At 54.9% G+C, this 68533-nt stretch overlaps 2 protein-coding genes across 7 annotated transcripts; both read left to right on the forward strand.

Annotated features, from left to right (window-relative positions):
- The first annotated feature begins 201 nt into the window (after positions 1–201).
- On the forward strand, positions 202–13444 carry UBL7 (ubiquitin like 7). 6 transcript variants are annotated; one of them, XM_023653743.2, is made up of 11 exons: positions 202–743; positions 2142–2354; positions 3163–3282; positions 6714–6796; positions 7584–7668; positions 8228–8285; positions 9274–9407; positions 9667–9716; positions 9963–10130; positions 10709–10831; positions 13196–13444. In XM_023653743.2, exons 1-11 carry the CDS (start codon positions 704–706, stop codon positions 13331–13333), a joined length of 1212 nt encoding a protein of 403 aa, XP_023509511.2. In that variant the 5' UTR covers positions 202–703; the 3' UTR covers positions 13334–13444. The 6 variants fall into 6 exon arrangements, with proteins under 6 accessions (XP_023509511.2, XP_023509514.1, XP_070125129.1 ...); XM_023653746.2 differs by lacking the exon at positions 8228–8285 and adding an exon at positions 8322–8408 and having other exon boundaries at positions 204–743; XM_070269028.1 differs by lacking the exon at positions 8228–8285 and adding an exon at positions 8322–8408 and having other exon boundaries at positions 247–793.
- A 10274-nt stretch (positions 13445–23718) lies between these two features.
- Positions 23719–47610, forward strand: SEMA7A (semaphorin 7A). The gene is made up of 14 exons (XM_001917675.5): positions 23719–24055; positions 37727–37878; positions 38339–38380; positions 38737–38829; positions 39042–39126; positions 39268–39378; positions 40005–40144; positions 40795–40979; positions 41865–41973; positions 42058–42256; positions 44863–44990; positions 45197–45351; positions 45563–45624; positions 45950–47610. Exons 1-14 carry the CDS (start codon positions 23884–23886, stop codon positions 46309–46311), a joined length of 1995 nt encoding a protein of 664 aa, XP_001917710.1. The 5' UTR covers positions 23719–23883; the 3' UTR covers positions 46312–47610.
- The last annotated feature ends 20923 nt before the right edge of the window (positions 47611–68533 follow it).

Genomic DNA, 68533 nt, shown 5'->3' on the forward strand with positions numbered 1-68533 from the left:
ATTTTAGCTAATCCTAACTTCTGCGCAAGCACAATCCAATTCTAATTGTGCAACTAAAATATGCAGTTTCTCTAAGAGAGTTCAGTGGAAATTCCCCTTGCCAAACTGACTGGATGAATGGCTGTTATATAAACCCCACCACTGCATGTTGTGGCGTGCCGGGAACCCGACGTAGTTAACTCCCCTCTTGAATCAACTTTTAGACCAGTCATCGTTCAGATCCCAGAATGCCCCCACAGGAAGGTTCGCCGCGAGAAGCAAGAGGAGGAGAGGAGCACAAAATAGGCTGACTTCACCGGAGGGCAAGCCGTTTTCATAGTGAGGCTGCGAGGAACCGCTGGGGCGTGTCTGGAGAAGCCGCTCGGCTAAGAGCCCTCGCGGAGGGAAGGGTCGGAGCGGGAGGGGATCAGTGTCCGCGAACCGGCCCAGGGCCTGGCAGCGCGCTCCCTCCTGCTGCGCTGTAGCAACCCGCTAGTCTCCGTATGCTTCCCAGGACGGCGTGGGAATCACGGGGCTGTAAACCCCACAACAGGCATCCCTCTCGCGACTTGCGCCTTAGAACAACAACAGGACGCTCGCGCCGGAAATTTCAAACGGCCCAGAAGCCACGCCCTTCCCGGAACCGGAAGTTTTGCAACTAGCGCCCCTTGCCGGTCGGCTATTTATAAAGGGCGGGGCTGCAGCAGGAACTGCAACTCCCAGAATGCAGCGCGGAGCTTCCGGTTTCCGGCGAGAGGACCGGAGTGAGTGTTTACACCGGCGGCTCTGCGGCCGGATTCCTTCCGCGGGACGGGTGAGGGCGCTGGGTTCCGGGGCGCGCGGGCTCGTCGTCTGTTGACTAGTTACCTGGTCCCATGGGAGCAGTGGGGTCGTCACCAAAGAGATAATGTCCCTGCCTCACGACTGGCTATCTCTGACCTTGGGCCAGTGACTTCACCTTTGTGAGTTTCAGTTCCTCGTCTGTAACATGTGGATGATAATGTCTGCCTCAGGTCACAGTTGTGAGAATTAAATGAGATACGGCCTATAAAGAGATCTCTTCCCTTCCCTGTCATAAACCTGGAGATGGAAGGTACCTTGAGGATGCCTTAAGATCTGCCGGGCAGCCTCAAAGCCTTCCTTCACAGCCTTTTTTCTTTTCTTTTCCAAAGAAGCCTGTTTGGAAGCAATAGCGATTATAACAAGGGCTTGTCTTTCCTTACAAGATTCTTCCACTCTCAGAGTTTCTGATTCATTTTCTGGGGACCCATGTGTGCCAGGCATAGGGACAGTAAGTCCGAAAAATATCTAGTCTTTGCTTTCAAGGGCCTCCATGAATGGGGTGCGGGAGAAATTGAGAAGTAAATAGATATTTGTAACACTTTGCCCTGAGGGAATATGGGGACAACAGAGGAAAGGGAGAGGGGACAGAGGAGGTTGGATTTGGGTTGGTCTTGATAGGAGTTTGCTAAGAGACCAAGGAAGGAAGAGGCATTACATACGGTGTTAGCAGATGAGCAGAGGTGTAAAGTGGGAGAGAGCTTTGTTATGAATGGAGGCTTGGTGGGGGTGGACTTAAGTGTTGGGGAGGGTGGGGTGGCACAGGGCTCTTCGGGAAGAAAGCTGGCAAGAGAGAACAGATGTGAATGTTTTTGTAAGCCGGGCTGTGGAGTTTAGACTTATTCATAGAGGTGGTTTGGAGTTATTGGAGGACTTTTAAACAGAGGAGTGACTTGATCAGATCTGTATTTTAAAACGATGAGTTGGGTGGCAGCATGGATATTTGATAGGGAGACGTAAGAGGCAGGGAGCTTATAGAAAGCTGTTGTAGTAGTTCAAGCAAGAGTTGATGAAGAAACTGGAAATAAGGAGTGTATGTAGGGGAGAGAGTTGGATGATCTCATTTGAACCTCACAACATTCCTATTAGATGGGATGATTTTTTATGTCCACTTTAAAGATGAAGAAACTGAGGTCTAGAGAACGGAAGTTCCTTGCTGTCCATCATAGGATGAGTAAAGAGAGGACCCCCACGTTCTCGTTCTGGCCTCCTGGTGCTGTATCCTGTGCTTTCCAACAGTGTCACACTGAATTATCACTCATTCAACCCCTTGGTGGGGTGGTAGTCTGCCTTTTAACCACTAAGGCTTTGTTCCTTTACAGGGAGAAAGAGAGAGCGCGAAAGAGAGAGGATGTCTCTCTCAGATTGGCACCTAGCGGTGAAGCTGGCTGACCAGCCACTTGCCCCAAAGTCTATTCTTCGGTTGCCAGAGACAGAGCTGGGAGAATACTCACTGGGGAGCTACAGTATTTCATTTCTGAAGCAGCTCATTGCTGGCAAACTCCAGGAGTCTGTTCCAGACCCTGAGCTGATTGGTGAGTCTCTGTGGACTGGGGATGGGCTGCTGCTCTGATCTCTTTTTGGGGAGGATACTTCTGAAATTACAAGGGTAAATTGAGAGTTTCGGATTCGTTGCCTCATAATGTTAACACTCCAGGGAAGAGAGTGTTGTTAGGTAAATAGAAACAGAAATCACATAATAAAACTATTGGTTGTCATTTCAGTTGTGTGTTATATTGAAGTACTTTAGCACAGATTTCCTTAACTATGAGTTTGTTAAATTCTTCGAAAGAGCAAGAATTTGGAGTGGGCTAGGGAAAGATGAGCTCGTCAGGGAAAGCGCCCCAGTATATGGCATTTGGGGTGGGTACTAGGGGGTGGTTAGAAGAACGTTTGTTGGTTGATTAGGGGGAAGGCAGTGAAAAAGGATCCTTTCCTAGACAAGCGCAGTCTAGCTGGAGGAAGGAGGAATTTAAATACCACATAAGTTAGATTATAAATATAATGGTGAATAAACTGGCAAAATGGTATAAACTCGCAAAAAGTACGTTTTCAGTCATAAAAACACTGGATTCATCCTTTTTTGTTGTTGCATTTTCCCCTTCATTTGAATCGAGCTGTGTCCATGATGTTAAGCTCTAGAGCTTTCCTGTGCATGGAATCTACATTTTATGGGTTTGCACTTGCTAGCAGTTGTTATTAATGTGTGTTTGTTAAATAAGAGCACTTTTTAAAGCATATAGCATTCTCCAGCTATCTGGCCAATCAAGATAAGGTTCTTAGGGGACAGAAACCATCTAAATTGTTTTGAGGAGCAAAGTATAAGTGGACAGTTCTTTTTAGATCTGATCTACTGTGGCCGGAAGCTAAAAGATGACCAGACCCTTGACTTCTACGGCATTCAACCTGGGTCCACAGTGCATGTTCTGCGCAAGTCCTGGCCTGAGCCTGATCAGAAACCAGGTGAGTGAGGGTTAGCCATTAGTCAAACAGGAAGAGCTTATGGAATATCTACAAGGGAAGGGTCTGTGTATTCTTGAGGCATGGGCCTGGGGGTGACAGAGGATGATTTACTGAGACGATGATATCTTCCTTACTGATTGGATTAGACCACATTAATAAACAGGGTGCAGTTTTGACCTTCTTGCTGCCAGCACCACTGACAGAAGGGGATGTGTTTCTCTACTTTTTCAGTTCATTACCCACTGTTTTAACGTGGTGGGGAGTGTGTGTCTATTTAAATTCCTGTAGGTTAACAGTTTATTTCGCAATGAACTTGGTATCTTTTTGTTACTGTTGTTACTGTTCTCTTTAGAAAAAAGCTGAAACCCCTCTAATGCTGTAGTTGGTTCTCTTCTTAGCAGGTCTTCCATCGAACTGCCCCAGGTGATGGTGTGCTCGCTCAGCTCGCTTCTCCTGCTATACTGGTCATTTAGTTTCCTGAAGCTTGAAAATATTCAAACAGTATTAATGTAGCTCTTGGAGAATACATACAAAGCCTCTAATGCCATTTTGATTTATTAATAAAGGGTGCTGCTTGGAATTCATAGTTTAAGTTTTGCATCTGTGTTTTAAAAGCATCCTCAAGGGTAAAGCTAAGCTGTCTACAAGAGGTTAGCTATGTTAAACTGGCAGTTTGACATATTTTTATAATGTTCATGATTGCTGTGACTGGTTATCAGCTTGAAATTTTCCCTTTTTTCAATTCTAAACATAAAGGAAAGAAAGATTTTCTTTTATACCCTGATGGGAAGTGAGAAAGAGAAAGGCAGAGAGTCTCTGACACCCGGGAGTTGGCCTGGCCCTCAGCCAGTCTATGGAACATGAACAATTTCACAGGTCACCAACGTCTACAAGGCTCCTCACTCTGAGACCATGATGGATCAAGACAAAATAAGATCCCTCTCATTTCTGAACAGAGACAAAAACCTGGATGTTGTCCAGACCACAAAAGTGACGAACTGTCCCTCTGTCCTGGCTATTATGAATGACCGTTGCTTCTTTGCCAATCACAGCTTTTGCTTTGCTCTAGTTTTTCTTCCATCTAGATAAGAATTATTAAGATACCCAATCGTAAAATCACCCCCACTTCCTGACAGCACCTAGTCCAGAGCAAAGCCCTGCTTCCTTAAACTTCCCCCCAAATCACCAGTCAAATTCCAAATCCTGTAATAAGTCCTTTCTAACACCCTCTTACTGAGATGCCCCACACTTCCGTGGTGTGCTTTCTCCTCTCTGGAAGGAGCAGCAAACCCAACTTGTTCACCTGCATGTGTGGCCCTCTGGTCTTGGCTGGAGGGCATTGACAGGAGGAAAGTAACATTCATTGCTTCTTTGAGCCAGATTGTTTCATTTGTTCATTATAGTGGCCCCACAGGGTAGGTAACAGTATTGGCATTTTATAGATGAAGAAAAAGAGAGTTAGAAACGTATTTATTCAAGGTTACCTCCTTAGAGAGTGAATGCAAGAGCTGGGATGTGAATCCAGGTTTTCTTGGCTCAAGAGCCCATGTTCTTTCCACTGGGCTGGCTGCCTCCTACTTCCAAAGGGTGAGATTACCTCAGAGATATTATGGAGACAACTATAACTCTTAGCTGGCTATCAACTTAAGATACTAGGAGTCCTTTTCTTCCCCCCTTCTGCCTAGAGATTTATTTTTAAAACAAGTGGGTTTTTTATTGGGAAGTGAAAGGAAACTTAGATCTGAAAAGAAACTGTTTTGTGATGGAATTTTAGATATTTTATCTTTGAGTGCTCTTCCAAAAGGAAGCACATTTCTTGATCTCTCACTAGATTAGCGCCGGTAGGAGGAAGAACCTGTCAGTTCCTCTTTGCCCACCTGGATCCCTTTGGTGGCTCTCCATGGACGGTTACAAATCCCTTCAGGATCTCTTAGCCTGCTGTTTGAGCAGCGATGTGTACCTCGAGCTCCAGCCACAAGAATGACTTACCGTTCCTTTGAAGCACCTCGCTCTTTTGTCCTTACCTGCCTTTGCACGTGTTCTTGCTTAGGCCTGGAATACCTTTTCCTAGTAGACATCTGCTCTAACTTAAATATCCTCCCAGATGGTCTCCTCTGGGAGGCAGCTTTGTGTGGCCCTCCCTCAGGGATGGCTATCGGCCTCCATGTTCCCTACACCCTGGCTGGGATCCACATCTCTGCTGAGGTCCTCAGCCTGGTACCTTGTAATTGTGTGTTTGCGTGTTTGATTGAGTCTTGTTTCTCCTACTGTCTTCAGAGTTCCTTGATGGCAGGGACTCTTATTTCTTGTATTCCTGTGCCTTGCCCAAAACCAAGTGTGGAGTAAATACTTAGTACATATTTATTGAATTAATAAATTAGGTAATTTACTTAAGATGAATCTTTTTCGAAAGTGACAACCCGTATAATTAGAACTATAGGTAGGAATATGGTTGGGACCAGGTGTCCCATTCATCTTGCTTTGGGAATGGTGCTCCTGGGTTGGCCAGTACACAGTCTGTACAATCACAAGTAGCCATCCTAGGCGAGGGTAACCACACTTTTAAAAGTGTGACCCGTGGTGAACTTCCTACTTACACCCCCTCCTTTTATCCAAATTTCTTCACTTATGAAAGCGATAATTTCCTAAATAGTAAACTAACCAAGTAAAATTAAGACAATGACTAAACTTTCCCATATATATGAGTCATAGTGTCCAAAGATCAAAAAGAAGCTTTGAGTTCCAGTAAAACACTTGCTGTCAGATGAGTGAGGAAAGTTTAAGAACCCTAGTGTGTTTTCTTGGTCCTTCTTGTTTTTTCTTTTTTTTTTTAATTGAAAATAATATTACAGAAGCGTGAAAGGAAATATCAAAGAGGAAATAATTACCCTGATCCTGTCACCTACCTAAGTGCTGTTCTTCCACTTGTCCCCTTCCAGCCTCGGGCCACATGTGCACTGACACGTTTCGTGTAGTTTTCCTAGAGAATGCACATCCACCTTTGTGTTCTATTTCTTTCCCTTAACGTATTGTGTCAGTGTAATTCCATATTGTTCAGATGGCTTGCAGCACTTCTTATAAATCACTGCATAAAAGTCTTCTGAGTTGATTATAGCTTCCTTTTTTCAAATGTAAGAAGTCTAGAATTCCTGCAGTGAGATATTGATCAGAGCAGTCTCTTTCATGTGGTAAGAGTCCCCCCTGCTGGAACTTGAATTTGTTTATCTCCTGAAGATGCTTAAAAGAGAGTGCAGTTTTCACATCTGTGGCATTAATGGGTTTTTCTGAATGGGCACTCACATTCTTAGTGGGGTGATGAGGGAAGGGAACCTGCAGACCAAGCTACATCTGGGCGCATGCTGAAATGATGTTCTGTGTCTGCAGCAGGGGCAGGACCTGGGCTGTAGGGTAACTGAGTGTCTTGTCCCCAGAACCTGTGGACAAAGTGGCTGCCCTGAGGGAGTTCCGCGTGCTGCACACTGCCCTGCACAGCAGCTCCTCCTACAGGGAGGCGGTGAGTGTGTGCCAGGGCCCCCTGCCCGAGACTCTTGCCAGGCCTGCAGGAGAGGGTGTGAACGCTGGCGAGTGGTGTAGAGTGGGAGCTGGAAGCCTGTTGCCATGGCTACCAAGAGTTCCTCGGGGACTTTTTGCCGTGTCTGTGGGTCTCAGTAGAACCCTGTCTTCTCCCAAAGAGGCTCTCAGCTAGGCATTGTTAATTCCTTCTAATGATAATGATACAACCTCTCCTGACACTGGCCTCGTGGAATGAATATGGTGACAGCCAAAGGATCTACATACTGTTTCTGCTGGGCCTCATCCTTTGACTTTGGCTGAATTGCCTGCCCACTGCTCCTTACCTAGATTTCCTCATTGGGAAAGCACACTGATGTATTTCTGTAGGAGAGTTGATAAGCAAAATTAATACAGCTGTGAACTTCCCAATATATCTGAAGGTGAAACGATAATTGTATGGAGATTCAAAAGGACTTTTGGGACCTAGAGAAACCTTTGTGAAAGGCTTCTAATGAGAGCCTTTATTTTGGAAGCATTGAAACTGTAGATGAGGGGAAGGACCAGAGATTGAAGGTTTACTGTGGTCTTGCTTTTTTATTGTTTGTTTCCCCTCCAGTAAGCCATGATCTCAGAGAAAAAACAGGTTCCTCTGTTTCATGGGGCCATTGTTCCACTGTGGCAATGTATGTGCAAGCACTTGGTGGGAGGAAATACTTCAGCAGAGTGTGGGTATTTGCTGAGTGGATCAAGCTGGTTGGAGTGCTCAGCCCTCTCCATCTCTCCTGCAGGTCTTTAAGATGCTCAGCAACAAGGAATCTTTGGATCAGATCATTGTGGCCACCCCAGGCCTCAGCAGCGATCCCATTGCTCTTGGTAAGCGCAGGATTGAACTTGAGGAAATAGGTGTTAGAGAAGGAGAAACCAGGAGAAGCCAATTACCCTAAAGAGACTTTGACCATCTTTTAAAGAATCACTGGTCTTGTAGGGGAGGGGGAGTAAGCAACCATATACCCAGCCCTCCAAGAACTCTACCCAGCCCTCTGGCAGTCTCAAAGAGAAATCATGGCCTAACTAACATCATAAATGAGACTATGAGGATGCCAAATGAGGGTAGCGATTAGCTCAAACCATAGCAATCAAGGAAGTCTTCTGGCATACCTTGATGGATGAGGGAAGAACCCAGAGATGTGGGGAAAGGAGGCTGGCGTGTCAGTACTCAGTATGTGACCTCAGTGCAGGGGGAGGTGGTGGGTAGGGAACAAGATGGAGAGTATCTAGCTTGTGCTGGTGGTACTTGGTTTCCTCTACTCATGAGGGCTGCTTTGGGGTCCAGTGTCCCTGTTGAGCTGGTTGCTCTGAGGCCTAAAGCCTCTTCTCCCTCCTGGATCTGGCTAGATTTCTAGTCTCTGAGGTGCGCCCCATTCTCCTTCAGGGGTTCTCCAGGATAAGGACCTTTTCTCTGTCTTCGCTGATCCCAACATGCTTGATACGTAAGTATACCCATCTGTCTCTCCTCATACGGTTAGGCCAGAAACCTAATTGTCAGCCTGGATTCTGCTCTTGGAGCCTATCCCTGGTCTACCCCGAAGTCTACCTTCTAAATGTGTCAGGAGGTAAGAAAGAGCAGGAGGTTCTGGGGGAATGACAAGCCCAGGGGCAGGGGCAGGTGGAAATGCCAAGATGAAGCAGGGTTCTGAGGGAGGTGGCTCTGCAGGCCAGGTTCAGTTTAGACCTCATTCAGTAGATATTAGGGAGCCTTTGAAGGATTTTAAGCTAAGGAAAGAAGCAGATGCATAGATCCATAAAATTTTAGAGCTGGAAGGGACAGTAGAGATTTTGCAAGTGAAGAAAACAACCAGACCCTGGGAAGAGAAGGGACCTGTCAAAGATTGCCCAGGGAAGTAGTGATGGAGTCAAGACCAGAGACTTGACCCCTGAGCTTCCCTGGCTGTACGTGTCCCATCATGCCTTGTGGAGGAGAAGGTGAAGCATCTGCAGTGGATTCCAGGACTGAAGGCCTTGCCGCTATTGCTGGGGGCAGAGGAGCAGGAGGGCAAAGCCAACTGGAGGGAGATGCTAAAGACGGGAATTTTTCTTTTAACAATTTTTTTTTATATTGACTCTGAGCTAACATCTGTTGCCAATCTTCCTCTTTTTTTTTTCTTCCCCAAATTCCCCGTACATAGCTGTATATCCTAGTTGTGAGTCCTTCTAGTTCTTGTATGTGGGATGCTGCCACAGCGTGGCTTGATGAGCGGTGCATAGGTCTGCACCCAGGATCCGAACTGGTGAACCCTGGGCCGCCAGAGTAGAGCGCACAAACTTAACCACTATGCCACCGGGCCGGCCCCAAGACTGAAGAATTTAAGGGCAGACATAGGCACTTGATCGTTGTGATTGGCACCGGAAATCCTGTCAGGGCCAAGAGTACTCTTTCCCGCTTAGTCACCATTGGGTTTCTTTCTGCCCCTGTTCCAGGTTGGTGCCTGCTCACCCAGCCCTGGTCAATGCCATCGTCCTGGTTCTGCACTCAGTGGCAGGCAGCACTCCGCTGCCAGGGGCTGACTCCTCTTCCCGGAGCATGCCCTCCAGCTCATACCGGGATATGCCAGGTGAGCCTCAGGAGAGCAAAAATTGCCGTCTCCTAGAGTGGGCAGTGGCCCAGGGATTTGCTTTACTCAGCAGCTATGTATAGCACTGGCAGAGGGTGTTCCTTGGGAACTCTCGGTTTGAGTCAGGGAGTGCATCTGTCCTGTAATTTTCCAAGGGGAGAGAGGAAAATATGAATTTGGAGAGTATGTGAACTGAGATTCTGGAGCTACGCCTGTGCCTTTCTGTTCTTCCTCCGGAAATCTGTTCTCCCTCCTCCAGGTGGCTTCCTCTTTGAAGGGCTCTCTGATGATGAGGACGACTTTCACCCTGTAAGTGGCCTGGCTGCCTGCCCTTTGCGGGAGATGGTGCTGAAGATGGGCCCCTCCCTGGGACCTGGCACACCCAAGCTGGGAGGTTGGCATAGGCCATTTGGTGGCCAAGTCTCTGTCATACTGTTCCTCTCTGAACCTGGCAGCTTGGGGAGTCTTCCCCAAGAACGGTTCCTGGAGTGGGGTGGGGTTCACCTGGGAGTGTCACAGTGCTGCTTCCCTGATTCTGGTGCCTCCTATCTCCAGAGTGCCAGGTCCACGCCCTCTAGCAGCACACCCAGCTCCCGCCCAGCCTCCCTGGGCTACAGTGGAGCTGCTGGACCCCGGCCCATCACCCAGAGTGAGCTGGCCACCGCCTTGGCCCTGGCCAGCACTCCGGAGAGCAGCTCTCACACGCCAACCCCTGGCACCCAGGTATGGAGAGAGAGCCAGAAGATGGAGGCTGGGCCCCCAAGGGAGAAGCTCCCTAGCAGTAGAATGGGTTAACCTTTTCTGGGTCTGGTGCTAGTCTGGTTTGAGATGAACTCTGCTTGGAGCCCTGGTGGTTTTCTCAGTTTATACCCCCCTCACTTGCCTTTAGGTCTCGGGAGTCTGGGGTTCAGCACAGTCCTGATTGATTCCTCCTCCTGGTAGTTCAGAAGGACCTCCCCCTACATAATGTACACTTCCTCATCCTCACAGGGCCCAGCCATTACTGGCTTAAGCATTCCTGGTGACGGTCACTCCAGCTTCCAAGGCCATCTCTCCCAGTGCTGGGTCCTAAGCTAGGTCAGGTGCTCAGTTCCATTTCCATTGAGCAGAAGAGAATGGAACCTTTTCTGCCCACATAGTGAGCTATTAGGTACCTCTGTGTGGTTGTCTCATGCAGGCCCCTGTTGGGAGGCAGAAGTTGGGCACCCTAGGGTCATGATGGGGTGATGTGACAGCAGTGGGTGTGTGCTGGGAGATTGAGATGGCTCTGAGGGTGGCACTAACCGTTGATTTATGTCTAGGGCCATTCCTCAGGGACCTCACCCATGTCGTCTGGTGTCCAGTCAGGGACGCCCATCACCAATGATCTCTTCAGCCAAGCCCTACAGCATGCCCTGCAGGCCTCTGGGCAGCCCAGCCTTCAGGTCAGTCTGCCCACTGCTCCTGTCCATGCAGCTTCTTAGTTACTTTGGGTACTGAGCTTTTTTCTGCTCTCTGGAGGACCTTCCCACTTGGCACACTTCACTCTTAGAACAGCTGGGGCGTGGCAGAGTGACAGGAGAGGATGCTTCCATTCCTGCACCCAGTGACCATCACCTGACTCCACTGACCATCTGGCTTAGATACTTATGGCAGTCTTAGTCAAAGAGTCATTCATTCTGTGAGCATGGACTGAGTGTTGAACAGGTGTATACCAGGCCTGGGTCCAGCTCCCGTGGTAGAGACGAGCCAGTCCTCATCCCTGCCATGGAGGAGCACCAGGGAGTTACTGAAGTGGGGGAGCAGCAGGGCGTCAAGCCCAGCCCAGGCTTGAGCTGAGGCCTGAGTTCAGGCAAAACTCTTCTGAGGAAAGAGTGTTTAAGCTGATTGTCAAAGAATTAGTTAGAGGTTAGCCAGGTAGGGAAGTCAGTGTTGGAGGTGGGAGAATGGTGGCCAGGCAGAGGCAGCTACATGTTTGAGTGAATGTGTGGAGGTCTGTGTGACATACTCAGAACTGCAAGGCCAGCAGGCAGTGTCCTGGTGTAGAAGATCCTGAGATGGAGTCAGAGAAACAGAGAGCAGGAGCCTGAGTGGAGGGCCTTGAGTGCCTGGGTGAGGAGGTTAGCCTTGATCCTGCAGTCACCAGGGAGCCATGGAAGGTTTTAAGCAGGGAGTGACGCCATCTGCTCTGCTTCATGGAATGGTCACCCTAGCAGCTAAGTGGAAGACTCAAGGGTTCAGTGATTTCTTGCATGCCTCTGCACAAGCTGTCTGCTCTACTCTCTTTCCTTTGCTCCTCACAGTAAGCCTTGGGGGGTGAGCATCATTTCTGGAACTTATCGAGGGTCATAAAGCCTTTAAGTGGTAGAGACAGTGTTCCAGCCCATGTGGCTTTCGCTACCCCATGTGGCCCTGGTGGACAGTGAGGGGCACAGGAGCAGGACCCGTGGACAGCTTGTCTTTTCCGTTTGTTTGCCTGCCCCAGCTAGAGGCCTGTTTACAGCTCAGGAGCTTTCACTGGCTCCACCTGGTCTGTAAACTGGATCCGAGTTGGTTTGTGTGGGTTTTTAAAAGCCCTCCACATCCTTGCCCTTGCCTGCCTATCTCTGAATTTGCATCTCTTCCCCACAGCCTTCTCCTTCCCACGTGTGAACACATCGTTTTCCCTAAGTTGTGCACTTCCCTCCTTCATGACGTAGATATTAGTGAAGGTTTGAAAGTACTAAAGGAAAATGTGGGTTAATTTCTTTAAACTCTTATAGTAGAGAAGGCCTTTCATAGTTGAAAGTCAAAATCCAGGAGCCATTATATAAAGAGTGATAAATTTTCGGTTTGTAAAATTGAAAATTTCTGCATAGCAAACCAAACCAGCAAAAAAACCCCAAGTAGTCTGAAGACTAACAACAAACTAGGAAAAAAATCTGTAACACACATCAGACAAAGGACAAAACATCCCTGTAGGTGGAAGTTCTAGTAATGTAGGACCACAGCTCCATAGGAAAATGAGCAAAGAATATATATAGACTATTCATGGAAAAGGAAATCCAGATGGCCCTTAAAGCCATGTAATTCCTTGCAGTCACATTTCTCAGAATTTATCCTGGAGATGTATGTGCATGTAGAAAATGACGTTTGTACCGAATCAGTCACTGCAGCATTGTTTGTAAGGGCAAAAGATTGGAAACAGCTCAGTTATGGTACATTTCAGGACATCCACAAGTTGGAATATTAGACAGTTATTAAAAAGTTCTTTATGTACTGGCTTAGAGAGATCTTCAGGATACATTAATTATGTTTAAAAAAAAGGGTGGATATAGAACAGGAGTAAAGAGAAGGGTAAATATAGGAGTATATATTTATATTTCCTCAAAGAAAATAAAATAGGATATCTATAGTGGGGATAGAAGTGGGTAAGAGTAAGTAAGACTTTTTACTACGTATCATGCTCAAACCAAAACTAGTTTTAAAATTTATCCCTCTTCCCCATTTGTGTGTGTGTGTTTGTGTCTATACATTGCAAGAGAAAGCAAGTAATTTAATCTTTTGAAATTTAGACATTGAGTAACTTGTGCTTTCTCTTTTGATTCTTATGTTAAAATTTCCCCTTTTTTATTGAACAAACTTTTAATTTGTTCTCTACCCTCAGGCCTCTGTTGTAGTCTTCCTAGAAGCCTTGTGTTCTGTGGAACTTCATGTCAGCAGCTTTGCTCTAGGAACCTACCTTCCTCTCTCCTCCTGAAAGGATAGACCTAAGTGAGTCTCCATAGGGTTCCAACTAACAGCTTCTGCCTGGTCCTCTCTTTCTGCAGAGCCAGTGGCAGCCGCAGCTGCAGCAGCTGCGTGACATGGGCATCCAGGACGATGAGCTGAGCCTTCGGGCCCTGCAGGCCACTGGCGGAGACATCCAAGCAGCCCTGGAGCTCATCTTTGCTGGAGGAGCCCCGTGAATTCTCTGCTCCTCCTGAGCCCCAACAAACTGCTAAGGCAGCTGCCCACGGGAAGCACTCCTGAAGGTGCCCCAGCTCTCCTCTCCCCAATACACGTGATGGTCAACCTTCTGCTTTGTCCGGTGCTTGGCCTTTCTGGCTAATCTGAGCTGGTGGAGGCAATGGGGCAAGCATAGTGTGTGGGTCTTGGTACCGTGGCATCAGGGAGCAGGGCTGGCCCCTGCTTCTGGGCCCTGGGTGGAGAATTTTAGACCCATGTCATGGGATGCTGTGTGATGCCCACATTCTCTTTTGGGAGAAGTTTCCAGTGATAGCCCCCAGACCTTTGGTGCTGTGGGCTGTGGCATCCTCAGGATGTGCCCGAGGCTGCTGCCCAGTCTCCAGGGTGACCACTGTGTTACAGCTTTGGCCAGAAGAGACCTGTGATTCTGAGATGACCACAGTCTGGGGAGTGGCTAGGTGGACTTTCAGGGGGAGCAAGGAGGGGCAGCTTACCCTCCACATTGCTCCCTCTCCCAAAGGCTTCCAAAAGTTTTCTTGTCCTTCCCCTGGCCTAGTCTCACCAGGCATTCTTTGATGCCTATTCTGTAATGATGCCAGAATCCAGGCCTCAGAGCTGTGCCAGGAAGCAGGGCCCTCTTCTCTGTCCTGAAGGCATAAATACAAGAGCAGTTAAATAACAATACCAAACAACAACACCAACACGAACAGGGCTCAGCTTTCATATTGAAGAGAGGGCACCAACCCCCAAGCTGCTACTCCATCTGCCTAAGCTCTCGTTCTCCTTGGCACACCGTTCCCTGCTGCGTCACAGACATGGCCAAGTTGAGCGGGTGGGTTTCATGTGCTTTGAATACTTCATCAGGGAAAAATCCTTCCCCTCAGATGGTGTTTCGGTGGAAAGGAGATCAGAGGTCCACTCCTGCCCTGAGCCTTTGGTGAATGTTCCATCTGCAGCATCCGTGATCATGGTCACTTGGCTTTTGCTTGTCACCTCCTGGGACAAAAGGTTTACCATTTATAAGGACAAACTTCTCTGTCCTTTGTTCCCCACAGTGTTGACCTCTTAGTCCCCTTTCTGCTCCAAAGGGAACACAGATCAAGCCTGTTCCCGCTGCTCCATTGGCGAGGGTTCAGTTAGGGAGACTTGCCCCTCTGACCCGTCTGCCTGGTTTTGGTCCCCAGCACATCCTGTTCTTCTCTCTGGATGACCTCCAGCTCATCAGTGATACTCCTAAAGGGAGGTTCGCAGGAGGACCCATGAGTCCAGACATGGCCTGAACAGCACATTGTTCTTTCCTTCCTCCAGAAAATATGAGGTCTCTCCATACTTCTCTCTTCATCCTAGAGTTAATGCTGAGAGGTGTTTGTATTGGCTGAAATGACTTAACTCACCAGGCTTCTTGGTCCCAGGCCTCTTTGTGCCTCAGTAGTCTGCCAGGAGCCCAGCTGCCTTCTTGTGGTTGGGAGCAAAGACCAGGAAGCTCTGTCTTGAACCCGATGTCTCTGGCTTGTTTGTGGTGGAAACAAAGACCAGTTCCATCCTCATGGGCCTGCCTTGGTCAAATGGGGCTGACACAGCCCTTCCTGTCCCCATGATACAGCCCACCTAAAGCTGGTTTCCATTCTGAGGCAACTTGCACCCTGCCCCCAGAGACCGACTTCAGAGGCGCTGGGGCTCCTTAACTTCCCCACCCCATTATGCTGCGGAACATTTGGGTGACCTTGCCCTGTCCCTGGAACTGATACCCAAATACCAGCTACACTGCTTCCCAGAATTGAGCCATCCCCACGACTTCCCTTTCCCTTCTTTGTCAGCTCTTTCCTCCAGGGCCTTGGCAAGTTGGCTTTGCTTCCTGTGGCCATGTTTTAAATAATATATGTTGAGTCTGATAAGTTCCCCGGCTGAGCCTGGGGCTTTCCATGGGCCAAGAACTCCTTCCTCACCATTGTCCCCTTCACCCTTTTGACAGATATTCATTCAGCCTCTAGTCTGTGCCAGGTACACATGATGTGGTCCTTGCTCTCACAGAGCCGTGTCGTTGGTAAGACAGGTCTACACTAAAACCTGATGTCGTTGGTAAGACAGACAGGTTTACACTAAAACCTCATGAGCAGCAGGCCAGGCAGGTATCGTGGGCTAGGGGCTCATAGGAAGGGGAGCTCACTTGGGTTAGGGTGGGTGTGTGTGTGCAAGGGAGGGCTTCTTGGGGGAAGTGGCAGCTAAGCTGAGACCTGAAGGGTGAGGAGGAATTGGGCAGGAAGGTTTCCGGGCTGAGTGGGCTGGGAGCAGGGAGAACACAGCTCCTGTAGCCTCATATGTCAGGATGGATTTTGAGGTAGGCAGGGGCTAGATTGTTTGAAGCCACATAAGCAGTTTGGACTTAGCCTCAGGACAATGGGGAGTCAGAGAGAGTCAGTTTTGCATTTTAGAAAGGTCACTGGCTGCTGTGTATGAAGAGACGGGGAGTGGGACAAGCTTGAAGGGAGACCAGTGAGGAAGCTGTGATCCACTTGGAGCTGATAGTGGGCTGACCTGGCAGTGTGGCAGTGCGGGAGGAGAGGAGAGGGTGGATGGAGAGAGACTTCAGGAATTCGTGTGGATGCCACATCTTGGGAAAGGTGAGTGTACTATTATTAGCTCCATTGATCAGATGAGGACACCGAGGTTGAGAGGTGATATCATCTGTCCATAATCTCATGGTTAGGTGGTAGACAAGTTGGTCTTAGAAACTCAGGTTTGTTTTACTCCAAAGCTGGCACCCTTTGCCCTGCTGCCTGTGGCTTCTGAATGTGGAGGAGTGGGAGGTGGTGGGTCTGATCAGGCTGAGAAGCTTGGGCTTTATCCTGAGGGCAAAGAGCACCCCTTGGATGGCTTTAGGCAGGGCAGTGGGGACCAGACTGTGTGTGAGCTAATCTAACAGCTGCCTGGAGGCCGGATTCGTAGGAAGTGAGATTGGGAGGGGGAGACCAGCTTGGAGGCTCACTACCTCCAGATGGACGTGATTGGGGCCTTGACTAGAGCTGCAGCAGAGGGGCTAGGAGAAGGGAGGGATGTGAAAGACAGACTAGATCTGGGGGGCAAGGGAGAGGGAGGAGGCAGGCAGGATGTGAGCGGGTACATGATGGTGCAGCAAGAATAAGGGATTGGGCTTGGGCTTTAGAATGCTAGACCAGTTTTGGACACATTAAGCTTGAGGTGCCATGGGACAGCCAGTTGGGGATGTCTTGTAGATAGATGTTTCTAGGCTGGAGATAATGTTCAGGAAGTTTTGAGTTGAAGACTGTGTCATTTGAGAAGGGAATTCAGCTTTTCAGGGAAAGGTAGAGGAAAAGGGACACCCACTAAGGAGTTAGACTTTATAGGGAATGGTGACTGATGGACGTGGAACATGGAAGCGGGTGGGATCTGCTGCTTCTGGGAAGAAGGCAAGAGCAGGAGTCATCTACGCTGTGGAGTAAAAGGAACTGGACAAAGAGGGCATGGTCATTGGTGTGAGATTCCGCAGAGAAACCTAGTAACAGAATGGCTGACCTTGGTCTTGCTGACTTGAGCCATGGTGACCTCAGGCAGATGTTACAGTGGAACCAGAGCCCAATTACAGGGGTTGAGGCCTGAATAGGTGGGGGAAGTGGAGGCAGGGAGGACAGAGAACTCTGGAGAACCTTGCTGGTGAGAGGGTAGTTGGAGGGGATATAGTTGGTGGTTAGAGGGGAGATGGAATTGAAAGTGAGCTGTTGCAGTTCAGCAGAGGTGAAGTTGGAATTGATCACGAGAACTTTTCTAGGAAGCTAAGGAAAAAAAAAAAACGGAGAGACCCCGAAATAGAATATGCAAATATGCTGAGACGGGTGAGTTTTCTGAACAGATCCTTTCTCCTGATATAACTCAAATTTATCTGGGCTGGCATGGGCTGGGCTGGCACAGCTTGCTGGGCACATGGGCCCCAGTTCTGCTCCTTGCCTCAGCCCCATCTGGCCTGGGCCCCAGACCAAGCTCTCAGAGCCCTGCCCGGAGGTGGCCTCTTGTTGCCTCTGCCACAGGCCTTGGCAGTGAATGTTTGGTGAGGATGTTGGGGGATTTATTTAGGTCTCCCTCTCTCTGCTTACCCTGCCTCTCCAAGACCCCTCTGGCCCTGGGCTGGGGTTAGGTCAGCTTGGCTGTTCCCCTGGTTTCCCTGGGCCCTACCCTCTCTGGCTCCAGTAGGCTGTGCAGTTGCTGGCAACAGAATTCGGCTTCCTCTGTGCTTGAAATGCCTTTTGCAGAGACCCAGGCACTGCCCTACCCAACTCTGGCTAAGTGGCTAACAGCAATGCAGTACAATAGTGCTCACTTATCAAACACCCTCTCTGTGCCAGTCATTGAGCTAGGCAGTCACGTGTGCCATCTTAGTGATCCTCGTAACAATCCTGAAAAGTAGATATTATTATCCCCATTTATAGGTGAGTGCTTCCTGTTAACAGGACGTGACTGTGCTGGGAAACGGGCCATTCCAGGGTTTGGGTGGGATTGTTTCAACACGATTCCATCAGTGTACCCACCTGGGGCCTAGTCTGTGGCTGGCAGACCTGGAAGCCACTCAGAGGGGCTGAAGGGTCTGCTTACCACTTAGCCTGCCTAGAAGTGGCAGCCTGAGCCTTGGAGGGGAATCAGGCTTCTAAGTCAGACTGACCGAGGTTTAGGTCTCTTCCACAGACAGCCTAACCTCTTGGAGCCTCAGTTGTGTCCTGTTTGACATTTTCCCTCAATTTATATAAGTGGATATTGACAATGTGTATATCAGAGATTGCAGGGCACTCAGAGCTGGACTGGTGAATGTTCTAGATGACTGATGGAGTCAGGATCCTAACGAGGCAACCTTAATAAGAGAGACAGGAGCAGGGACAATCTAAGGTTTTGTGGTGGAGACTAGAAAACCGATTGCTTTCATGCAAGATGGGGTCTCATTTCTTCCCCTCCTGGGCCCAGATTCGAACTCAAATCTTTCTCAACCAGCGTCCCAGAAAGCCAGTTACTGATAGATGGGAATTGGTCTGAGGATGACCCTGGACTGAAACCAACAGGATTTAACAGCCTGGTGTCTCAGCCCAGTGAGGCGGTGCCTTGGAGGGGTTGTAATCAGGAGAGAAGAAGTTGGTCTTTCCAGCCCTCTGCTGCTCAGCTTCTGCTCTAGGTGTTGTGTTCTGATCTGACACCTGATCTTTGAAGCAGATGGACACAAACTGGATTGCCTAGCCCCTAGGAAGGCCTCAGGAGAGGTTTATTAAATGACTGACTAATGATGTCCTAGGAATCAACCAGGATTAAAGAGACCAGTCAAAGCCCCATGAGGGAACTAGTTGGACCTGGGGTTATTTACCCTCAAAAAAGAGTAGATTTAGAAGGGCATGACCTCTGTGTTGAAATCCCTGAAGGGCTCTATTCCAGGAAGAGTAATTAGATTTGGTCTGCGTGGCCTTGGAGGACAGATTTAGGACCACTGGGTGGGGTCTTCCCCTGGGGAAGAACGCTCTGTGTCAGAGCTAAAGGAGATGGGCACGGCTGCCTTGGGGGTGAGCACATCGGCATTGGAGGTATGTAAGCAGAGGCTGCATGACTGCCATGAGGGCTGTGGTAAGGGGCTCTCAGGTTGGACTGGATGACCTCTGAGAGTTACTTCTAATTCCAAGAAATGGGATTCTTGGATCACTGTGTCCATGAAAGAAGGATTACATCAGAGCTGGAAGGGTCCCGGGACACCTTCCATCCTGCAGAGACTCGAGTTTTAAAAGCATATTTATTTCAACCCACAAACAAACAAATGCACAAGATAGAATGAGAAAGCTTTGTCCATCTCTGGTCTTGATAAGAGATAGACCAGAAGAAGAGCTGATGTTTGAGCTCCTCTTTCTTATTTTGTAAACAAAGAAATAGAGGCCTGGGCTGGGGCAGGGCCTTGCTTAACTTGGCTCAGTGGCCTACCTGGGACTTGGTCTTCGGCCTCCCAACCATATCTAGTCAGGAGACTGACAGTCTAGATGGGTTCCACATGACTCCCACGAGATCCTGCTCTGCCTCAGGCCCTCGGCGCTGAGAATGGAGGCTCAGAGAGGGATTTGCGGGGTAGGGGTAGGGTGCGGGGGAGGGTGGAATTTGTCTCCAGAAAGGCTTGGGAGTGTAGTATATGGGTACACATTTAGTCTCCGCTAAGATGCCACTGTTCTGGAGCAGCCACCAGGTGGCACTCCCACCACAAGCCCAGTGCCATGTGGGCAGAGTTTTGGGGCTTAGAGACTGGGCTGGCCCTGGAAGGCATGTGTCATCTTTTTAGGGGAGCTGCGTGCCCTGATGGAAGGAGGAAAGGTCTGTCTCTTCTCTGCCAGTCTCCTTCCATCACTGAATATCCCCGTGTGGATTGTTACTTTTTGTCTCTCAATTTGGCTGGCCAGACTCTGACCTTAGCAGTTGAGGGTAGGGCCAATCAAATAAAAATGCATCTATAATGACTAGGACAGAGAACAGAGATGCAGCAATGGGATGCTGCTGGGAAGTGTTGACTCTCAGGACTAAGAAGGGTGGTGGCAATTAGTTCTCCATTACTGTGGGCTGAGCAGACATCCAGGAGGTGGTGGTTCTGAGCTGGCCTGGAAGGAAGAGGCAGGCATGGATAGGTAGGGAGGGCAGGCACTTGAGGGGAATGTCCTGGTGGATGTTTAGGGCTAGGCAGAGCACTAAGGAGATGGTGAGGTGTGGTACCAGGGCCCGTGAAAGCTGAGGCGGCTTTCCTCTGTGTGCCTTGCCTGGTCCAGCCCTCAGCCCTGACATGGTCTTCTGAAAGTTGGGTCAAGTACACTAAAGCTGTTGTGTCCGTGCCTGTGCTTGTGAGAATGTCATGCCTCTGCGCACAGTGAGCAAACAGTAAGTAAGAATTCCCAGATGTGGCCTATGTCACCATAAACTTCTTATTTTTGAATTATTTGCCAATATTTTAAAACTGGGAGTTTCAACAAAAAATATGTTTTTAGCTTCTCTTGAAAAATCAGTCTGTCTGTCACTGGGTGTACTTTGCCATGGCCCCCATGGACTGGAGCTGAGTAGCAACTGCCCTGTAGACAGGCCATGTGCCCTCCCAGTGTTCCCCAGCCCCACACCCCCTCAGCCTGATTCACTATTCTCAGGATCTCCCTGCAATGGGTGGGTGGGGGGGTGCAGTAAGAGTTGCTGTTGTTAGGAGCCAGAAGGCCTAGGTAGGCACCAAGCTCTGATGCCTTATATCAGGGGTGAGTCTAGCTTGAAGGGGCTGTTGTGGGCTTGGGCTTCTTATAAGGAGCCTGTCCTTACACACCCTCAGGCCTCTTGTTAGGGATGGGTCACTCCTTTGAAGACCAAGTGCAGCCATGGGATGAGGGCTGAGGAGCAGGTCAGAGGAACCTTGGGGAGTGGAGGGATGCTCCGAGTAGGGCCCTGAAAGACTGCTTGGAAGGCTGGGAAGGCTCCCAAGGCCTCTGCTGCTGCTTCGGGGCTATGAACCTCAGGTCTGTGTGTGTCTATTTCTCTGATTCCTAAGGGGCCTCCTTGGATTTGGCTGTGCCTCAGCTGCCCACAAGGAAGACCTCTTCAAGGTATTTTTCTCCTAGATAGGAGCCCCCGCATCATTTCTTTCTCCCAGCCTCCTCCTCTCACTCCCCCATATGTGGAGTCGAGGGGAAGGGGAGGGCAGGAATGTGCCTCTCCCTCAGACCTGTCAGCATCCACATCTGTTCCTTCCTCTGCTGGTCCATTTCTCTTCATTGGCTCTGAGTGGGTGTTGTGCTCCTTTCTCTGGTTCAGGCCCAAAAGCCAGGATTGGCCTCCAATGAGAGAGTCAGGCTCCTGTCACCACCTATACCACTCCAGTGGGATTTCCCTGTGCTGCCGTGCAGTGTTTGGGAAGTCCAGGCCCAAACACTGAGTACCTACTCCTCTCTATGCCTAGAGTCTAGCTTCCCTCTCCCTCCATAGAGCTACTACCCCAGTCATGGGCCCAGTGCTCCCTCCCCTGGCTGCCTGTAGCCAACCAAGAGGGGCTGCTGTCTGGCCCTGGCCCTTTGCCACTAGATTGGCTGCCTCAGGGGTGCCCATTGCGGGTGAAGCAGGTGCTGAAGTGGGCATGGAGGAGCTCAGCAGAGGCTGCTCTGGGACATGAGGTGGGACAGTCTTCAGCACTTCCCCCTCACCCCGCCCCAGCCTGGGAAAAAAATCCCCTGGCATCTGCCCCAGTGTCCATCTGCTCTCCTCTTGCTCAGGAGGCTGAACTTGGCTCCTAGTCTGTCTTCTTGTCGAGCACCTGGTAACCTGGGCCCTCTCTGGGGTTTCTGAGGATCATTTGTATCCAGATTCCAGCCACACACAGGAGGCAGCGGCAAAAGGGTATGTTGCATTGAGAGTATTATGCTACAGAAGATAAAGCTGTGGGCACAGAGAGACTGCCTGAGCTTCAATCTCAGCCCTTCTCTAACTAGCTGTGTGACCTTGGGCACATCACATTCCCTCTCTGTACCTTGGTTTCCTTATTTGCAAAAGGAGCCAAAAATAGCAGCTACCTCATAAGATTGTGAAGATGAAATCAGCTAAAATAAGGCTATAATACGTGCACAGCACATAGTAACCTCAGCATTAGCTATTGCTATTGCGATCAGAGAGCCCAGCTTCTTGGCTTCCCCAGCTGACCTTGGGAAAATCCCTCTCCCCTGTGCCTTAGTTTCCTTCTCTAATATGGGGTTATGTTCTCTCCCTCAGTGTGGGAGAGAATGTAGGACTGAAAGGGATAAGGTGGGTGGAAGCGGGTTGTGTGTTTTGAGTTCCTGTGCACGTGGGTAGTGTTATCATTAAATCTGAATTCTCAGTTCTTAAAGGCAGGGGCAGGTGATTTCTTAATTTGCTTACCTTTGCAGAGAAGACAGACACTGGGGGCCATACAGCTCAGCAGATGCGGCCTTGGGCTGAAAACGGAGTGTCCGTCTTGGAGGCTACCCTAGGCCTGGCCATACTGCTGGCTTCAGGGCTGCAGGCTTGGGTGCATGCCTGGGGAGGGGCTGTTTGACTGTCCACAGCCTCCCTGTCTTTGGGGCAGTGTATCTCTGGGCATCATGAAACTGTTGGCCCCACTCAGTGGACCAGGAACCTAGCTCTGCACTATTTCTGGAAGCATCTTGATTTCACCTTTTGACCTTTGGGGGTGTCTTGGGCTCTGAGGGCAGCAGGATGGGATAGCTGGAAATAAAATATGGAATGGTAAAGCAAAACTTCCTGGTAACAAAACTTCCCTGGTGGAGGAGCAGGGCAAAGGGCCAGAGCTGGGGCTGGGGCAAGGGCAGTCTGCTCCCTGTCTTTGCTGGTGTCTGCAGTGCGCGAATCAAGTCCAGCTAGCTGTGTGGGTCCTAGAGGCCCCCACACACCTCTGCTACCTCCTCCTCACTTTGCCTCCTCTGAGTGCAGCCCACCTGGGGATAGGCATCCAGTAAGCACTGAATAAGTGGATTTCCCATCCACGGTTCCCTCGGGCATAAGCAGAGGTGGAGGGTCTGGGCCCTCGCTGACCTGAGGGAGAGGAGACCCATTTACAAAGGGTAGGCATGTGGCTCTGAGAGGATGAGCTGATGGCAGAGCTGCCAGGCCTGCTCAGGTGACTGCAGAGGGACTGGGTCTGTACCCTGCAGGGGGTCACCAGTGGATCATCAGGTTGCCTGCCTAGCTGAGCCCTGTGCACCTGGTAGGCAGAGATCCCCTAAAGCTGGTCTGACCCTGCCTCCTGGACAGTGAGTCCTGGGTATGCAGGATGCTCCCTCTCCTTCTACTTGGGGAAGGGGCCTTCTTAATTATATCCCCCTCCACTCACATGGAAATGAGTTTGGATTTTCTGAGCATACACCAGCTGGCTGGGGGGAGGCAGCCCAGAAGACTGCTGGGTGGGGAAGGGGGAGAAGGGAGAAGGGAGGGGAGGGAGCCAGGCCAAGATGAAAATCCCCAGTGTTCTCACAGTAGAACAGTGATGGGGTCCTGAGTGCTCCCCACAGATGGTCGACCCTCTGCCCCACCCCCTCATCCCCTTAGGGGAAAGTATCTTGTTCCTGCTTGTAGGCTCAGAGGGAGCGTGTCCACTCAGGCCAGCCCATCTTCTGAGAACCACAGCCCTCGAGTCCAACCCACTTAGCTGGCAATTCGAGGTTGCCAGGTAGTAGACTTGTGTGTGCCCTCCAAGAGATCCTCCCTGACTTCTAGTCCATCCGCTGGGGAGAGCGGATCTAAGGCCCTGAGGGGACGCGGCCTGCACAGAAGACCACAAGTCTGTCCTGTCCCCGCCCGCCCGGGTTCTCCCCGCGGAGGTGCCGGGGAGGGGACGGCGAAGGTTCCCGGGGCAGCAGGCACTTCGCGCCCCTTTGCGCAGCCGGGAGGCTAGCAGGGCTGTCGGGGCGGGGGAGGGGCGGGGTGGGGTCAGGCGTTTGACTCCGCCTCCTCGCGCTGGGCTCAGCCTGCGGTCGGGCGCTGGCTCAGTCTAGGCTGCTCGCCGCTGTCGCTCCCGGGCCGCGGGATGACACCGCCTCCGCCCCGATGCGCCGCCCTCGGCGCCCCGCGCGCCCGCGTCCCCGGTCCGCTAGCTCGGTCCGGGTTCCCGCTGCGGCTGCTGCTGCTGCTGGTCTGGACGGCCGCCACCACCCAAGGCCACCCGAGGAGCGGACCCCGCATCTCGGCTGTCTGGAAAGGTAGGTGGCGCCGCGCGGCCGGCGGCGCGCGGGATCGGACGCCGTGCGGGGCGGGTGCGGAGTGTGCGGCACCGGAGGGAGTGCGTGAGCGCGGCTCTGCGGGTCTCGGGCTGTCCCCGCGGGGAGCGTGCGGGTGTGGGTGAGTGTGTCTGTGTGAGCTGGCACGCGGGAGCGGGCTGCAGCGCGGTGCCGAGCGAGCGGCGGGGCCCGGAGCCCCGGCTAAGTCGCTCCAAGTCCGCGCGCAGCCGGGAGCCGCAGCGCCGGGGCGCAGGGGGAGGGAGCGGGCCCCTGTCTCGGCTCAGAGCCGCTCTCGGTTCTCCAGGGCCGGGGCCTCTGTGCAGGAGCCTTTCTCCTGCTGGGACCCCCACTCAGGTCTCCTCTTCCTGAGCTGCGGGCTCTGCTGTAGCGCCCGGCCCAGGCTGGGCCGGCAAGTGGGGCGCGGACCCCTTGCCGCCGCCGCTGCGCTCCGGCTGCGGAAACAAAGACCCCGCTGCCTGCCCCCGCCCTCGCCCCGGCCCCGAGCGCGGGCCGGGTAAAGGGGTAGGCACCCTATGGCGAGCCGGGACACGATGCGGTGCGGAGGCTTGGGGCACCCGGGCGCTGCCTCTGCAATGCCAGGACCGGCCGCTCCCCCCTTGTCCGCACGTGGCACTTGTCACCAGGAATGGGTGCCAGCGTAGGGGGCAGTGCCCATTGCATGGGGGGCGGCCGCTGGGACCCCCAGGCGGTGGAGCTGGGGCAGGGGTGCAGCTTTTAGGCCGCGGTGGATATGTTAACCTGGGGGACCTGTCTCTCCCCCAGGGGCGCCTCAGTTTAGACTCCTGTACAATGGGACAGAAAGCCAGCTAGGTGGGGATTTGAGGCTTTCTGCTGCGAGGGACTGAGCTCCCCTCCTCTACATCACACACAAATGCCTCCCTGCCCCTAGGCCGACTGGGCTCTGTCCCCAAATTTGGCAGCCTGGTGGTCGCCCTGTGGTGGTGGTGGACTGTCGGTGGGGGTTGAAGAGACTGGTCTGGTCTGGCCCTGCTGGAGCCCTTTGATGCCTGAGGCGGTTGGCAGGGATTGCCTGAGCCTGAGCATTATCTGGGGCAGGTATTCTTAGCAGAGAGAGGGTAAAAAAAAAAAAAAACCCACACATAAAATGAGTGGCCCAAACTGCGGCTGCAGTGGAGGAAATGTGACTTGTCCAAGGTCACTGGGCAGCGAGTGAGCTCACAGTGCAGACAGAGGTCTCTGATCTGGCACAGGACCAGCGCTGGTTCTGGGTTAGGGAGGAGAGAAGGATTTAGGCAGTTTTTTGGCCAAGAAGGAGAGACTCTGGGCGCCAGCTCTGCTACCCAGAGGCAGATATTCCTGGTGGGAGTGGAACAGGGCAGCTGGACCTCTGGCCATCTAGTCCTGGTGGACACCTGCACACCCCTCAGTCATACCAGCTCCAGCCCAGGCTTCCTCTGCCTTCCCAGCATCTTTGCCTTGCCTCAGTCCTCTTGGCTGTCCTGGGCAGCACAACATTTGGGCATTCTGAAGAGGACAAATGGCTATGTCTGAGTGTTCTGGAATCTCCCCCTGCACCAATCCCCTTGCATTTGGCTCTGCTTACCCCTATCCCCTAGTCTTCACCAGATCCCTCCCCCCACATAATGCACACCCACCTCTTAGCAGTTAATGTGCACCTCTCCATCATGGGCACTTAGTCCCCACACTGAGGCTATTTAAAGCTGTTTTCAGTCCTCTTACCCACTTTCAAAGCTCCCAACCCAGCTCCACCTCTCTTTCCCCTGCACACTGTTCACTGCTGTAGCCACACTGGCTGTGCCCTCTGCTTGGTAATGGCCCACTGGAGTCCGCCAGCCCCTCACCTATCTTGTCCAAGGGCAGTCTGTGGTCTTCTTTGCCAGTGCCAAACGCCCCACTGACCGGACAGACTCTGCCATCAGCCTGTCCCCCAGGACCACCAGCTGGTGATGGTATGCCTGGCTGACAGCTGTCTTCTATTTCCTGTGGGATGGCACATGGCAGTCGGACACGAATGGGTTTGGGCAGGGCAAACCCAGGAGTAGAGTGAGAGGAGGACCCTCCAGCCTTGCTGTAGTATAGGCCTAGGTCCTTGTATACCAGTGGGTGGGGAGTACAGGAGGAGCTGGCCTCCAGGAACAACTAGATCAAGGATAATGGTGATTCTGGTGCCACTTCTGTTTGAGGCATAGATGGGGGTTTTAGTTTTAAGGCAGGACAGGTGTGGGGACCGGAATAGGTATGGAGGGTTCTTCTTTGTCATTTATTTTCTGCTGCTTGGACCCCTAATCCCTAGAGAAAGATTAGATCAGGGAGTTCTGGGAGGGTCCCAGCCTGCACTTGTCTGAATCTCGATGCCTCTCCAGCCTGATGAGTCCTGGCCCAGAGCAGCTCTGAACACAGAGAGGGATGTGCCAGCGCTGACCTGCTGGGTGCCCTTGAGCTCCGCACCTGTCTCTGACCCTCAGAGCTCACCAGAGCAGGAAAGGCTCTGGAGGTTGTCCTCCAGGGGCTGTCACTGACACATGGGCCAGTCAAGAATGTGAATGTGTGGGCCTAACCTCCCTGTAAGCAGGGGCTGGAGGGGAGCGGGTTGCAGGTGAGGGCAGGAGGTTGGCTTGCCTATGTAAGCTGTACACTCCTCTTGCGTTCCATCCTTGTTTGGGGGAGATGAAGAAGCCCGGGAAGGTCCTGACCCCCAATGTCAGAGGTGAGCCAGCCTGTCCACAGCGAGAAAAAGAGCCCAGTCTCCACCCGCCTAGCTGGCTTTGCCCTCTTCCTTGTCTTGTTAAACAACAGGATGTTATTGTTGACTTGCCTGCTGCTGGGGGAGCCATTATGGGGCCTCTCCCTAGGGCAGGGGTTGTTGTCACCTTCTCCAGGGGATGAGGTCACAGCTGGGGCTCCCCAAGCATCAGCATTTCCAGTGGAAATCCTTGCCCCCTTGGGGACTTAGATGTGCTCATCACCTTCAAGGTGAACTCCCCGTGCAGAACAGGGAAGGAAGGCAATTCCCAGGAGGAGAGGGGGTGTTTCCTAAGCTGGGAGAAATGGGAGAGATGCCCAGTGATGTCACCAGAAGCTTCCTGTCAAGCTCTGTGGCCTCTCAGTCCTGGCTAGTGAAGATTCTGAGAGCAGTCTGGAGTGGGGTAGATGTTGGCCCAGGCCTGCGATGACCATGGTGTGGGGAGAGATGGGAAGGCGGGAGCCTGGTTCTGGTCTCAGCTCTGGCCTGATTTTCTGTGTGACTCTGAGCAAGTTCTTGCCTTTTTCTGAGCCTCAGTTTCCTCAAATGTCCAAAGCAGGTGGAGGGAGAAGCATATGCTTATCAGAGCACTAACCTTCTGGGATTCCTGACTCTCTGGGATGGGCAGAGGCTCTGGTGGCCTGTGCAAATATTAGCTTGAGGAGAAATTGAAACCTGGGAAGTCAGGGGAAATCCTTGAGTTGTGTGTTCTTTCCTATCTTTTTCTCTCCTGAGCCGAAGGCTGAGGATCAACTGGAGAAAGCTGATCATTGATTTGTGGCCTTAAGGATGGACATAGTAATTCAGCATTTTTGACATTTGCTGGGGCCAGCCCTATGCTGGTCCCAGCGCTGGGCTTGGGGATCCAGGGATGAGAAACTAGACAAGTCTGTAGACTTCTCATTGTAGGTGGGGAGACAAGCTGGCAGGTCAGCCTGCAGTTACGATGAAATGTGGCAGGGCCTGTAACAGAGGGCAGCTGTGGGAGTTGAGGAGGTACGTAACCCAGTCTGCTCAATCAAGGAGGGCTTCCTAGAAGAAGTGGTGAGTCAGGATGGGCTGGGGGAAGAGAGGGACAGGAGGAAGCACCTGGTGTGACAGGATTTCAGATCCAAAAACTTCATCTAGGACCAGGGAGAGGAGAGGAGCCAAGTGGGGGCCTCAAAGAGGGAGATGTTGAGTCAGCCTGGTTCTGGGGGCTCCCGGAAGGTTTCTTGCAGGAGGGAACATCTGAGCTGGGCCACCTGACCTTCCACAGCCAGCCCAGCAGTGGGAAAGAAGGACCATGGCAGGCAGGGAGGGCCTCCTGTGTCACAGCTCCCTGACAGGAAGCTGGGACTGGGTCCAGAGAGAATAGGGCTTTCCGCCTTACTCCTGACCATAGGGGTTCTCCAGGTGAGGAGGCCTGTCCCTCAGCAGAGACTCTCCATGGGGGCAGGAGCTCCTCCAGCACCAGCCAGGCCCTGCTGGCAGGGGAGGGGCAGATGCCCTTTCTCTGAGCAGCTTCCCTTCCAGGAACCTTTACCTCCTTAGTGGGGGTGGGGATCACTCCCTGGGCGGACAGCAGCAGGGAGGGCTGGGCACCCTTCTTTGAGGAAGGCCAGGCCAGGGCTCTTAATGTGCAGGAGAGAAGCTGAGGCTCAGCCCAGGGGAAGGGGTCCAGTGAACTACAGGGGGCAGTGGTGGGAGTGGGTGACTCTTGGTTGGCCTCTGGGGCCCCAGCTGATGTCCTGTCCTCCACCCCCAGCCCTATGTCCGTCATTTTAGCCACTGCAGGGCCGTCTGGCTGTGTCATAAGAGACTGACTACACTTCCTCTCCTCTGGTTGGCGGCTTGGGGGCCAGAAAGCTTCCCCTTCTCTTGGTTTCCTTTTTTGGCCAGGACTGGCTGCCCCAGAAGTCTCCTCTCTCTCAGGATCGGGGAGGAGGGGACCCTCCTGGAGCATGGAGGACTGTTGCCCCTTGTTGGCCCCTTCCTCAGAGAACATGAGCTTCCCCCTTCCCAACCAGTGCAGGTCCTGAGGGACCAGGAGATCCATCTCCTCCCTGCCCCATGGTACTGGGCTCCCCGCTAGTCAGCCTCTAAGCCCTTTCCTGCCCCCGACCGGGGCCCAGGCCCTGCTGTGTCTCCAGGACTGTGCTCTGGCCTCCTCAAGGCCCCTCTGTCCCTCCGTGTCGCTGTGCTGAGCGATTCTCCTAGAACACACGATGACAGAGCTGCTGCCGTCCCCGGTCCTGCGTGGTAGCCAGGCCCCACTCCCACCTTATCTCCCACACTTTTCCCCTCACCACTCCCCAGCTCCCTACATTTTTCTGCCTCAGGGCCTTGCCCTGCTCGGCCGCCCTGCACCCCATTCACCCTCCTCCTCCTTTCTCCCAGTTCTATCTCACTTCCTCCAAGGGACTTTTTTGGATGACTCCAGCCCACACAGCCTGATGGACAGAGCACGTCAGCAAACAAATGTCAGAGATGAGCTGGGCCAATCACACGTTCCACAGATGGGGAAACTGAGGCCATAGATGACAGGGACTGACCCCAGGTTACCCAGTGAGACTGGTAGTGCTGGGACCAGGGCTCTGTCTTCTGCCCCGAGCCTACTCCTGGCCTCAGCTTTTGGCTCCCCCGACTTGTCTGCTTGTCTTCATGCTCTGTTCCCAGGCTTGGAGCTCCCTTTCCTCCTTGGCCAGCTCAGCTGAGCCTAAGATCTTCTTGCCCCGGCACTGTCTGCTCCCAGGAGCCCCACTCTTCATGACTGTCCTCCCTTCAGGATCTTAGATTTGGGCCAGCTCAACACACCTCTTCTGGTCTTTTCCTCGGGGCAGCTGGGCCTCGGGTCTCCAGGGCAGGTCGATCTGTGTCACAGTTTGGGCTAATCTGGGTTTAACCATCACGGCAGCCTGGGATTAGGCTGATCCTGCTGTGCCTCCTGCACCCCCTACTTCCAGACAGGGGCTGGGCTCTGTGCCAGCACACCCAGGGGCAGCCCTCGTGGTGGAGGGCAGCCACCCCCATGCCGGGCCCTAGGTCTGTGTTCAGCTCTTCTTGGGGAGAGAGGAGGAGAAACCCCTAGGTTTGCCCTCAGGGAGCACACAGGTGCCTGGAGAGGTGCCTGCTGCCTGTGACTGGGGCTGGGGGGGGGGGGGCGGGCACTTGAGGACATCAGGAACCTGTAGGTATAGCCAAGGACTGTGACAGAATGTGAGAGCAGGAAAGGTTAGAGTGGGGTGGTGCAACCAGGGAAGACTTCCTGGGGGAGAGGGAAGAGCCAGGCTAGAGCAAGGGGCAGGAACGTGTGGTAGGGGCAGAGTGTGACACAGGGAGCCGCTCATGTTGTTTGTCTTCTGAACCCCAAGCTCTGGGCCAGCCTAGTGAGGAAGAAAGGTCACCGTGATCAGCTCGGCACCCTGTCAGCTGCCCAGGAACCTGGTCTAGGGTGTCTCCTTGTCTGACATTTGAGTTTGGCCTACTCCAGTCCTGCCTGTCTCTACTTTCTGAGCTGCCTCCACTTGGCCAGCCCTGGCCTCAGCTTGGCTCAGGGACCGTGGAATGAGAGGAGGCCTGGCCTTCACCTTGAGGATCCCACAGTCCAGGTGAAATCCCACCAGACAGTGTAATCTGAGAGAAGAGGGTGTGTGCCAGATGGTGTGTAGCACAAGGTCACAGGAAGGACGGAGCTGTGAGGGCTGGAGTGGTCTGGAATACTTCCTGGGGCTCAGGGGGTTGAGGCTAGATCTTCAAGGACAGGTAAGACCATGTGCACAAAGAGAAGGAGACGGGGCAACCCAGGGGAAGGGAGAGCATGAGCAAAGGTGTGGAAGTGGCAGGGAGCCGTGGCAGAGGTGAGCAGAGATGGGTGGGCCTGGACTGTCTGGGAGGCGAGTTGGGTCCTGCTGAGATGAGCAGTTGGGAGCCATGGTAGGTTCTTGAGCTGAGGAGCCAGGGGTGGAGGTGAGTGTTTCTGGCCAGTGCTGGCTGGGTGGGAACCTGGCTGGGCAGATAGTGAAGAAGGATTCATGAGCATACCCTGTCCTTTGCTGTGGTCCGTCCTGGACCATACCATTTTTTCCATTGTGGGCAGAGATCTCAGGCAGACTTATCTTCCCAATTAGTCATGCTGATCAGCACTCAGTGCCCTGCTGCACCCCCATATCCCTCCCCTGCACCCTCCCACCTTGGGCCTGCACACGCACCTCGCTGACACATGCTTTCTTTAGGGCATCATGGATGGAGGTCAGGCCTTCATTGACCAAGTGGCCTCTGACCAGGCTCTACCCTCTCTGAGCCTCAGTTTCCTCATTTCTATGGGAGGGGCTGGCCTGGAAGCTTCTAAGGGCCTGTCTGTGGATCACAGTGTTGTAAGCACAGATTCCAGAGTCAGCCTGCCTAATTTCAACCTCTACTCTACCACTTAGTAGCTGAGTGATCCTGGACAAGTTACTCAACTTCTCTGTGTCTTGCTGTCCTCATCTGTAAAATGGGGATAATGAGAGAACCCACCTCATAAGAGTTCAGTGATGATGAAATGAGTTACTATATCTAAAAATCACTTGGAATAATGCCTGGCACATGGCAAATGCTATGGAGTGGCTAGGTGGTGGGGATATCATCACAGTCATCAGCATCTTCCTTCTTCTTCAACATCTCTGATTTCTGAAAAAATGCAGCCCTGGCAGCCCAGCCCCTGCCAGCTCTCCCTAAGTGGCTGATCTGGCTGGCTGCCCTTGCTCTGGGCCTCCGCCCACCCTTGCCAGTGGCCCAGGCTAAGGGAGCTGGGGAACCGTTTGTTTCTCAACAGTCTTCCCGTCCTGCCTGCCTCCCTCTGCTTGGGGTGGTCTGGCCATCCTCTGCCCTGGCTCTGGGCCCACGGGCAGGCCCTGTACTCTGCCCATCCTCTCCTTTGAAGGAGCCACCAGCTGACCTTGGCCTCACTTTGGGGCTTTTGGAACCTGCTGGGCTGAAGAACGGGCGGAAGGTGGACAGGACATGGTGTTCATCCTGGGCTTCCTGCCGTCCCTGGGCTTGGAGCCTCCTCCTTGCTCCAGTTAGGCCTCAGTGCCAGCCTTCCCTCCCTGAGCCCCCAAATCCGGCTCGGCTCAGCCTCCCCATAACTTGTTCTCCCCCCAAGTGTTTGCCACAGCTGGTCTCTCCACCCACCAAGCCTCTGGTCCTTGGAGCACATGATGCAGTGCAGAGAGCACACAGCCCTTGCTGGCTCAGAGGGCTCTTGTTTTCTTGTCTATAAAACAGGGATGTAGACTCTTGTCCTGCCTTCTTTGCAGGGTGGTTGGGGGATTTGGTGGGCTAGTCGGTAGGGGCAGGTGAAGATGTGGCCTCTTCTGCTCCCTCCACCTCCAGAAAGCCGTCTCTGACTTCTCCAGCGCTCAAAATCCCACGCTTTCCCAAAATGACCCATGAACTTAACCCTGATTCTTTTGTGATTTGTTCCCGGAATCACGGTGGGTCATAAAACCTAGACCTTAGCAAGTACCAGCCCCTCCAATCCATAAGGGAGGACAGTGAACTCAAGAAGGCCCAGCCCCTGGGCACAGTCACAGCCAACCAGCCAACTGGAGCACAAGGCTTCTTGGAGCCAGGGCTCAGGCCACACGTGAGATATGCTCCCCTTCTACGCATCACTGACCTTGTGGGTGGGAGCACACTCCCCCTCAGTCCAGCACACAGCTTGTTCTTCCCTGGCTGATAAAGAGAGGCAGACGCCCCCGCTCCCCCCTAGTACTGCCTTGAGGGTACGCCACCTGCCCCAGCACACGGCCCTGGCCCTGCCCGCAGCCGTCTGGGACCTTGCCCTGCCGAGTGTCACCAGCACCCTGACAGCAACCATAACCCCTCCTTAGCATGGGTCAGAGCCACTCTGGAAACCAGGTTTTGGTGTATGAGGAGCAGTTTCTCACATCCTCGTCCCTGGCTATATGGGGAGAGACGAAGTCACTGAAACATTTGCTCCTTTGCCCCCACCCCGGTGGAAAGATTTCCTCTGCCGCTCGGCTCTGATGGAGCAGAGTTCCATCATTAGTCACTCCTTTGGATTTGAGGCTTTAATTGCTGAAAACCCCTGGGAGATCAGGGCCCCCCATGGAAGGTAGGTGGGTGGGTGATTCCCTTCAGTTATCAGGTTGATGACATCACCTAGTGGGCAAAGGAGGGAAAGGTAGAGAGCAGGATATGATACAGAGAAGTAGAGAGAAGGTGATATACTATAGCTTTTTGCAGGTCAAGAGGGATGTGGTCCTGGAGGGCTGGAGCTGGGTGATGGGTACCAGAAACCCTGAGCTTTGGCCAGGCATTACCCCTACCTCCCTTGCTGTGTACCTTGGGCCAGTGGCACAGCCTCTCTGGCCTCTGTGCCCCCTCAGCTCAATGACTGTTAGATCTTCTCCTTTCCACCTTGACCTGTGGGGTGTGGGTTCCAAAGGCTGGAAAGGCTGCAGGCTAATTCCTGGCTTCCACATGGACCGTCCCTCTTCTCTCTCGGCCAGGTATGTGGTAGGCAAGGGTGTGAAGTGGGCTGGGCCATGCCGGGTGGAGTGCAGCTGTGGGAGGAGGTTCCTGCCAGATGTGGAGGTTGGTCTGACTGGTCCCTGCTCTGTGCCCTGGGCCTCTCTGGCTGCCTGACTCAGCCATTCCCTGCCGGGTTCCCGTGTTCCTGCTGTTCTCAGAGCCTGCCTCAATGCCCACTTTCAAGGGCTCCTTGAGGTTAGCATTCCAGGCCTGTCTGATCAGTGGGTCAGGTTGGAAGGCTGTCCCTGCCGAGACCAGACTGTGGGGCCTATATCTTGTTGCTCCCTTCATATGAGGACAACAACAACCCTGTATTCCAGCCCCTACTCCACCCTCCCCTTGAGCAACTCTTTCAAAAGCAATGAGGATATGGGGATGACAGGGACCAGAAGGTGACAGCACCAAGAGTGAATGAAAGGAATGATGTTCCACCAGGCAGGCCTGCATTAGGAAAACCCACCCTAAAGACGTGCAGACTCGGCTGCTGGGACAGTGGTGGGAGGGTGGGGCCATGAGAGGAATCTGATCCTATTCGTTCTAGCAGTATCAGAGCCCCATGGCCAACCTGGCTGGGGGCTGTGACTAGAGGGGACTGCCTCTCACACCCAGCCATCTTCTTGATCTTCATCTCCAGCTGGAGCTGGGCCTGGGCCTTGCTGGTCCTGCCATGTGAGGAGCTGGGGGACTCAGAGCGGGCCATGGAGTCTGGCCAGGTAGAAGGCAGCCTGAGTGTTCTCTTTTTCGGTCCAGAAGGAGCAAGAACTGGTTCAGAATCACATGGGGGTGGGGGGTTTTGTGCCCAGCCTGCTTCTGGGGCCAGGCCCACCCTGGGTGTCCCTAGCCCCCTCCCCTGCCTGAACCCCTGGTTATTCTGGGAGCTTTTAGCTACCACTTAGTCAGCCACTAATGCGTCAGGCCGGGGAGTGAGGGGGGAGACACGGTGCCAGACGGTGCTCCTTTTAGACATCCAGAAGGGGAAGCAGAGGGGACTGGTCAGGCAGGGGGAGTGGGGTGGTGGGGGGATGCTGGAGGAGGGGAGGCTCTCCCAACCTGGCCAAGCTTGATGCTGGCCTTGCTGGAATGGAGGAATGGGCAACACTGGAGACTGACGGACAGTGGGTTGGTGTATCCTTGGCCTGCCGCACCTCTCCTCCCCCATCACACTCAGGGCCTCAGCCCACCTTCCTGATTCTTCTCTCATTAGGTCTCTGTACCTACCATATAGTCAGCTTTCCCACCTTTGCTCAGGCTGCTCGCCATGCCTGGAATTCTCTTCCTGCCTGTTCCTGACCCATCTAGTTTTGATCTGCCTTCCCCATCCCTTTGGATTCATAAGCAAGCAAAAAGGCGGATTTAGGGATGCGGCACTTTCTCCTGTGGCTGGGCCTTTGTAGGGGCAGCCCCTGGCCTGCTCAGCTCCTGCATGGGCAGGGCCTTGAAGGCCACCCCCTCCCTGGCCCAGCCCTCTCTGTGTCGGTGCCATGGGGCCATGGATCCTGGCCACGAAGGCTTGGTGCTGCCTTCACTTCCAGGCAGCCCTCCTGCTCCTGAGCCCCCAGCCCCCCGCTCCTGCGACCTGAACAAAGCTTCCTTTCATGTATTCATGGAGCTGCTGCCGCTCAGACACTTCCCCGGCACAATCAGGCCCTTTGAGGGCCTCAGGCAGTGCGGGAGCCGGGCTGGGGCTGGGGTGGAGAATGGGCCAAGGCCTCGTCCTGGGCCCGAGCTGGTGCCATCCCCCCATACACATCACCAGGCACAGAGCCGGGGGTGAGGTGGGGTGGGAGCTTGAGGGTCAAGGGAGGCAATGCTCCTGGGCTCCTCTTTGTCCTTCTGCAAAATGGGGGGAGCAGTCCCTGCCTCCCTGCCTCCCGGCAGCTGCACCCAGGATGTGAGGGGACCTGGGCTCAGGCTTGCAGATCAGTGCAGAACTGTCCTGGCCCTGGCACTGCAGCCCCCCTGCACCCCACCCAGCAGCAGGCAGCCCTCACCTGCCCTTTGTGTCCTTGGAAACACTTTGTGAGCAGCAGAGTTCTTTGCCAAGATGGTTTTGCTTGAGAGTTGTGGAGGCTTGCTTTGGTGTGCCTGTCTCACCCCTCTGACTGGATTCTAGGGTCGGGCCGGGCCTCCCCCTCAGACCTTGTTCTCCAGGGCTAGGCCATGCCTCTTCCATCAGGCTTGACTCCCCAGGGCAAGACTCTGTCTCCCCCATTGGACTAGACTCCTCAGGGCAGGAAATGCATCACCTCCCTTTGACAGCACTGCAACCCCCACACGAGATCTGTCTCAGGGCCCACTCCGGTGCCTCTTTCCCCATGACTGGAGCTCTGTGTTGGCTGTGCAGGCCCCTCCTCTGAGGCCTGGGCTGAGGTGACTGGTAGAGGTGGCCAGCAAGGACTGAGGGGTGCGGCTCCCTTTGGCCTGAGCGTGGGGGGACTTCAGATCTTAGGCTCTAGCCCAGCATCTCCAGATGCGGACATGAAGCTTTTCTTGGCCACCTAGCTGGCTGGGGGAGTGGGCGGGGAGCTGGGGCTGCAGACTGTTTGGATCCCTGGCTGGGCCTTGGGGACAGTGGCTACTGCTCAGGCTGCAGGTGGAAGGGGAGCCATGGGAGCTGAGTCAGGAAGTTCGCCTGTCTGTGGCCTGCTGACCCCAGCACTCTGATTTTCTGGCTGGAAAGGCCTGGGGGCCTGAGACCTGCCAGCCCTGCCTGAGCCTTGGGCAGTACTCCTCCTCCCACCCAGCATGGAGCTGGGCTCTCAGCCCCTTCCCTGCACAGCTGGGGATGAGGGGGATTGAGCCTCGGGGTGAGGAGCCCTGACATCCTGAGCTGCTCAGGCTGTCTGTGGAGTGCCCGAGGAGAGCCAGGTGAACCCCAGGGCAGTGAGCTCAGCACTTCTCTATGGCTCATGGTGCTGGCATCTCCCTGAACACTCCTGAGAACTGATACTCAGTCTGAACGAGCCAGTCTACCCTGCCTCCTAGTATGACCTTGGACTAGTGTGTCCTCTAGGGACCCTCAGTTCCGGCCTCTGTACAGTGAGCCAGGCCGCAGCTGAGGTGAAGACTGACAGTATCCCACTTCCAGGGATGACTTGGCCTTGCAGAGGTGTATCTTAAGGAAAGGGAATGCAGGTGTGGGTAACATGGGGTGTAGTGCTCCTTGCCCCTTGTTGAATGCAGAATCGGTAGGAATGGCTCAATGGCAGCAAGATGGATTTGGGGAAGACTTGAGGAAATGGCAGTTCTTTTTTGTCTGGGCTGGAGTGTGTCCTGCTTGGGTGTCATTGCTAGGCTGGCTGCCCCTGAGTTTGCTGCAGCTGAATAAGCAGTGGTCAGGCCGAGTTCCTGGGTGAGGCCCCAGGCTGGTCAGAAGTAGGAAGATGCTATCTGTGGCTGATTGCTGGGGGCACAGCCACAGGCCGTCCTGTCCCTATAATTTAGTCCTGCAACCAGGACAACCTCAGCAATGTCACCGGAGATGAGACATCTTCTCCCCGGAGGCGGTGGCTGCAGATAGTTTCTTTTTTGGGTAAAATTGTCCTGGTCAGCCCTTCTACTTAAAGGCCCAGGCTGTGCTCTGTGAAGGGCTCCCTGTCCCAGAGTTGCTGGGGAGGGAGGGCTGATCTTTACCCCCACAGCAGGCTGGCATTTCTGTGAAACCAGGCCACAGCAGGTCAGGCCGCAGAGTCCAGCTGGGGGCAGGAGCATGGGTTCTGATTCAGGGCCTGCTACTGACCGTGTGACCTTGAGCTGCCCCATTCTGGACCTCTGTTTTCCCATGTAAAATTGGAAGGAGTGGACGTTAAAATTCCTCTCCAGCTCTGATCTAAGCTGACTGGCTCACTAAGGGGCTGCAGTAGGCTGGGAGGGGTTGGAGAAGGCTTCCTGAAGGGTGGGATGGGGTTCTGAGCAAAGTGATTCCTGGGAACCTGAGCTCTAAGTGGGGTGCTCAGAGGCCCTGCTACCTGCAGGGGGTGAAGGTGGCTCTTGCTATGCCCTGGGAAGCAGAGCACCTCACAGAGCAGAGCCAGGGAGCCCTGGTCCCTCCTGCCCAAGCCCAGCCCTTTAGGAACAGTAGAGTGCATCTGTGTGTGTATGTGTGGGGTCTGTTCTTCCCAGGGGTCCCTAAATCCTGCCACTACCCTGAGGTCACACATATTATAGGGTAGGGGCCATGGCTTTGGGGTGAGGACAGCTAGTTGCTGGACCCCACCATGCGACCTCTCACTTCTCCCTCCCATGGCTCTAAGTCCTGGCATCGTCCTAGCCCAGACCCAAGCACTAGTTGCCAGGCAGGTACTGGTGTGCCTGGGGGTGGAGGTGGGGCCAGGATCTTCCTGCCCAGGGCCTAGTCTCAACATTTCTATCAATTGCCTCCTCCTCAGGCCGCGCAGGGCAGGACCGGGTGGACTTTGGCTCAGCCGAGCCTCACACGGTGCTTTTCCATGAGCCAGGCAGCTCTTCCGTGTGGGTGGGTGGACGCGGCAAGGTCTATCTCTTCGACTTCCCTGAGGGCAAGAACGCCTCGGTACACACGGTAAGCCTGGACCTCTCTGCCAGCCCTGGGGACACAGCTGAGCCCACCCCCATCTCTTTTCTGATCTCCCTCCTGGCCTTGGTGAGGGGCCTCGGGGAATCTGAAGGAGCTGGCATCTCTTCCTAAGCTGGTCCTCCCTTCGTTGTATCCTGTAAATAGTCCTTGGGAGGCTCCCTAAAGGTAGTCCAGATTGGGATGGGTGTTGGGGTGGTATGGAGAAAAGCCTGGAGCTAACACCCCATGGCCCCTGTCTTCTGAGATCTCAGGCTGGCCCTGAGCTTCAAGCTTTGGCTCCAGGCATCAGGCTGAGCAGCCTGTGTGATCTTGGGTAAATCACTCACCCTCTCAGAGCCCTAGTTTCTCATCTGTAAAGTGAGCTTGTCCTAGGGATGCATGGAAAGCACTTACAGGGGCAGCTTGCCCTGGCACAGTGGACTAATGCTTTCCGCCTTCCTCCTAGGTGAACATTGGCTCCACGAAGGGGTCCTGCTTGGACAAGTTGGTGAGTCAGGGGAGGGAGTGCAGAGGGGAGGCTGAGTTCCTTGGAAAAGGTATGGGAGTCCCTGAGAATCTAAGGAAGGAGTCTTGGCCCTGCCTTGGGAGCCCTAGTCTGGGAGTTGAGAGGCAGCCCTGCTCCAGGGTTCCCAGTCTGAGAGGGAGACACACTTCTTCTCTGGGGCATCTGTGTCCTTCCTCTGTTCCTGGGGGGCTGGACTCAGCTGCACCCCCTCTGGGCTCTTCTTGGGGGCTGCCTCCTGTGCACAGACTTCTGATGCCTTTTTTCCTAAGTCTGAGGGTCCTGGTGCTAGGCCTGCCAGGGCCTCCAACCGACCTGTCTCCTTTTCCTTCCCCCTGCAGGACTGTGAGAACTACATCACGCTCCTGGAGAGGCAGGGCGAGGGGCTGCTGGTCTGTGGCACCAATGCCCGGCGCCCCAGCTGCTGGAACCTGGTGAGAAGGCCCCTCCCCATGTGCCTTCAGCTCACCCTCGTCTGGGGGGGCTTCTGCCCCTGATGGTGGGAAGGAGGTGGGGGAACTTTGAGGCTGACTTCACCTTGTATAGAGTCCCTGGGAGGATGGGGACCCTGGCTGGGAAGCTGGCACCCAGGGGAGGCAGTGGCCATGGGATCATGTGGCTGTCTGACCCCCTTGGTCTCTCCCAGGTGAACGGCACCGTGGAGTCGCTTGGTGAGAGGAGAGGCTATGCCCCCTTCAGTCCAGATGAGAACTCCCTGGTTCTATTTGATGGTAGGGCTGTGACTGGAGCCCCGGAGGGCTGCTGCCCTAGCCTGGGGGAGGGTGGTCAGCTCCGTGTCCCGTGGCCCAGGCCCTGGGGTGGGACTTCTAGGAGCTATCTGCTCTTACCCATGCCTCTCCCACCATACCCAGGGGACGAGGTGTACTCCACAATCCGGAAGCAGGAATACAATGGGAAGATCCCTCGGTTCCGTCGCATCCAGGGCGAGATCGAGCTGTACACCAGTGATACTGTCATGCAGAGTGAGTCAGGCTCTGCTGGGCTGAGGTGGACAAAGGGGTGTGAATGTGCAGGGCGGCAGATGAGATCTTCATGTTCCCTGGGAGGGCTCCTGGAAGGCTGCTGGGGCCACAGGCCATCAGGAAAGCAGGAGCTTGGTACAGGCCTGAGTAGCCAGAGCTGAGGAGTTAGCCTGGCAGGGAGCAGGGGAACAGCAGAGACAATGATGTGAAGACAGGATGGGCCCAACACACTCTGGGAACAAAATGCAGGAAGACCCAGGCCCAGTGTGGGGTCCCTGGGAGCCATAGTATATCCCTCTGCTGAGCTCATGTGGGAGTAACACCCCCACCATCCTCATTAGGGCTCTGCCAATTAGGCAGAAGTGACATAGGGGGCCCCAGGGACCTCCTTACAATCCCCAGGCATGAAGTCATTGCTCCTGGGCCGATGACACCTTTGTATGAGAGAGCAAAACAGGTGTGGGTTCGGGGTGCAGAGTCTCAGGGCCCTTGGGGTGTTGGATCTGATGTTCTGAGTTTTATCCCAGATCTGATTTGCCCCACAGACTTGGGGCTTGTGCAGGGTTGGGGTGGGTGCTCTGAGCAGGCTCCCCAGCCTCACACCCGTTCGCCTGCATCCCTGGCAGACCCTCAGTTCATCAAGGCTACCATCGTGCACCAAGACCAAGCCTACGATGACAAGATCTACTACTTCTTTCGAGAGGACAACCCTGACAAGAATCCCGAGGCCCCTCTCAACGTGTCCCGCGTGGCCCAGCTGTGCAGGGTGAGCGAGTGGCTGAGTGGGCAAGACTGTGTGTCTGTGCCTGAATGGGAGTGAGTGAGTGTGTGAGTGCCTGTGTGCAAATGTGCATGTTTGTGTAAAGGAGTGTGTGAAACGTGTGAGTCTGTGGGATTGTGGAAGTAAATGTGTGTGTACAAGAGTGTGCATCTTTGGGTGGGTAAAGATGGTTAGGCTCCTGTGCATGTGTGATAGTGTACAAATGTGTATATTCGTATGAGTGTATATGGGTGTGTGCATGAGTATGAAAATGTGCTTAAGTGTGTGTGTGTTTCACTTGCATGAAGGTGCTGGGATTGTGAGTCCATGTCACGTGTGTGAGTGTGCATGTGTGAGAGTGGGCAAATGTGTTTCTGAGCTGCTCTGCTCTGTGGGGACCTGATACCCTTACCCTGCAGGTCCCCACTGCTGGCCGTGTGCTCTGGGTCAGCCAGGCCTGCCGGCTGGAGCCTGACCCAAAAACCTGGCCTGAGTCATGGGGCATCTCTGCCTTGTCCCTGGCAGGTCCTGGCCCCTTTCAGAGCCTCCCTTCCTCCTCTGAAGCCTGGGTGCTGGCATCCCTGGCAGCAGGTGCCTCAGGTGTGGGATAGCCCGTGGGAGTGCTGAGTGGCCTCCTTTCCCCTCTCCCCTTCCAGGGGGACCAGGGTGGTGAGAGCTCATTGTCGGTCTCCAAGTGGAACACTTTCCTGAAAGCCATGCTGGTGTGCAGTGACACCGCCACCAATAGAAACTTCAACAGGCTACAGGACGTCTTCCTGCTCCCTGATCCTAATGGCCAGTGGAGGGATACCAGGGTCTATGGTGTTTTCTCCAACCCCTGGTGAGTGACCCTCGTCCTGGGGCTGGCATTGGTTAAATGTCCAGTAGGGGTTGGAGGGCGTGGGCCCTGCTGAGGGGATGGCTGACGTAGCATGAATAGGGACTCCAGGCTCAATCGACAGGGCTGTTGCTGGGCCTGGGGCAGGAGACAGTCAGTGCTCAGGGAGATGTGTGTGCTGGTATGGTTGTGAGTCTGTACACATGGGCGTGCGTGCACATGCCGTATGCACATTCATGGCTGCACCTGTGTCTGTGTGCCCACCAGTTGTGTGCTCAGAGCAGGGGCTGGGCCCTGGGAAAAGTCTGCTGAGGCCTCTCGGGGTGCTGGGTGCTATCACACCTGCTTGGGCACTGCCTGCGTCTGAGAATTCACACCTCTTAATCACTCTTATTGATTGAAAACAAGGCAGGCAAAAGTGTTGAGTGTGTGTGGGGAGAGGTGGGGGAAAGGGTGGGGAAGCCAAGGCCCTGTGGCTCCTGTGTGGGTGGACCCGGCCGGGCTGAGAAGGAGACATGGTTCTGGCCTCCTTGGGTGTCAGTGTCCTGCAACTGTGCCCAGAGAGGTTGGAGAATCACCCCCAGGGATGCACAGGTTGGGAGTCCTCCTGCCCTGGGGTTGGCCTCTGAACTCAGTGATTCTGTGACAGAACACAGGTTGTAGTTTTAGATGGCAGCAAAAAGGAATTAGGTTGAACTTCCTTCCCTCTCTCCCTCAATGGTGTTTGGCCCCCAGGATAGTCCCTGCCCTCATGGAACTCTCAGGCCAGGGAGCTTGGTGGGAAGGCTGCGTTTGTCTGCAGCACCCTGTCTGGTGCTAGGCTGGCCTGGGTGAGTGGAGGTGGGTGGGTCTTGGGCCTCCCCTGAGGTGGGCTCTGTGTCCCCGCAGGAACTACTCGGCTGTTTGTGTGTATTCCCTTGGTGACATTGACAAGGTCTTCCGCACTTCCTCGCTCAAGGGCTACCACACGGGCCTTCCCAACCCTCGGCCTGGCAAGGTGAGCTGTGACACCCGCCATGACCCAGGCCCCAGCCCCACCTCCCCGCGACCCCACTGACCTGGACCTGTTCTTCTTGCCCAGTGCCTCCCAGACCGGCAGCCGATACCCACAGAGACCTTCCAGGTGGCCGACAGTCACCCTGAGGTGGCGCAGAGGGTGGAGCCCATGGGGCCTCTGAAGACACCATTGTTCCACTCTAAGTACCACTACCAGAAAGTGGTCGTCCACCGCATGCACGCCAGCCGTGGGGAGACCTTCCGCGTGCTTTACCTAACCACAGGTGAGGGGCCACCTGCAATCCCCTGGGTCTGCTTTGTAAAAATCGATATGAAAGGTATAAAGAATAATGCAGTTAACATCAGGTTGGATCTTTCTACCTGGAAAGAAGAATTCAGTGACTAAGCGCTGTCAGGGGTTAGTGGAAGAATCAGGCAGGTAGGACTTCCTGGAGGAGGTGGGGGCAGAGGGAAAAGGGGAAGGCATCCTAAGATGGGAGAAGAGCAGGTGCCGGGATTCAGAGGCAGAAATGTGGCGAGTCTGAGCAAAGCCAGTGCAGATTTGGTCCAAATGTCTTACTCATGAAGATGGTAGGAAGAGCTATGGAAAGTCAGGGAAAAGGACCTGGTCACTGGGTATCCTGTGGGTCTCTGCCACGGAGAATAAGGAAGTCAGACCCTCTTCCTGTCTTTGGGATTATGCAAGTGTGAGGAAGCATTTGATGTGGGGTGCAAAGAGTGTAGTGAGATGTGAGGAAGGACTTCCAGATGACAGAGCCTTTGCAGTCTTGCAGAGGACTGCAGAGGCACCTCCTCTTCTCTGGAGGAGGCTTCCCTGGGGAAGCAGGGTCTTGCTGACCCCAGCAGCTGGGTGGGATGCTGTGAGAGATGCCCTTGCATTCTGGGAAGCTTCCAGCCATGGAGGAGGCAGCCCTGAGCTGGGTTTATGGCAGCTTCCTGGTCCCAGGCCATGGGCAAAGGGGGCTCCTGGCAGCAGGCCTGGAGGTGAGTGTTGGCAGGGCTGCAGGCCTTCCTTGAGACTGGGTGGTGGTGCCATCAGAAAGGGCAGTGTCTCCCTCAGGTGCCTAGCACCTCTGGGGCCACACAGTCCAGGCCTCAGGTATGCTCCTCATTTGCTCACGCCAGCTACCCCCACCCACCATGTGACTTCCTCCTGTTGCTTCACCTTGGGGTTTTCTAAGGGTCATTTGTTTCTAAGTGGCCTCATTTGTTTGGTTCCTGGAAGCCTCTGGGACAGTAATTTCCCACTGAGCAGGGCCTGGCTTCTGGGTCCTGAGACCCCACCTCTTTACTCCTCCATTCATCCTCGCTGCACTCACTGGCCCCTGTCCTTGCTCACCTCCAGCAGCGGCTGGCCTAGCTGTTGTGGTCAGCCAGGGGGACGTTGGGGCACTGGGATACAGGAGAGGAGGGGTCACACATGCAGGACTGGGAGCTGGGCTTGGGCTGAGGGAACCGTGGGCTCCCTTCCTCCAGACCTGGGAGGCCAGCACACTTGAGTGACGAAGGCAGCTGTCTCAATTCTCCCTGAGGGCCATCAGAGAGACACCATTTTGGAGCCTGTAGCAAGAAGAATTGGGGCCAGAGAAGAAATAGAACTTTCTAGGCCATTTGCAGAGAATGGGAGGCTCTCATAGCTGGGAAAAGCCATGGCAGTCTGTCATGGGGCTGTTGTGGAAGGAGGAGAAGGGCATTGTGTGTATAAAGGCAGTGACTGGGCTGGGAGCTAGCTAGGCCAAAGGAGCATCGGGCCCCTCCCAGAGCTGCAGAGCGGGGCTCACAGACACTAGAGGAAACTCTTAGGCAGGCGATCATCTGCTCATCTGACTGCTTTTTTGGGGCAAGTGATGCCCTGGGAAATTGGGAGGGAGGAAGAGGGAGGTAGGCTATTCTAGAAACTGGGACAGCGGGTGAGGTGGGATTGGGAAAATGCAGGGGTCAGGATGCCTACTGGTCCCCCACAGGTGTGAATGGAGAGAGCACTGGTTTGGGAGGCAGCAGCCTAATATGTGAACCTGGGAATCCCTATGTGGAATCTAAGGTCCTTTTCAGATCCAAGATTTTATAAAAATTAAAAAATCCCCTAAGACTAAATGCAATGTGGGGTCCTGGATTGGATCCTGGAACAGACAAAAGGCATTAGTGGAAAAACCCGTGATATCCCAGTAAAGTGTGTAGTTGAGTTAAATGTGCCTTGTCAATTGTTTGGTTGTGACAAATGTGCCACAGTTACATAAGATGGTGATGTGAGGAGAAACTGGGTGAAGGGTATCTGGGAACTCTGTACTATCTTTGCAACTTTTCTGTAAATTTGAAATTGTTCCAAAATAAAAAGGTTGTTTAAGTAATCCTCAGAGAGTCCAGGAGGCAGGGGAGTCAGAGAAGAAGCTGAGGGGTGGCATTTTGATGCCTGTGGGTTCCAGTCACCAGCTGTGTGACCTTGAGCAAGTTGCTTAGCCTTTCTGAGCCGCATTTACGTGTCTTCGAATTGGGGAAGATAAGACCTCCAGAGTGTGGAGGATTAAAGGAGGTAATGCTAATGTGTAGGGCAGATGTGGGGCGCTTGGGACTGCTGGGGTTCTGTTCTTCATGCTCCAGCTTCCCCTGTGGCCTTGGGGAGCCCTGGGCCTCTTGGGAGGGCCTCCCTGGCCCAGCCTTAGAAACTTCCTGGGTTGCCCTCGGGCACCCATGTCCCTCCCCAGTCACGCCCTCTTTTCCACACCCCACCCCAGTCCTGTGACCCTCATCTGAGCCATGACTTCCCAGCCTCCCTCACCCGTGTCTTTCCTGGGCCAGCCCAGCCTAGAGACAGGCTGCCTGGCTCCGTGGTGGGACTCCTGCCCACTGACCCTCTGCCTCCCGCCCACAGACAGGGGCACCATCCACAAGGTGGTGGAGTCAGGGGAGCGGGAACGTAGCCTCGTCTTCAACATTGTGGAGATCCAGCCCTTCCGCCACGCAGCTGCCATCCAGGCCATGTCACTGGACGCTGACCGGGTGAGCTTCCCCATCCCCACCTCCACCCCTTAGGGCTACCCAGTGATGGCCAGCCGAGGACAGAGATACTTTGCATGTGATTTGCATGTCCTTTCCAGAGCCTCTGGGCCCCAGGGCCTGCCAAACATTTGGAACTGTGTCCTGGGGCATAGAGCTCAGTGTCGGCATGGGAGCCCTGGCCTGACTGAGTCCTATTCCCTTTTCAGCGGAAGCTGTATGTGAGCTCCCAGTGGGAGGTGAGCCAGGTGCCTCTCGACCTATGTGAGGTCTATGGTGGTGGCTGCCACGGCTGCCTCATGGCCCGAGACCCCTACTGCGGCTGGGACCAGGGCCGCTGTGTTTCCATCTACAGCTCCCAAGAGTACGTTCCCCAGGATCCCTTGTTCCCGGGAGAAGGTAGACGGGAGTGTGGGTGGTGTTGACGGGCTGCAGGAGGCAGCCCTCTGGACCCTTCTGGCCAGACCCTCCTCTGGTGGACACAACTGCTGATACTGGGTGGGGGGTGAGGACAGAGGAGGGGCCAGACCTGCAGCTTCCTGTCTGCTTAGCCTCTCTCCTCCTTCCAACTCCAGGCCGGTGCTGCAGTCCATTAATCCAGCTGAGCCACACAAAGAGTGCCCCAACCCAAAGCCAGGTACCTGATCTGGCCCTGCTGGGGCCCCAGTCCAAGGAGGGTGGTACAGCCATGTCCCATTGCCCTGTCTGAGGGAGACATGGTCTGGTCCTGGCAGCCTCAGGCAGTGGGACAGGACGGTCCTGTGGAGGGAGCCCCCTTGGTGTGGGCGTGGTTGGGAGACGGGTGGGGTGAGGGAGGTGGGGAGAGTAAGGATGACACTGGGCGCCAGTTTCCCCATGTTCATTTAGAAGCCTTGGCCTTGGAGGCCAGTCAGTAGGGGAGGACACAGCCTGCCCTGAGAGCCCTTGGCCCCTCCTCACAGTGGCCTCCCATCCCTCCCCAGATGAGGCCCCACTGCAGAAGGTTTCCCTGGCCCCGAACTCTCGCTACTACCTGAGCTGCCCCATGGAGTCCCGCCATGCCATCTACTCATGGCGCCATGGGAAGAATGTGGAGCAGAGCTGTGAGCCCGGCCACCAGAGCCCCAACTGCATCCTGTTCATTGAGAACCTCACAACCGACCAGTATGGCCACTACCACTGCGAGGCCCAGGAGGGCTCCTTCTTCCACGAGGCTCAGCACTGGGAGCTGCTGCGTGAGGACGGTGCCACTGCTGAGCACCTGCTGGGCCACGCCCGCACCCTAGCGGCTTCCCTGTGGCTAGGTGCCCTGCCCATGCTTGTTCTTGCCCTCTTTGTCCATTAGGGCCTCATGGGGCTGGGCATGCTGCAGGCTTCTAGTGCCAAGGGCACTAGAAAAGTCTCACACCCAGAGCTGTCCGGGCCTGGGAGCTCCTTAGCCACCACTTCTTCCAGGGGGACTGCATAACCCGATGGGTCACCAGGCCTGGAGATGGCCAGCCGCGGGCGGCTGCTGGGCCTGGGTCGGGTGGGGGTGTGGGAGCTGGAGAACGAAGGCACTGACTGTGAAGCTGGGGCATCGGTGACCCAAGACTTTATCCTCCTGAAACTATTTTTCAAAAACTCCTCCTCAAACTTGACTAAATGCAGTGATGCTCCTGGCCCAAGAGCCAATTTGGAAAGGAGAGCTGGGACCCCATCTCTGGACCTTGGGACCGAGACCTGAGTCCTTCCGGACTCGCTATACCCAAATTGCCCCCTCACCCTCCCTCCTGCCATGGCTGGGGGTGGCTGGTGTTCCTGCAGGCCCAGGGCCGCCCTCTGCGGCCACCTCGCCAGCCCTGAGCCCACTAGGCAGCCGCCTTGCATGTTTATTGAAGGATGTTTGCTTTCCGGACAGAAGGACGGAAAAGGCTCTATTTTTATGTTAGGCTTATTTCATGTATAGCTACTCTGACTGCATCTGTATGAAAATACCAAAACTACATACTGGGGGTGGGGTGGGAGAGGGAGGGGCTGGGAAAGGGATGGATTGTGGGGGGTCCCAGTTGGAGGCTCCTGGGGATGGGATAAGAGGCCAGGGATGGGCATGGTTTCAGGGAGAACGGCATGAGCTGACTCTGCCCTGGAGCCCAGTCTGAGGGGACATCGTCCAAACCCTGGTGTGAGGGTGGTTATGGGAGGGGGTGGGGTGAGGGAGACAGGGGAAAATGAAGGAGAAAACTGAGCCCTAGGTTCACCAAGTTCATTTAGAAGGAGGAGCCAGGTCCTCGGGGAGGTTCCAGGACTCTGCCCTTGGCATTGGGGGTTGGGGGGTGGGGGGGCCTCTCCCCTCCCCTCAGCCCCCTTCCCCAGGGGCTGTGCTTCCATGCTCCTAGCCTCCCACCTTCAGCTCAGGACATGTTATAACTTAGGCTAAACTGTGAATTCCGGTGGGGACGGCCTGGGCCAAACTCTCCAGGTGGGCGGCTCTGCCCCCGGCCCTGTCCAGGGATTTCAGCAGAGAGCTGGGCCCCTCTCTGGCTGTGTCAGGCCAGCCCGGGGCAGAGCCTGGGGCTAGCGGCCTTCCAGCTTCGGTCCCTGCATCTCTTCTCAATGCACTTTAATAATGTAACATATTACTAATAAACAAGCTATTTATTTACCTGTGCCTGCTCCTTGCCTTCAAAGCCATTCTAGTCAGAGGGTGAGGGTGGGGGCTCCTGTTTAGGACTCAGCACCTCCTGCCTGTGTGAGCATCACTGGCCCTCTCCTTGGAGCCTTAGAGCTGAGGAGACACTCAGCAGGGCTCCAAGCCAGTGAGAGGCAGGAATGAGATCTGAACCCATGGCTCCTGAGCAGTGCACAGCCTGCTGAGCCTTTGACCCCGGAGCCCAGGCAGCTCCTGCACCCCACCTCCCCGCCGCACACCTGGGGAGCTGGCCTTTCCCCCTTCCCCGCCTGTACCTCCCCCAACTTCCCTTGGGAGGCCTGGCCTGCCAGCTGTGCTAAAAACAGCCTCTGGCCTCCCTCCCTTCAAGGGGCCCATTCTGGGAGGGAAAGCTGATGAAATAGAACCTGGTGGGATAAACGTGTGGTGATCGAAGTGTGTGTGTGCAAGAGGCTAGGGGACCCTGGAGGTGGTGCCTGAGTGCAGATGAGGTACTCACTCCAGGCTGGGCTGCCAGGCAGCGCAAGGGTCTGGATGAGGGCTGCATGCAGAGGGGATGGGCGGGAGAACAAGGTGGGACTAGTGGGCAGGGTTTGAGTGCTAGCCCCAGAGCTTGGCTTTTCAACCCCCAGGGCAGTGACAAGGCCTAGAGTGGGATTTATGCCTTAGAAACTCCTCCAAGATAAAGCAAATAGGTTTTAGAACCCAGAAGGACATGGGAGAAGGGCTCTCAAGGCTGGGGTGGGACTTGGGGAGGTGAGTTAGAGGCTGTTCAGGGGGCTGGGGGCAGGACAGGGATGGAGGGGAGGCCCGCTGGGGGATGTGGAGAGGACCCCGGATGTCTCCCAGAGGCCTCTCCCATCTTCTCCTCTGTCCTCCCTTTGTTCCCTTTTCACCTGCCACTTGCTACAGGGACCCAGGCCTTTTGGGGTTTGCTGGGAGTTTTTCCTGAGCCGTAACTGCTGGAGAGGGGGATGTGGCAGACTTGAGACAGCTCCCCTCTCTGAGCCTGAGCCCAGCTTCTGGGCGGCTCTCACAGACCCCACAGGGCTGGCATAGCACCTACCCAGGGCACTCCCTCCCACCTCAGTCTGCCCTGTCTCTCCTGGGCCAGCCCTGCACTGAAGATGCTGCCTGGTTCTTTCCTTTCCCACACCCAGCTTCCCAGGGTGGCCAAGGGGCTCTGGGTCAGGAGTCTTGGAGTTTGGGGGACCCGGGAGAACTTTGGGCTGGGGGCAGAGACTTGGGCCACCATCACCCTTCCTGATCCCGGGCAGACCTTGCCTTCCTTTAGCCTCGGTCTCCTCGTGTAAGAGGAAGGGGCTGGACCAGGGCTTCTGTGGGGCACCCGCCTTCTTGCACACTGTTCTGGGTTCTAAGACCAATATGCTTTGTCCTGGAGGAGCTCAGAGTCTATGTCCCGGCTCCGTCCGTCTGTCTTCCCAGCTCACAGCCAAGCAGCAGCAGCAGCACAGGGGCTTCAGGGCTCCCCTCAGCAAGGCCTCGAGAGTAGGGGAAAGGATGGATGCAGCAGGTTCCAGGAGCGGCTAGTGCAGAAAGTGTGAGCTCAAGCTCTGGCCCCGCCTAGATTGCTAGGTGACCTCCAGTGAGGTCCCTGCCCTCTCTGGACCTCAGCAGGCTCCCTTTTTCCTGTGGGGATGCTCTTGGTGCCCTGATGGCCTCCAGGAGGTGACTTGAGGGATGGAACACACTCCTTTGTCTCTATGGAGGCACCAGGAGAGGCCGGGCAGGAGGAAGCCGTGTGCATTGATGCATGAAATGAGCCCGTGTAAATCCCATGTAAATGAGCTGGTGGGGAGGGGACAGGCTGGGCACAGGCTCCTGCCCTGTTTTTCCCTGATGGGCAAGCAGTACAGCAGGCCTCAGACAGCGGTGGGTGGCAGGACTGTTAAGCTGGGCCCTGGACGGCGCGGAGAGTTGCGCTATATTCTGATGCCAACATCAGACTCTTGGAGACCAGGCTGCAGCCAGGTGCAAGGCCCATCTTTCTGCCCTCTGTCTTGTACATCCCCGCCTCTCACGGGAGTGGGGAGACCAAAGCTGTGAAAGACCAAAGCTCAGCTCTCCTGGGGAAGCCAATAGGGAACCGGAGACTCCTATATGCCTCCCTCCGCTTCATAAATCTAAAGGGCCACAGTCAGTCTGTGTCCCGCCATCCTGTCTCTCTTGGGGGAAGGCCACAGCCTTCTCATCTCTCCACTGCCTGATGTCCTGACTGCCATTCACAGCCCCGCACACCCCTGTCTTCTCTATCCTTTTCTCCCCTAAGTCTTCTACCGACTTTTGCTGGAAATACTCCATACCTTTGCTCCTGTGAGTCTCTCCCCTGGAATGCCAGGAGTAGGATGATCCCAGGCAGAGGTTTCAGAATGACCTTGAATTCTTCAGAATTCAAGAATTCAGAATTCAGAGGAATCCTGACCATCCCCTCCACCACTACCACTAATGCCTCTGCCTGCTCAGTGGGGGAGATGGAGCCTGAAGGTGGGTGTGCCTGGAATCAGGCCCTGGGGTCCTGGCACAGGAAGGCACAGGCCCTGCCCTCAAGACCGTCGCAGCCTGGTAGGGGAGGTGGATGTGGGGCTGGATGGTGAGCGTGCATGTGATTATCCTAAGAGCGAGGGTACCCAACCCTTTGCAGGGGTCAGGGAAAGCTGTGGATGGGCCTCAGGGGATGAGTAGAAGTCCCCTAGGTGGAGAAGTCTGAGCAATGGAAGAGAGAATAGCATTTACAAAGGCCTGGGGGCGTGCAAGGGCCTGGGGTGTTATGGGCTTGGCTGCAGTAATGTGAGCTCCAGGAAGGTGGAGAGAATCTTGTCAGTTGCGGTCGGTCGCAGCTGCATCTCTGGCACCCAGAACAGTGCCTCCAACACATTCTTATCGACTGAATGAGATGAAAGGGGAGAATGTCTGGAAGAGAGATTGAGTGACTCCGTTAGGGCCAGCTCCTGGGAGCTAGGGCCCCAGATCTGTAACCTGCAGGTTCTAGGGAGCCACTGAAGGATTTTGAGCAGGGGTGGAATGAGTGATTTTGGTAGCAATGGTAAGGATGATGGGGACCTGAGACCCAGTTCTTCTCACACTTCATCCCTGCATACCTCCCTCCATGCTCACCCCTGCGTCGCCAGGCATTTCCAGCTGCCTCCAATTTTAGGCTCTCATTGTTTAGAGAAGCAAGTGGAGAGTCTGGGTTGGGCCATCCCAGCTAGGGCTCGGGCCAGGACGTCTGCGGGCGCGGGCTGGTGGAGTGGGACTGAAATGGCTAATTCAGTCTCAGGAAATACTTTTATGTTGGTATTGGTTAACTGTGGGAGGAAGAGGCCTTGGGAAAAAACAAAAACAAAGCCCACATTCCCAAGGTCACCAGTGGCCACACGAGGAAAGAGCAGGACTACACCCAGGAGGCACTTGCCCTGTTAGTGTGCTGGTGCCTTTCTGTAGGGCAGTGCCCATGCCTGAGCTGCTGGACGCACAGCTGATTAAAGTCTCAGAAGTCAGACTGGCAGTTTTTTCAGGTTGAGCAAAATGAGTGGGCTCAGAAGGGCTTACGTGGAGGTGAACACGTGCTTAGGGCTGGGCCTGTACCACCTGGGCAGACACATGACCTGCAACTTTATCCAGCTTGTGAGGCCTGCTCATGTCCATAGCAGACATCACCAATCAATTGTGGCATTCCTTTCTTCTGAGCTCACATGGCCATTTCCTCTGGAACTGCATTCTCCTAGGGCTACTGAGCACTTGAAATGTGGCTCATTTGAACTGAGATATGCTGTAAGTATAAAGGACACACTGGATTTTGAAGATGTCATATGAAAAGGAGAATTTACCTTATTAATAAATTATTACATTGATTACACGTGAAGTGAAAATGTTTTGATATATTGGGTTCAATAAAATATATTGTAAAAGTTAATCTCACCTGATTCTTTTACTTCTATTTAATGTGGCTACTAGAAAATTTAAAATGACCTGTGTGGCTCACATTAGATTTCCATTGGACAGCACTACCGTAGAATATTCGCAGGGAATGTTGTCTTTTCTATTCATGCTAAATCTCCAGCACTTAGAATAGGGCCTGGCATACAGTAGGTACTCAATAGCTATTTGTGGAATGAACGAATGAATCCTGATCAACACTGCCCTCCAGGGAACCACCCCCAGTTGAGCAGATGGACCGTATTTGCTACGCAGAGGCTGCGCAGGAGCTCCAGTACAGGGCTGAAACCCCCCGTTTACGCTTTCTGATTTTAAAACTTGTATCACTGCCTCCGGACTTTCCCAATACCCAGGAGGGGCAGTGCGGGGGCACTCTGGTGAATGTGCTGCGTCCTCTGAAAGGGAACTTTTCAGTTCCTTCTGATAAGGAAGCAGAGCAGCGTGCAGCTAAGGAAGTCACCTCTCATGGGTGTTTGCATGTCTGCGGGTGCTGCTGGTTCACTTCCTGGCCCAGCCCCTGGTCCCTAGGGACAAAAGAGGAAGCTCTGGAGACTTTGAGTTTCAGGGCGAACCGGGACCACCTTAGTGTTTCCCCAGCAAGCAAGGGCTGTAACCGGGAGCATCCTTGTGTCTCCAACCCAGCAGGAACCTAAAAATAGGCTGCAGTTCCAGCTTCCCCTGCAGTCACCCTTGCTGAGTGGAGCTGTGGGCCCGTCAGCTCCTCCGCAGCCAGACTGTCTGCATGGTCTGCCCCAGCCACTGACTCCCACCCCTGTCTGCTTGGCCTCCGTCCCACCCTAGCCCCTGGGGACCCTGAGCTCAGCGCTCCCACTGTAAGGCCTGTTAAGGGTCTGCCTACTGCTCTGCCCTCCCAAGCCAACTGGACCCTGACTCCCCGGACCTCCAAAGCCCACGCTCTGTCCACTCTCCTGCTCTTGGGAGATATTAGCCAGACACAGAGGTAGGCTGAGGGTGTTCCAGGGAGTGGAACCAGCATGTGCAAAACCAAGTGGTGTGAGAGACCAGGGCACGTGAGAAAGGGTTAGCCATTTACAAGGCTGGTTGAACAAGATGGAGCGGTGGGGCCAGGCACAGGCTGGAAGGCAGTGGGCAGGTCTGCTGGCTCCAACCTCCCATGCATGTGTCCTCCAGGTGTCTCTGTCCTGCCCCACTTGGATCTGGCAGCCCAGGGTAGGGCTACTGTCATTCTGTCCTCTCCACGTGTAGAGCCCAGGGGGACCCTCGGTGCCAGGGTCCATCTCCCCACTCTGGGCCTTCCACATCTCTGATTTGTGGGACACCCTGGTGCCTTCCAGGTCTGAGCTTCTGGGGTTCCTGCCTGCTCATGAGGGCTGCAGGTGGGCAGACAGGGCTTCCCATGAGGCCCAGCGAGAAGAGGTACTCAAGGCAACCTGGAGCATCTGGCAGAGCTGGGACCAGAACCTCTGTGTTCCTGGGTATCCTGGATCCTCCAGGTATCCTGATGCCCAGCCGGGAACTCACTCTGAGGTTGGGCTATCACTGTTGGGGGCGTGTTCTAGTCTGAGTCTGAAGAATGGGGTTGGAGGGCCCACTCTGTGGAGAGCCTTCCTGGTGGCAAGAGTGAGTGTGCAGGTGACACTGTTGGCCCATGATGGTTTCCCCATTCTGAGCTGAGCAGGGTCCCACCTGCAGGAAGTGGGCGCAGCAGACATCACAACTTCCTCTTCTGGGGGGCGACTTGAGGGGAAATGCTGAGCTCATGCAGTGGTTCTTCCCACAGCCCGTGCTGAGAATCCTATTACCAAAGCCCCTTCTTGCCCCAACATCTCCTGCTAGGCTGGCCACAGCACTCGGAGGCCGAGTGTCAGTGTGGGCCTCACTGTTCCTCCAGGAGATGGACCGGGGGATGAGGCCAGGGGGAGGGAGCTTCTTGCCCAGAGCTCTCTGGCCCATGAGAACCTGGGCTAAAACCCAGGGCTCTGCCCTCTTCCCGCCCCCACACAGCACCCTCCCCCAAGGAAGCAGGGGTGGGTGTGATCCAGGTGCTTCTTGGCCAAGGCGAAGCTGTTGGGGGAGGTTTCTAGACTCTTGAGGTTTTCTCACCCCTATAGCTCCCCTGATTTCTCAGCATTGGAAGCCCTGCTCTGTGTGCACATCGTCCACCATTAGATGTCAGACAGTCCTAGGACGTTTGTCCCTGGCTCTGGGGCCTGTCAGAGGTGCTCCCTTCCCCCAGCCACCTTAAAAGCCGAGAGCCACCTACAGCTCTTCTGCACCCTGGATAGCATCCTTGGGACCCTAGACACTTTTCTCAGGTTGAGGAAACTGCAGCTCCTAGAGAAGGCCCTGTGAGTGAGGAGGTCTGGGACTCTTGACATCCTAGCCCTGATACCTCCCTTCCTAAACTCCACCTGCTGCCTACTCACCTCCTCTGGAGACCCGCTTCAATTGTGGGTGGAAATAGGCAGGGCATCGGTGTAAGGAGAGGAGACCCGTTTGCCCTGGCAGCCCGAGCCACAGAAGATGGAATTGTAGGGTTCTCTACCTCTGTGCCTTTCTGTTGGTCTCTCTGTGTCTCAGTCTTTTTCCTGCTCTCTTGGTTTCTCTGTCTCTTCATGTCCTTTCTGATTCTCTCTGTGACGTATTCTCCTGTGTTCACTCACATGGAATAAGCATGTACACACATTACACACAGGCACACGGGACCACGCACATTACCTGCTCGCATGTACACACGTGGAGGTATGCACACCTGTGTGCATGTGCACCCACCCACAGAACCCTCCCTCCACAGGCTCTGTCCACATATTCAGAGAAGGGGCGCCATGAAGCTCTCTTTTCCTGTGTCAGCAGGCACAGGGCAAACCCACATCTAATTTCCAGGCTGTCCCTGCCTCCCTGGCACTGGCATCTGGGAGCTGGAAGACCTAGGCTTGGACCCCCATTGATACCTGGGGACTCTAGTGGGGATCCCTGGGCCAACATGACCTGCAGAGAGAGAGACCTGCCTGGAAGGGAGTAGAGGAGAGCGGAATGTGAAGATGCAATGCGGTGTTGATGATGCACTGGCCCAGAGGGTCTTTAGCCCCTGTCCCATTTGATGCCCTTTCCCTGTGGTCTTGCTGAGATACCCTATGACTCACCTGGGAGCTGGGGACAGAGGATGACTGGACCATAGGAAGCCCCAGGGTGTGGTGGCTGCAGGGAGGAAGGCTGACTGAAAGTGTGCCTTGCCCAAATAAAGCAGGGGACTGGACGTCCCGGCGGGGCAGGGTGGGGGGGGGGGGGGTCATGGTGACAAAGGCCTCCGTCCTTTCAGGACAATGGGCCAGATAAGGCCTACCAGGCACTTGGATTTCCTGAGTGGGTCAGGGCTTCCTGGAATGCCCCACCTTCCTGGTCTCCCAGTGTCGAAGTGATCCCACTAGGGTGATGTCGGGGTAAGGGTGGTGGTTGTGCAGGCAGGAAGCCCCTGGAGTCACCAAGGACCTGCCCTCCTGGCATCTGGGTTGGGGTGGTCCCCAGAGCCTGTCTCCATCCACCACCTACAGCTCGTGGGTCTGCTCTCAGTTCAGAGCCACCCACTTAGTGAACCCTATTAAGTGCAGGCTCTGCGTGGAGGAGGCTGGCGAGGGGCAGGAGGAGCCGGGGCTGGGCACCCGGGCACCTCTCACTTCTGGGGCAGGAGTTAAAGCCCTGCAGGGCCAGGGGCTGACCTCACAGGAGCCTACAGACCTTTCTGAAAGGTGTCACTCATCCACCTCTTTGCCAGAAAGAGGCATTGTTCAGCCAGCTGCCTTGCTCAGCTTCAACAGGCAAGATGATGAGGACAGTATTACAAATAGTGATGGTGGTGATGGTACACTATATATCACCCATATGCCTGGCACTGTTCTAGAAGTTTTACGTGAATTATCTTAATTTTCTCACCAGCCCTATGAGGTTGATACTATTATTATCTCCATTTTATAGTTAAAGGAACCGAGGCACAGAGACTGTAAGCAGTTTACCAAAACATCACAGCAAAAAGATGCATCTAATCTTTGTCCTCAAGAAACTGAGGTTTTAGACCATTTTATCTGATCTCGTTCATTCATTCTGTGGTTATTTATTAAGATCCCCTTCTTTGCTGGGCTTGGTGTTGACATGGGGGATAGGCACAGTGGAGGCGAGCAGACAGATGGGGTCACTCTGGCAAGGAAAAAGGTCAGGCCTGGGGCAGAGCCAGTGGCCCTGGACCAGGGCACCTCATCCACCATCCTCTTGGACCTGAGATACTTGAACATCAGAGGAAGGTGATGGGACTACCTGTTCCAAGAGGCTCAGAGAGGGGAGGGTCACCTGCCAGTCTATCCTCTGAGGCAGCAGAGGTGGTCTATGTAGGGGCCTAGAGCCTCTGCTCTGGCTGGGGCTGCCGCAGGGTGGGGGAGGGACCAGCCTTCTCCTTTGCTGACTCCCACCACAACCATCTCAGGGAGCAGCTGCTTTGGGGGCTAGAGGGATCCCACATCCTGCTCCATCATTATGAAGTGAGCATCTGGGGTGAGGACCTCCATGGGAGCCCTAAGCTGAGTAAAGCTGAATCAGGTTTACTCAGCGGAAAACTCCGCCCTCTGCTGTCTCCAAGCCAGATACTGCAATCAGACCGAAGGAGAAACTTCCTAACTGTTTGTCCATATACTGCTGGAATGCATGCCAAAGGAGAGGCCTTTGGGAGGGTGCCCCAGCTCTCAGGTTCTGTCATACATACATCCAGCCCTGTGAGGCAGGCTGCTGATGGGGAAGCTGAAGGAGGGGACAGGCTCTCCCCTCCCACCTACTCCTCACAGGCTGACTCTGGGGACAGGGATGGGGTGAGAGGGTGGGGCCTTCCCAGGGCAAAGAATGTCTCCTGTGGGATGGAATTTCCAGACAGACACCACAGGCAAGCAAACCAGCCGGACAGACAGGTTCGGCCTTCCTACTCCTCCTTAGGGAGGTTGTTGGCCTTTATTTCTTCATTTTTTTCTTGAGATTAAAATCACCATTTTAAAGTGTATAATCCAGTGGTTTTCAGTATATTCACAATGTTGTGTGACCATCACCCAACTAGAAAATTCCATCACCCCAAAAGAAACTCCTTCCGTGTTAGCAGCCACTTCCTCTTGCCCTGCCCCCAACAGTTTACTGTCTCTATGGGTTTGCTCATACTGGACATCTCATATAAATGGAATCATACAGTGTGTGACCTCTGTGTCTGGTTTTCTTTCACTCACCGTAATGTCTTCAAGGCTCATCCATGTTGTAGTATAGGTCAGTAGTTCACATCTTTTCATTGCCAAATAATGTTCCATTGTGTGGATATGCCTTATTTTGTTTATCCATTCATCAGTTCACAGACATTTGCATTGTTTCCACTTTTTGGCTGTTATGAATAATGCTGTGTGAACATTGGTGTACAAGTTTTTGTGTGGACATATGTTTTCAGTTCTTTTGGGTATCTATCTACCTGGAAGTGGAATTGCAGAATCATATGGTAATTCTATGTTTAACTTTCGGAGAACCGCCAACTGCTTTCCACAGAGGTTATACCATTTTACAGTCCCACTCGCAACGTGTGGTTCCATCCAATTTCTCTGCATCCTCACCAAAACTTGTTATTTTCTGGGCCTTTATTCTTTCAGCACATATTTTGTTGAGCACTATTTGTGCCGGGCTGTGCTTGGGGGAGGGGATGCAGGGGCACCGAGGCTCAGGCTGCTCAAGGGGACAGGGACCCGAAACAGTGGCAGCTGCTGATGAGAGAAGAGAGAAGAAGAGTGACGGGGGACCTACCTGCAAGGGACAAGCAGGGCAGGCTTCAGAGGAGGCAACGTCTATGCCATGGTCCCCCGTCCCTGCCCTTGTCCCCTTCTCAGCACCCATGTCCCAGGGAAGGGTGGTGGTCACGGTGCAAGCACCTCTGCATTGCCATCTGAAAAGCCCTGTCCTCACCTGGCATCCACCCCTAGAGCCTGCTCTTTTGTGTGGAATCCTGTTCTCCAGATCACATGCCAGCGGCCCAGGCCAGACGAGGAAACTGAGTCTCAGAGGGGGAATGGTCTGCCAAAGTCATCCTAGAAGGCAGTGCAGAGGGGAGACCAGAGCCCTGGTCTCTAGACCCCCAGCCTGGGGTCCTTGTAGCTCTGACTGGGTGAGGCCTGGGGTAGCATGAGGCTCGGGGTACAGACGGGCAGGTGGCAGAAGGCTGCAAGGGGGCCCAGGTAGGAGGAAGCCAAGCTTCAAAGATTTTCCCAGGTTGGAGGGAAGGGGCTCTGGGCAGGGTGTGTGTGGCTGAGGGGTGAGCAATAGAGGCCCTTGGGGCCTGCTCAGACCAGTTTCTCCTGTGCCCAGTTTCAGTTCTGCTTCACTCTCCCCCTGAGACCCTGGGGTTAGGGGTGGGACGACTCTTAGTCAAGGACATCTTGATCCCGGGGTGGGGGCCCCACCAGGTCCCGCAGTCTGAGGGAGGAGGCTGGAGGCCTGGCTGGGTCCATCCTCAGCAGGTAGAGGTGAGCTAGGGTCCGGCTTGGCTGGCCTACAATGTCAATGGCCTCTCCTGCTTTCCCATCTTGGAGCTTGGAGTCTCCAGTGGGTAGTGACTGGCCCCCGAAGTGAGGCTTGGGGAATGTCTGTTCAGTGAACTCATACTTTATAGGGGTGCTCACCCCTTTACTCACACGCCCTGAATGACTTGCAGGGCCCCAGGTAAGTCCCTGGTCATGTCAGGTGTTTTGGGTGTGTGGGGACAGGGTGGGATGCAGCCAGCCCCCTGTCCTCCTGGACAGCAGGAGAGGCCTTTGTCCCCCCACCAGCATGCTCAGGGCACTGGAAGAGGTGGTGGTGTGGCGCTGATGGGGCTGCAGACAGGTGGGACCAGCCTGACCTGGGCGCTCAGGCGGGTGTGTTGGCTGCCCCAGACCCTGCCTGAGCCTGGAGGAACACTTTCTATCCCACCACGGTGATGTGAGCTCAGAACCATGCCCTAGATTTACCAAAGATGATCCCAATTTGAGGTCTTGTACCACCCTTGGTCATGTCAGGGGCCTTCGTGGCCCTGTGGGGAGGTGTCTGGGGCTGCTTCCATGTCTTTGGTTCTCTGGGGTCTTTCCAGGGTTGGGGTGCATCCTTCAGGGGCTTTGGGCACTGGCAGAGAGGCCTCAGGCCTGCCTTGACTGTCCCTTCCCCCACATCCTTGCCCAGAAGCCTCCTTCCAGAGGCCTCCGCAGGCAGCTGGCTCTGGGAGTTGGGGGCTCTGGGAGCTGAGAGGGGGCCATGTGTCTCACAAGCCCACTACCTGCCCTCTTGCCCCCTCCCCCACATCCCATTTCCTCATCTGGGGCTCTGCTCACTCAGGCTGACATCTTTTGATTTTGGTCCCTGGCAGCCCCCACGCCTGTCCCAGTGGCTGCTGTGAAGAAACGCACGTCATTGGGGGAAGTCCAGAAGATGATCTCCAAGCACCTCCTGCCACCCCAGCCTCCTGAAGGCCTCAGTTCCCCATCACGGAGCTCCCTTGGGGCTTCGGGGGCAATTTTTGGATCTTTAGTAAAGGAAGGGCCTCTGAGGGGCTGGGTTTTCCTTGGGGCTGCCCTGGTGTCGTGGCGTTGTGGGGTGGGGAATTTGGCAACACCACGGGCTCAGTATGGCTGAAACTCCCCGGATGGCTTACCTGCCTAAGGATGAGCCTCTCTGCTGCCCCACCAGGCCTGGGCCTCTGTGAGGACAGAAATCGGGACATCGTCTGTGCCATTGGGACGAGTGGTATGGGGTGCCAGAGCTCTGACAGCAGTGAACCCAGGGCCGGGGGCATGAAAACCGAGGCACCATGTTAGCACAGCAGGCACTACCCTAGGCTGCTCAAAGTGATTCTTGAATTCTGTCTTTTTGGAAAAGTAGGTGTTAGCTGGGCAAAGAAGGAGCTGAGGGGGACTGTGTGGTCAGAGGCCCAGAGGTAGGGAGCAGAATGACCTACTTGGGGGAAAGCAAGTGTTTCCACATGACTGCCTGGAGTGGAGTAGACGCATAGGAACAGGAGGGCAGAGAGTGGGCAGGGAGGCTCAGAAAGGACCCTGAGGGCTTGGCCACGGAGCGGGAACTTTCCCGGAAGCCAGTAGTGGGATGGAGAGTGGGGACCCTCCTGAGCCCCTCACATCTGTGCAAAGAGGCCTCCTGCTCAAGGCTGGCATGGGCAGCCCCCACCCCATGGCAGATGGCAGCTGACTCAGCCCTGCCTCTGTGAGGGCCTGCGAGAGGCTGCTCTCATGAGCCATCTGAGCCATGGCATGGGCTGGGCTGGCTCCTCGGGGCTGCCCTCGACCCAATGTCTCAGGGTTCTGCCATTCCCTCCTCCAGGGGTCTGGCTGACCACCAAGGCCCAGCTGGGAACCGGCCCTGGGACCTGCTCCCTGGCTCCCACCCTGCTCTATCTCTGAGGGCCCCACACGGGACACTGTTGTGCATTGACGGGGGCACCAGAGGCAGGCGGTCAGGAGAGAAGAGACTCACGTGAGGAGAACCTGGGCAGGAATCCACACGCCCTCCCCCGGGGTGCCTGAAGGTTCAGAGTGTTCTGTAAGAGTCTGGGGGCTGGCCTCTCTAATGTCCCTCAGCTGGGCCCCCAGCACCCCCACATACAGGCTCAAATAGGCCGACACTGACAGAGGCAGAAAGCAGAGCTGGCCCTCAGTCCCGCCCTGGGCCCAGGCCCTACTTCTGGGGAAGGCAGGTTGGTGCAGAGGGGAGGGCATGAATTTGGAGTCACCCAGTCCTGGATCCAGATTCAGGCTCTGCTGGGGTGTGTGCCGAGGCGGCGACAGAGTGGGGAAACAGCAGGTCATATATGCTAGTTACCTTTGACCCAGTAATCCCACTTCTGGGATTTTGTCCCACAGAGACACTTGCACGTATATGACATATGCACGAGATTATTCACAGCAGCACTGTGTGACAGCAGAAGATTGGAAACACCTTCAATGCCCATCAACGTGGGACTGGCTTGGACTATGGTATGTCCCCATGATGGAATACTATGCGGCTATAAAAAAGAATGTAGAAGCTTTCTATGTATGAATGTGCAAAAAAGCTCTGGGATTTTTGTCAAGTGAAAAAGCAAGTACAAGTCAGTAAAAAGCAGAGAAGTGGCTCATGCCCAGGCGGGGAGCAGGAAGCAGCATGACCTGCTCAGGAGATGTGGGGAGTTCAGTGTGACTGGAACGAAAGGACAGTGCCGGGCAAGTGACATGGAGACTAGCTTGGGAGGGCCCCTGGGCTCAGAAAAGAAACTGAAAACTACCAGGAGCCACGGGACAGTTTTCAGTAGGTGCTGATCCGCTCTGTGTGGCAAGGAGATCTGGCAACTGCAAAGCAGTAACCCACATGTATAACATGCTTTACGCACATGTTGTCTCATTTAAATTTCTCAACAACTCCAAACCCCATGAGAAAGTCTCTATTATCATCATCTTCATTTTACAAATGAGGGAATGGAGCACAGAGAGGCTAGGGAACCAGCCCAAAGTCACACAGCTGATAAATGGCAGAGCCAGAGAAAGAACCCAGCCAGTCTGGCCCTGAGCCCAAGCCCACGTCACTTTGCTATCCTGCCTCTCAGAGTGGTGGCTGGACTGGAGGGGGCTGGATGGAGGATCTTATAAGAACCCAGGCAAGACACAATGCGGGGTGGGGGGGGGGAGGTGAGGGGGGGCGGTGAGGAGGTGGGACGAGTATGTGTGTGTGTGTGTGTGTGGGGTGGCGGGGGAGAGTGGCTTTTGGGATGAGGACCCAGGTGTAGATTTAGAAGTTTTTAAGGAGGCAGAAACAAGGCCTGGTGGTTGAGTAGGGTGTAGGGCTGTAGAGGGGCGGATGGAGTGCCCCCTGGGTGCCAGGGCTGTCTTAGGAACTGGGCTCACTCAGTCACCAAAACAGGCAAATATCTCTGCCTTTACTGCCTTTGCAGACAATACGTATTACTGGTAATAGGTATGTAAATTACATAGTCTGTTAGAACTGTGGAAAAAATAAAATAAGGGTAAGGGGATTGCCAGTCCTTGTCAAGGAGGCTTCTGGTTTTAAATGGGCTGGTCAGGGTAAGTCTCACCAAGAAGGTGACATTTGAATGAAGACAAGAAAGTAAGGGAGTGAGCCTTGCAGGCACGTGGGGGAAGGGCGTTCCAGGCAGAGGAGCAGGAGCTGGGACATCTGAGATGTTTCAGGCATCAGTGGAGTGCAGAGTGGGCAACTGGGGAGAGGTCTGGATGGGGGATGGCGGGGTGCATGTTTGGGTGTCTGGGTGTCGACAGCACAGAAGACATTTAATGTCTTGAGACTGGATGAGATCAGGAGGGAGAGTGAAGCTGGTGCTTGGTCTCAGCATCTGGGACAACAATGAGAGAGAGAAGGGAGGACAGGTTTTCGGGAGATGACAAGCTGTGAGTTCCTGAGAGACATCCTAGAGGTGGTGTCCAGCAGGCAGTGGAATTATCTGGTCTGGAGTTCAGGGGAGGAGCCGGAGGGCCGGTGCCTTGAGTCTGCAGGAGGAGGGCAAGCTGGGGGTGGGAGAGGTCTGTCTCCTTGGGAGGGGGAGGGAGAGGAAAAGGCCCAGGACAGAGCTCTGGGTGGAGCTCTGAGGAGAAGGAGGAGGGAGAACCAAGAAGGGACTAACAGGAGGTGGGAGGAGGTGTGGTGTGGTCTCAGGAGCTGAGACAGCCGCAGGATTCAAGCAGAGAGAGTGAGAGATCAGCAGTGGAACAATGCTGAGAAGTCGAGTCAGATGTGGGCAGAGAAGGGGCCACGGAGTAACAACTGAGAGGGTACCAGTGACCTTGGTGGAGTGTTGGGGCGGGAGTCAGATCTCAGAGGTTAAGAGGAGGTGAAAGGTGGGTGGCAATGGAGGCAGTGAGTGGAGAGGATGCTTTTCAGAGCTGCAGGCAGAGGCTGGAGATGGGGGTGAGGGGACTGCTGAGAGAGGGTTCCTGTAGGATGGAAAGATTCAAGCAGCAGTTTGATGCCAAGAGGCAGCAGCAGGAGGTGGGGGGAGGTTGGGGGGCAGGCAGACAAGGCGAATGTCAACAAGTTTGCTGGAGCCTCTCTGGGACATGGCTGAGGTGACCTCCTCCTGCTTCCCTCTGGCTCCTGAGTCCCAAGGAGGGAGGAGAGGGATGCTAAGGAGGTTATGGGAGGGCCAACGTGGTCAGAGTGAAGCGAGGGACAGAGGCAGGAGTGGAGGGAAGTGTCAACATCTGTTACAGATAACATGGTGGTTGTTTCCACTGTGGTAAGAAGACCGTAAAGGAAACCCCATGAAAGCAGGGGCGTCTTTTGAAAAAATTTCCTGAGTGTGCACACGCAGGCCCCCTCCCAGCTTCACCTGCCCCCAGTCCTGAACCTGGCTCCCCTCAGCGGGTCCCCAGCAGAAGGGCTTCCAGGTGGGGCAATCCTGCAGACAGAGGTGGGACAGGTGGGAGGGCAGGGCGGGAGGGCGGCCTTAAGTCATGGAGGGAGGGAAGACTTGTGGCGTCTGGGAAGCAGGATGGGAGGGACTGCTGGGCAGGGAGGCTGAGGCCTGAGTGTGGAGACCAGCCTGCCCGGCAGGGGTGACTGGGCACTCACTGCTCAGCCGGGCTCGGGTGCTGCGGAGTCTTTGCTGAGCATGACCTGATGGGAGATGCCCCCTGGCCCTGCATCTACCTGCCACCCCCGGCCTGGGAGGGCCTCCGGGTGCTCACCGCCCTCTCCAGGGCCTGGGCCAGAGGTCCCAGGAGGGAATGGACATCTGGAGGTGGGGCCAGGGGAGAGGCGCTGGCTTTGACTGCTGGCGTCTGGCCACCCCTTCCCTTTCTGGGCACACCTGGACTTCACCTACTGAATCATCAGAGACACTCTCCCCACGGGCGGATCTTTCCCCTCTGGTCTAAGGTTTCTCAGGAATCCACCTACTTCCTCTTCTCTGAAAGTCTTGTAACGTCAGGGAAAAGGAACTAACCTTTGTTATAGCACCTTCCCCTCCCCCTCACAGTGTGAGCAGACGCCTGATATTTCCTACTGGGTGTGAGCCTCATATAGACCACGTGGAGAGGACACTGTTGTTCTCCCCACTTGACAGGTGGGGAAACTGAGGCTGGGGGAGGCACGGTGACTCACCCAAGGCTGCACTGTGGAGTGGGTCTAGTGAGGTCTCTGGCAGGGAGGTGAGCCGGGAGAGGCCTGTCCCCTGCACATGGCCGGCCAGATGCTTCATGTGGCCAGATAATTTCTAATCTCCCCTCCTATCTTGGGCGCTGGTTTCCCGGATGCCTGGGTTTCCTGTGGCTCTCACGGACATATGAGAGTTCCTCCATCTCTCACGATGGCCACTCAGGGCCTGAGAGGGCTCCGAGGGGCACCTGGCACAGCTTGCTTCAGGACGCCCCTCAGTCCCTAGGGCACCCCACTGGGGACTCAGATTGGCCCCTGAGGGGGCTGTTGGCTGGGGCTTAGGATCCATGAATGGTGGCTGAACCTGTCTCCTCAGTTGTGACGCACAGAGGCCTGCTCTCTGCTTGTCCCCAGCCCCCTACAAACATCCTGCCCACAAATGCACCACACTTCTCCCCCTACTCGAGTGCAAAGAGCACACATTCTGGGCTCAGAGATGAGGCTTCAAAGCCACTTGTGTGACCTTGGGCAAGGCCTGTAAGCTCTCTGAACCTTCATTTCCTCACCTGGAAAACGGGGGTGCTAACCATGACACTGTTCCCAGAGGGTTCTGGGGATTAGGGGAGCTTGTTCCAGAGCCTGGCTCACCAAAGGTGCTCAGTCAGTACTACTTCCTTCCCGCAGGACCCCAGCCCCCGGGGACAACACCCACTGTCAGCTGCTAGGTGCCAGGACTGAGTCAGCTCTGAAAGGAAACAAGGAGTGGAGATTTAGGACTTGGCCCCCTGCTTCATGGGACTGATGGTCTAGCCTGGGAGTCTGGGGTTCATGTCCCTTCCAGGGCACTCCCAGGACCTGGCCCTGGAATGAATGTCCCTGCCCTGTTTGTATCCCAGCACTTGAGGCATCCTGGGGCCCCACTGAACCGGGGTGATGCAGGTCCCTGTTTCTTGCTGAGTTCACAGTCCAGGGAGCTGGCCCTCTGTCTCCGTGGACACCAGTGCTCCTCTCCGGAGCCAGCCCCTTCCTTCCTACCCAGTGTACCTCACTTTCCTCATGCCGGAGTCGGGAGGGGTGTCTGCTGGCACCTGCCCCCACCTCTCCGGGACCCTTCTCTTATCCTGCCTAGTCTGGCTCTGAGGACCACTCAGTCCCGGGCCCTGCGGGCAGTGCGGAGCCCTCCCTAGTTCGTGCCAGGAAAGTGGGACACCGACTCTAGCCAATGTTTCTCGCTCACTCAGCTGAAAAGCCACAGCTCCCCCGAGGCTCCTAACCCTCACTGGGCCCCAGCAGCTCCTTCCCTGATGCTGTGTGACAGGCCTGACAGCAGGGCTCCCACACCTGTGCTGCCGCCCTGCTCCTCCCTCACGGGGGCACAGCATCTGCCACAAGGCTATTGGTGTCTAACCCCCCTCCTCCACTGGTGCTGCCTGTCTTGGGGCTCAGCATGGCCCTTTCTGGGCTCCCTTGTTACTGTACATTCCCCCTCCCACCCTGGAGGGGGCGGTGGGGGGAGGACAAGGGGGAAATGGGGGCGGTGAACAGACCCCGCTGTCAGCATTGAGAGGCAATTCAGAGACCTTCGCCGTGGGGAGAGGAGGACCCTGGGCCCTGCGGGGGTTGGGGGGTGACAGGGATTTCCCGGGAAGGCTGAAGTGTGCCTTAAACTGTGGCCAGGAGGGGCCTGTACCAGCCCTGTTGATAAGTATGTGATCAGGAACCCGCTGGACTGAACCCTTGGGGACAGATGACCTTGTGCCTCCTCCCTCAGCCACGTAGCCCCTGGTGCCGGCAGCCACCTCAGGAACGACTCCTGCAGACACAACCCCCCTTTCCATCTCTCTTTGTTCACTCAGGGCCTCGTTCTTGCTGTGTCAGCATCACCACTGTCCGCTGCCAGGCGTGGCTGCTGTCCTGCAGCCAACACAGCTCTCCTAGGGCAGGGGCTCCCTGTTGCTTGGGACTAGGTACCGGGTGAGGACTGCACATCCTAGCAGGTAGAGGAGGGAGGGAGAGCCACCCGTCCCATCCTGGGCAGCTGTGGGCCACCCTGGGAGGCCTCTCCTCCTTCCTCATTGAGATGGCCATTGAGATGGCCCTTGTCTCCCTCCTGGTCCAACAGGGACCAGTCGCCTGACCTGTCAGTGAAGAGACTCTGGGATGGGGGGCAGTGCTCGGGGCAGTTACCACATGTGGGGGCCCATTCATGCCAAAATTGTGGAGAACCACTCAGATTCTTCCCCCACAGGCCAGCCTACCCGGCTGAGGTGGGACATGGCCAGGGGCATTAGTCTGAGAGGGGAATCACCGGGCCATCCTCTCCTCCACACTTTTGCACCTGCCGTGCCCCTGTCTCAATGCCGCCTTCCCTGATTGCTGCCCGTGAGCCCCACAGAGCCCCCTTTCTGAGAAGCCCTCCGGCCGTGCAGCTCCTCAGCCTGAGTCTGGGTGAGCGACCCATCCTAAGTGGTCCTTGTTCTGGGAGTCGAGACTGGGAAGTGGCCCAGATACCCTCTTGATCTTACCCCACCACACTCCTCAGCACATGCTGGGCCCTGGGGGTTCAGCACCGGCTCTTGCGAGAGGTGAGGGGCTCCCGATGCTCACAGCACTCTGGCCTATGCCTCAGTTGCCCATCTGAGAAACAGGGGCTCTGTCACACCCTGCCCTGTCCCATTTCTCTGACAGAACGGCCCGGCTGCATCCTGGTGGGAAGCGCCCTCCTCCTCCAGGAAGGGCTCAGGAAGCAATTGAGGATCTGACCTCATGTCTGCGTCCATCCGGCCCTCTCTGGTGCCACCAGATGTCCCAGGAACTTCTGCAGGGGAGGAGGGAGTGGGCAGGAGATGGCGCTGCAGGATGAGGTTCTGGACCTGACCCCAACCCCTCTTGGGACAAAGCTGTCCTCCATTCTTACTGGGGTCCCTAGTTGAGAGGCAACCCAGGCTACACAGCTAGGCTTCCCATGCCTCCGTGTCCAGAACTATCCCTGGCATGTGCTGGATATTTGCAGTGGAAAAAACACCAGTGGATGCCAGACCTCAAGGCCACCCAAGGCTCAGGCAGGTTTGGGGCTGCAGCCAGCATGTAGTGGGGGCTGCCAGGGACAAGGAGCAGCAGGAGGTTGACTTCAGCTGGGTGGGAAGGGTAAGGGGCCCTCTGAGGAGAGCAGGCCACCTGAGAGACTTCAAGCCAGGTGCCCGGGAGGGGAGCCTCTGGGACACTGGGTCCTTCTGGGAGCATCACTGAACGAGGCTGGCAGGATGGAGGACCAGTCACTTCCTCTTTCTGGACCACACCTTTCTAAATGAGATCACCTCTTACTTCACTTCCTGACCCACCTGGATGTTGCAGGAGCAAATGGGGTGATGCAGAGCCTGAAAAGCGTAAAGGCGGCATTATTATTAGCAGGAGTCATATTCGACTTGCTAATTAGTCCTAAAAATAGCCACATTTATTTTAGCTCCGGGAGAACCCTAAGCTGGAGCTGGCGCCCTGGATTCTTAGTGCAGCTCTGTGGCAGCCTTGCTGTGTGATCTTGGGCTGAGCCCTGACCTTCTCTGGGAATCTGGTTCTAGGTGGAAACAGGAGCCAGATGCAAACTCAGGGAGGAGGGGTCTTCCTTTCTGGGCCTGGGTTCTCGGGGACTGGGTTCATCTGAGTCACTAGGTCAGGGCAATTGGTGTCACTGAGCCTATCCTTGGCACTTATTGTGGAATTTACAGGGTCTTGAGTCTGGCCTTGATCTTGGTATCTGGGAGCAGGCTGCCCTGTCCCCACCACAGAGCCCAAACATTGGGAGGCTCTGGAGATCGTAGACAAGAAGGGTCACAGAGAGAGAGGAGCTGGAGCCTGCAGGGGTGGGAGGAGAGGGGCTCCAGACCCACCGTGAGACATCAGCTGGCTGGGAATCCATCCATTCAGTGCATGTTTACTGAGGCCTACTATGCACCTGGCACTGTGCCGCCTGCTGCGGAGACAATGCCGGGCAATCAGACCTGGTTCTGGTCTAGTGGGAGAGGCAGGCACTCACGACTAACCACATAGCTAAACCTCACGAAGTACATGTGGCTCTCACAAGGGCTACAGAGATGGGTGCATGGTGCCAGGGCACATGTAATGGGGGATTTGACTTAGTTGAGAGGTCCAGGAAGGCTTCCCAGAGGAGGTGACATGAGTTGAAACCTGAAAAGTAGGTAATGACTAGGCAAAGTAGGGGGTGGGAGGGGAATTCCAGGCAGAGGGAACAGAGGAGCAAAGACTGGTAAGCAGATGAGTGGAAGGAGCTGAGGAAGAGCTGGGGTGGCTGGAGTGGAGACGGGGACCCCAGGAGGCCTGCCTTCACATCATCAACGTGATGAAAGCTCCAGAAAGGGGAGATTTGTAGAAGCTCTTCCTGTGGTCCAGGCCAGAGGGGATGGCAGTAGACGGGGGCTGGGGGGTCGATGGGGCAGGGTGAGGTATTCAGACTGTAAAATCAAAAGCACAGGTCGTGAACCAGACTCAGAAGCGTCACCGTCACCGTCACCGTCACCCGTCGGTGTGAGGCGCAGGAGGGGTCACAGTGACTCACAGAAACGCTGGCCTGGAAGTGCACCTGGGAGAACAAAGGCTGCAGGGCGGGCTGTCTAGTCTCGGCTCCGGGAGGAAATGCCCCTCTGTCAGTCCCTATGAGTCACTGGCCCCTCCAGACAGTGCACACCAGGGACCTGCCAGGATGCTGCCCCCCCACCTGTCCCTATCTCCATTTTCCTTGCCCCTCTGTCCCCAGGGTGCCTGCTGTGACTCCCCTGCCGCCCGCCCCTCCTTGTCTGCTCTCTGGGCA

This window comes from Equus caballus, chromosome 1 (genome assembly GCF_041296265.1).
Source record: "Equus caballus isolate H_3958 breed thoroughbred chromosome 1, TB-T2T, whole genome shotgun sequence".
NCBI lineage: Eukaryota > Metazoa > Chordata > Mammalia > Perissodactyla > Equidae > Equus > Equus caballus.

Excerpts from the sequence above, each read along its gene's own strand:
- UBL7 (XM_023653743.2), top strand. The coding sequence starts at position 704 with ATGCAGCGCGGAGCTTCCGGTTTCCGGCGAGAGGACCGGA. Across the intron at positions 6,797-7,583 it reads GCTCCTCCTACAGGGAGGCG|GTCTTTAAGATGCTCAGCAA; the intron begins GTGAGTGTGTGC and ends TCTCTCCTGCAG. Across the intron at positions 7,669-8,227 it reads CAGCGATCCCATTGCTCTTG|GGGTTCTCCAGGATAAGGAC; the intron begins GTAAGCGCAGGA and ends ATTCTCCTTCAG.
- SEMA7A (XM_001917675.5), top strand. The coding sequence starts at position 23,884 with ATGACACCGCCTCCGCCCCGATGCGCCGCCCTCGGCGCCCCGCGCGCC. Across the intron at positions 40,145-40,794 it reads GCGTGGCCCAGCTGTGCAGG|GGGGACCAGGGTGGTGAGAG; the intron begins GTGAGCGAGTGG and ends CTCCCCTTCCAG. Across the intron at positions 41,974-42,057 it reads CCAACCCTCGGCCTGGCAAG|TGCCTCCCAGACCGGCAGCC; the intron begins GTGAGCTGTGAC and ends CTTCTTGCCCAG.